This window comes from Nicotiana tabacum, chromosome 6 (assembly GCF_000715075.1).
Source record: "Nicotiana tabacum cultivar K326 chromosome 6, ASM71507v2, whole genome shotgun sequence".
NCBI classification, from domain to species: Eukaryota; Viridiplantae; Streptophyta; class Magnoliopsida; order Solanales; family Solanaceae; genus Nicotiana; species Nicotiana tabacum.
The window spans coordinates 175,772,671-175,843,438 of NC_134085.1; the positions used below are offsets into that span (position 1 = coordinate 175,772,671).

General features: G+C 38.8%; 6 protein-coding genes and 1 long non-coding RNA gene across 14 annotated transcripts; 2 read left to right on the top strand and 5 right to left on the bottom strand.

Annotated features, from left to right (window-relative positions):
• Positions 1-15,456: 15,456 nt before the first annotated feature.
• LOC142182202 (uncharacterized) lies at positions 15,457-16,711 on the bottom strand. Its single transcript, XM_075256247.1, has 2 exons — positions 15,660-16,711; positions 15,457-15,562 (listed from the first exon to the last, which is right to left on the bottom strand). The coding sequence occupies exons 1-2, from the start codon at positions 16,709-16,711 to the stop codon at positions 15,457-15,459; spliced, it is 1,158 nt and encodes a 385-aa protein (XP_075112348.1).
• A 76-nt stretch (positions 16,712-16,787) lies between these two features.
• On the top strand, positions 16,788-21,529 carry LOC142182076 (uncharacterized). Its single transcript, XR_012710981.1, has 2 exons — positions 16,788-18,385; positions 21,128-21,529. It is a non-coding gene; the product is annotated as an uncharacterized LOC142182076 (long non-coding RNA).
• Positions 18,596-19,539, bottom strand: LOC107768781 (germin-like protein subfamily T member 2). Its single transcript, XM_016587924.2, has one exon. It carries the CDS (start codon positions 19,486-19,488, stop codon positions 18,808-18,810), a length of 681 nt encoding a protein of 226 aa, XP_016443410.1. The 5' UTR covers positions 19,489-19,539; the 3' UTR covers positions 18,596-18,807.
• A 1,113-nt stretch (positions 21,530-22,642) lies between the features above and the next one.
• Positions 22,643-23,635, bottom strand: LOC107760806 (germin-like protein subfamily T member 2). Its single transcript, XM_016578910.2, has one exon. The coding sequence runs from the start codon at positions 23,512-23,514 to the stop codon at positions 22,834-22,836; it is 681 nt and encodes a 226-aa protein (XP_016434396.1). The 5' UTR covers positions 23,515-23,635; the 3' UTR covers positions 22,643-22,833.
• Positions 23,636-25,680: 2,045 nt separating this feature from the next.
• Positions 25,681-30,269, bottom strand: LOC107760804 (5-formyltetrahydrofolate cyclo-ligase, mitochondrial). Of its 4 annotated transcripts, none has more exons than XM_016578906.2 (7): positions 29,901-30,269; positions 29,664-29,803; positions 29,090-29,249; positions 26,814-26,855; positions 26,641-26,686; positions 26,335-26,405; positions 25,681-26,220 (listed from the first exon to the last, which is right to left on the bottom strand). In XM_016578906.2, exons 1-7 carry the CDS (start codon positions 30,157-30,159, stop codon positions 26,084-26,086), a joined length of 855 nt encoding a protein of 284 aa, XP_016434392.1. In that variant the 5' UTR covers positions 30,160-30,269; the 3' UTR covers positions 25,681-26,083. The 4 variants fall into 4 exon arrangements, with proteins under 4 accessions (XP_016434392.1, XP_016434393.1, XP_016434395.1 ...); XM_016578907.2 differs by having other exon boundaries at positions 29,090-29,240; positions 29,901-30,261; XM_016578909.2 differs by lacking the exon at positions 26,641-26,686 and having other exon boundaries at positions 29,090-29,240; positions 29,901-30,261.
• Positions 30,270-33,091: 2,822 nt separating this feature from the next.
• LOC107760802 (putative myosin-binding protein 5) lies at positions 33,092-37,413 on the top strand. 5 transcript variants are annotated; one of them, XR_012710982.1, is made up of 5 exons: positions 33,092-34,106; positions 34,895-35,743; positions 35,849-36,069; positions 36,400-36,525; positions 37,218-37,413. XR_012710982.1 is itself a non-coding variant. In XM_075255995.1 (4 exons), exons 1-3 carry the CDS (start codon positions 33,371-33,373, stop codon positions 36,052-36,054), a joined length of 1,791 nt encoding a protein of 596 aa, XP_075112096.1. In that variant the 5' UTR covers positions 33,092-33,370; the 3' UTR covers positions 36,055-36,069; positions 37,218-37,413. The 5 variants fall into 5 exon arrangements, 1 of the variants encoding a protein (XP_075112096.1); XR_012710983.1 differs by having other exon boundaries at positions 36,400-36,516; XR_012710984.1 differs by having other exon boundaries at positions 33,107-34,106; positions 34,898-35,743.
• Positions 37,414-37,874: 461 nt separating this feature from the next.
• On the bottom strand, positions 37,875-43,949 carry LOC107760803 (polynucleotide 5'-hydroxyl-kinase NOL9). Its single transcript, XM_016578905.2, has 9 exons — positions 43,676-43,949; positions 42,691-42,788; positions 42,559-42,592; positions 41,413-41,579; positions 41,109-41,292; positions 40,624-40,804; positions 40,293-40,392; positions 39,558-39,685; positions 37,875-38,196 (listed from the first exon to the last, which is right to left on the bottom strand). Exons 1-9 carry the CDS (start codon positions 43,861-43,863, stop codon positions 38,143-38,145), a joined length of 1,134 nt encoding a protein of 377 aa, XP_016434391.2. The 5' UTR covers positions 43,864-43,949; the 3' UTR covers positions 37,875-38,142.
• Between the last annotated feature and the right edge of the window lie 26,819 nt (positions 43,950-70,768).

The window sequence follows — 70,768 nt, forward strand, 5'->3', positions numbered from 1 at the left end:
CCGGATGATGTAACATCAATGCCAGAGTAGCCAAAGCATCATCGACCTCATTATGAATCCTCAGAATATGTCTGAACTTTATTGCTTGAAACTGTTGACAAAGATCATGCAAATATTGCCGATAGGGTATGAGTTTTAAATCCCGTGTTTCCCATTCTCCCTGAATCTGGTGTACCAGAAGGTCCAAGTCACCCAAGACCAAAACTTCTTGGACACCCATATCCACAACCATCCTCAAACCCAAAATGCATGCCTCATATTCCGCCATGTTGTTAGTACAGTAGAACCAAAGCTGAGCCGTAACAGGGTAATGATGCCCTGTTTCAGAGACAAGTACCGCTCCTATTCCAACGCCTTTCATGTTAGTAGCCCCATCAAATAAAAGTTTCCATCCTGGCTTTTCAACCTGTTCCAACTCATCAATGTGCATTACTTCTTCATCAGGTAAGTAAGTCTTCAAAGGTTCGTATTCTTCATCCACATAATTCTCAGCCAAATGGTTGGCCAATGCTTGTGCTTTCATCGCAATCCGAGTCACGTAGACAATGTCAAATTCTGTGAGCAAGATCTGCCACTTTGCGAGCCTTCCCGTGGGCATAGGCTTCTGGAAGATATACTTCAACGAATCCAAACGAGAGATGAGGTAAGTAGTATAAGTTGACAAATAGTGTTTCAACTTCTGGGCTACCCAAGTTAGGGCGCAACACGTCCTCTTAAGATGAGTGTACTTAACCTCGTTAGATGTGAATTTCTTACTGAGATAATATATGGCCTGCTCCTTCCTGCCGGTGATGTCGTGCTGTCCCAACACACATTCAAATGAATTGTCCAAGACTGTCAAATACAGAATCAAAGGTCTCCCTGGTTCTGGCGGGACCAACACAGGTGGGTTTGACAAATACCCCTTTATCTTATCAAATGCTTCCTGACATTCATCTGTCCATTTGACCGCAATGTCTTTCTTTAATAGTTTGAAAATAGGCTCACAAGTTGTCGTGAGCTGAGCAACAAACCGGCTGATGTAGTTCAATCTCCCCAACAGACTCATCACCTCAGTCTTGTTCTTTGGAGGTGGCAACTCCTGGATAGTTTTGATCTTTGACGGGTCTAATTCAATACCTCGACGGCTGACTATGAATCCCAACAACTTTCCATATGGAACACTGAACGTGCATTTTGCAGGATTAAGCTTCAGATTGTACCTGCGAAGCCTTTGAAAGAGCTTTCTCAGGTCTCTAACATGGTCAGACTGCTTTCTAGACTTTACAATCACATCATCCACATAAACCTTGATCTCCCTGTGTATCATGTCATGGACTATGGTCGTCATTGCCCTCATGTAGGTTGCCCCCGCATTTTCCAAACCAAATGGCATGACCTGATAACAGTACGTTCCCCAGGGCGTGATGAATGCCGTCTTTTCTACGTCTTCTTCATCCATTAAGATCTGGTGGTAGCCCGCATAACAATCCACAAAAGAATCAATCTCATGTTTGGCATAATTATCGATCAATATATGGATGTTCGGCAGTGGGAAAGTTATCCTTAGGACTCGCCTTGTTGAGGTCTCGATAATCAACACACACCCCGGTTTTGCCATCCTTCTTCAACACAGGCACTACATTGGCTAACTAAGTGGGATACCGAGTGACCCGAATGACCTTGGCCTCAAACTATTTGGTGACCTCTTTCTTAATTTTCACACTCATATCAGTTTTAAATTTCCTCAGCTTCTGCTTGACAGGGGGGGGAATGCCGGATCAGTGGGCACTTTGTGAACCACCAAGCCAGTGCTTAGACCTGGCATGTCATCATAGGACCATGGAAAAACATCTTTACACTCGAACAATATTTTAATTATCTCCTCTCTGAGTTGTGGTTCAAGATGGACACTTATTTTAGTTTCCCGGACATTATCTTGGTCCCCTAAATTGATTGATTCTGTATCACTCAGGTTAGGCTTGGGTTTTTCTTCAAAATGGCTTAATTCTTTACTAATCTCTTCAAAGGCTTCATCCTCGTCATATTCCGATTCAACATCACATTCTATTTCTTGAATTACTATTTCAGAATTAGATTGGCTTTTAAGACTGGGCCGGAGATTCCGCATGCATGTCATATCATTGAAGCCAGCATAAAAAGAACTGTACAAGGAAAAAAAAAGAAAACAAAAATAAAACTATCAGGAAGAGGGGAAAAGAGAAATTGCATTTCATTGAGATTAAAGATAACGAGGTTTATACATCCAAACGCACGGAACATAGAATCTGAATTACAACCCTGGAATAATCCAGATAAATTGAAAGAAAATCAAAGCAAACTACCAAAACTCCCTCCTGGTGGGGAGAGGAGTAGCTTCCCAATTGTTAATCTTTGCACTAGGCCCAACAAATTGCACATCCGCCTTGCTAGAACCCTCTCCAGCTTCCAACACGCTCACATCAGCGAATATCCTCTCGAACCTTTCCATCAAATCTCCATCCACATCAACCACCGAACTGGGTACCGTCGTCACTGGGCGCTTTCTAGTACCAGGCCTGACAAACGATCGGGAAAGACGCGGGACTGGCTTTAGAAGGGCCCATGCTTTCTGTTTCATTTTTCTAGCTCTTCTCACGTCTGCGACTGTGGGCTTGAACCCCAGACCAAATGTATCCAAGTTTTTAGGAAGAGAAACCGGCTGTACGATACCTTGCAGAGATGAACCCAAGTCCTTCCCCGGCACAAAACCATTTTTCAACATTTCAACGGCTACCATGACTGATGCAGCAGCTACCCTTGGAGTCGGCACGCACTTCCCTTCAGGAATTTTCTCTACCGATACCGCGTCAAAAACCTGATAAACCCACGGCCCCTTGTCGTCTTCAATCTCTATGAACGGAACAATGACATCATTGGGAACACACAAATTATCTTTTCCATGCACACCAATTTCCTGTCTATCCCATTCAAACTTAACCATTTGATGCAGAGTAGACGGGACCGCTTTGGCAGCATGCATCCAGGGTCGTTCTAACAGCAGATTGTAAGAAATAGCCACATCGAGCACCTGGAATTCCATAGTAAATTCAATTGGCCCTATTGTAAGCTCGAGCACTATGTCCCCGACTGAATTTTTCCCTCCACCGTCGAATCCTCGAACGCAGATAATGTTCTTGTGAATTCTTTCATCATCCACCTTCAACTTGTTCAGAGTGGAAAGAGGGCAAATATTTGCACTGGAACCATTGTCAACCAGTACCCGAGTAACCACAGAATCTTCACATTTCACCATCAGATAGAGGGCTCTATTGTGCTCGATACCCTCCATGGGCAACTCATCATCAGAAAAAGTGACTCGGTTTACCTTAAATATCTTGTTAGCTATCTTTTCCAAGTGGTTTACTGAGATTTTGTCAGGAACGTGGGTCTCATTCAAGATCTTCATCAAAGCCCGACGGTGCTCGTCTGAATGGATCAATAATGATAAGAGCGAGATCTGAGCCGATGTCTTCCTTAACTGCTCCACAATGGAATAGTCCTGTATTTTCATCTTTCTCAGAAATTCTTCCGCTTCTTCCTCGGTCACAACTTTCTTCACCAACACTAGGTTATCTTTTGAGGTCTTAGATTTTCTCAACTCTTCGGGGGCAAAGCATCTCCCTAATCGAGTCAGACCATGGGTCTCACACACTTTTTCTTTAACCTCTTTTCCCTTGTAAGTCACTATCACTCGTTCATAATTCCATGGAACTGCCTTGCTGTTGACTATCGGTAATTGAGTTACCGGTTTGATAATGACAGGATCTGTGTGGGCGCCCTTCACAATTACTACAGGCTTGTTCGTCACTCCTGGCACAACCACTTTTGCTATTTCATGTTTTCCTGCAACGTCACTTGAGGACCCCTTCTTGACCTCCACAGATAGTTCATTATTTGCCCCATTCAACTTGATCACAGACTTCTCATTTGTTGACTTTTCAAACGGATTGGCTTTACTAGCCCGAATCATCATGACGGTTTGCGAAGGCTTCTTAGGCTCCCCTCCCTTATGCACTATCTCAATTATATTAGTTTCATAATGGGCCGACAACGGGTTCTGGTTGATGTTGGGTGCCTCCGAGGTTTGGACCTCAATACGATTAGTATCAATGAGCTCTTGAATATCTGTTTTCAATTTCTAGTATTTCTCTGTGTCATGACCCGGGGTCCCTGAACAATACTCACAACTCACCGAGCGGTCAAGATTTCTAGGAGGGGGATTTGGCAGTTTATCCTCGATTGGATTCAACATACCCAACTGTCTCAATTTGTGGAATAGGCTAGCATATGATTCTCCTAGAGGAGTGAAGGTCTTCTGTTTCTACAACCTCTTATTCTTAAAGGCTTGATTTGGCCGAAAACCTGTTCCAAGGGGATTTTTGTAGGCTCTTGGGGGTGGATGGGCATTTTGTGGAGCTAAGTATGGACTTTTTGGAGCCGGCGCATGCCATTGTGCGTGAGTGGGAGGTTGGGTATAGGTTTGTGCGTGATGGACAAAAAAATGGGGATCTGGCGGTGGGTAGTAGTGTTGTGGTGGGCTATATGGAGTGTGGGGGTAAGTTTGGTTAGGGTCGAGGTGGGTTGTAGTAATGTGGAAGGTTCCTGGACCCGACCCAAGCTCCCGACTCAATTGTCGCAATGTCCTCTTTCTTCTTCTTCCTGAGTACACCTCCAGTACCATTTTGAATGGCCTGGGTGGTCACTTTGATTGCTGAATAACTCATGATTTTGTTGGACTTGAGTCCCTCCTCAGCCATGCCTCCCATTTTTACAACTTCATTAAAGGACTTGCCCACTACTGACACCAAGTGACCAAAATAAGTGGGTTCCAAGGCCTGCAAGAAATAATCAACCATCTCACTTTCTTTCATCGGAGGGTCAACCCTTGCTGCTTTCTCTCTCCACCGGAATCCATATTCCCTGAAACTCTCACCGGGCTTCTTCTCAATCTTTGTTAATGACAGTCGGTCTGGGATAATTTCGAGATTGTACTGAAAATGGCAGGCAAAGTCTTAGGCCAAATCGTCCCATGTGTACCACCTGCTGTGATCTTGTCTGGTATACCATTCTAATGCCTATCCACTCAAACTTTGGCTGAAATATGCCATCAAAAATTCATCTCTTCCGCCTGCTCCTCTCATCTTGCTACAAAATCCTCTTAAGTGTGCTACTGGGTCACCATGCCCGTCATACAGATCAAACTTGGGCATTTTAACCCTACCGGTAACTGAACATCTGGGAACAAACATAAATCTTTATAGGCCACACTTACTTGACCTCCCAACCCCCTCATATCTCTGAACGATTGTTCTAAGCTTTTGACCTTTCTGATTATCTCTTCGTGTTCGGGATTTTGGGTAGCTTCTCGGTTTCTGCCGGGAGATCAAGATGAGGGGTGTAATATGGTTCTGGAACTTTGAAGGTGGGTTCAGGGGGACAATACTGGTTGTCGTGAGTTTGGAACAGAGGTTCACTGGAAGATCGGTGTAATGTAGCATGTGGAGGTGCCACAAAACAGGTGTGATTGTCGGGGGAGGGTATGGGACTTGTTTGGGTGGTGGAGCTTGAGAAGTATGGGAAGTGGCGCCATAGCATTGTTGGTAGAGGGGAAAGGCTGGAGATGAGTTCACAGTGGAAGGCTCCTGAGGCTGGGCCGATGGTGGGATATAGGCAGGGTTGGCGGGATAAACCGGTGGTGGATGACCCTTGGCCCAGGCTTGGTACATTTCAGCCATCTGTTGCTTTAACTTATACATCTCTTCCTTCATTGCATTAACATCCAGTTCTTCCACCTCTTTTGACGGGTCAACAATACTTGTCTCCGGTTCTTGGTTGGCCATATTCAGCCTATATTTTGATCGGGTATTGTATGAGTGAGTTGTCCAGAATGCCAATCAACTAACCACCTGCCTGGACTCAATACATTAACAACAACCTTGTTAGTGGTTAGGGCTTTAACAAATTAGTAACCGCACATTTGGGGAATGAATGCACCTAAGTAGTTAACCGTTTCTATTATGCATTTGATCGGCTGCTTGCGTCATCCCGGCTTTTCCATTTGCAACTTCTTTCTTCTCTTTTTCCATTCTGGCCTTTTCTTTTGTTTTTATCCTCTCATTTCTCTCTTGTTTTGCCATTGCTTCTTTCTCTTATTTTCTCTCTTTTCTTTTCTTCTTCTTTTTTCTTCATTTTTTCTCTCTTGTTTTCCTCTTTTTTTTCTTCTTCTTTCCTTTTTCTCTTTTGGTTATGGTTGAATCCTATAGAGATTGCCTACGTATCATGACCCCGCATGAATCAGACCGAGCGTAGTTCTGGGAGATAAGTACGAAAGTAGATAATAAAACAATTTTTGGGATTTTCAATTTCATAAAAAGCAAACGCTTTGATTACAAAGACTCAACACTAACAGACTCCAAGAGAAACTAACAGACGCTGATGAAAAGATGAAATACAGACTTCAAAAATAAACTATCATATTCCAACGGAAGAAAATGCAGACTCGACAACGAAGGACATACTACAGCAGAAAGAAAATACAGACTCAACACAACTGACAGACTCCAACGAAAAAGGACATACATACTCAAATGAAAAATTATGAATACATCAATGATCCTGGTGCCCGCGAGACATCATTCGGTCTCGCCGCGGGCCTATATGCAAGATCCCTTTGAAGTTGGTCCAAGTAACTCATTATCTGCTTAACGAATGTCATCACTGCTGCGAAGAAGGTAGTGCGAGTCATATCCTCACAGACTTAGCACTTCATAACAATGTAATCGGCGATGTTTCTAATTCTCTCTCTTATGACACCTTTTTCTTGTAACAAACGACCGATCTGCTGGGCCCTGGCTTCCAAAGTTTGCTCGGCCACATGATTCTGCTCCTAAAGTTGTTGCCAATCTATTTCTAATTGTGCCAATGCTGTATAACAATGTTCTCTTTCAACCTTGAAGTCTTTAGCCTGTTTGATCATTTTGTTTTCTGTGGCGATGACCCTTTTCTTTAATCCTGCGACCTCATCATCGTACTTTTCTTTCAACTGCTTAACCAGGCGTGCTCATTCATCTGCATTTTTAGCCAACTTTTTCGAGCCTTAGCTAGTTCATTTTCTGCTTTGTTCAAATCAAAACTATAGTCACTCACTTTCTGCCTCAAGTTAGCTATGAGTTTCTCATCTTTGGCACTTCGGGTTGGATTTTCTACCACTATTTCCATTTTCTGAATCTGGGCTCGAAGGGCCTCATTTTCTATGGCTAGCTTTTTCTTTTCTCCTTCGTCCGCCGCGGCTTGCAAGCTATTTTCAAACTGAAGGTCTCTGACTTGTTTCTCCAATTTGCTTATGGTAGCCCTGTACTTGTTTTCTTTGGCCAACCAATCCCATTGCGCCCGTGCTCCGTCGGTGAAATGTTAGACATGGGGTCTCTTTGCGGGCCTTTCAGGCTTATATTGAACGCGAGATCTTTTACCATACCAAGAAATATAACTGGGCTCCACCTCACCTCTGAATAGATCTCGGTATTAGGCCCTAAGAATCTGCACTGATGCCAAATCCGATGCACTCTTTCTTCTGGGAAGGCAGCTTTTGGCTCTAACTCAATGACCTGCTGACTCAAATCTTCATCGTATGGGATGGTCTGGTATCAGCCTAATTGACGCAGGACTCTGTGTGGAGCATAAGGCTGGATACTCCGAAGACCCATCAACAGCAAAGAAATACACCTCGGCTGACATATAGATTACTTCATTGATCGAGAGCCACCCGATCGTCCATTCGATCTTGTTTGCAGTCAAAGATCTCAGATGAACATTCCATGCTTCTGTACCATCCGGGAACTCATAACCCTCTACCCACTTTTCATGTTTTTCGATGCATTTAAGGCCAGTCATACCACAATTCAAGTATCCGGGACGGTGGCAAAGGTGTTCCTCCATCCATAGTTGTAATAACATATTGCACCCTTCAAAGAACTTCCCTCCTTCTCGACAATGGGTCAGTTCTCAGTAAATTTCCGCCAAGATCAACGACACTATAGTCCCATTTGCCTTTTTCATCATAAAGTCGGCTATCCCTACAAGTCCCAGCTCTATGTTCCCGTCTTTTCTAGGGCAAACCAAAATACCCAGGAACGCCGCTATGAAAGCTAATCCTCTCCGAGCTTCCCACTTGTTTTGGTTTCCCGCGTAAGTAAGACCGGCATCTGGCGTTTCAAAGCCACAGGGATTCCCATAACGTCGATACAGAAAGTAAAAGGTACAGAATCCTTTGGCCAAATTTCCGTCTCGGATGTCACGACTGATGCTTAACAAGTCCAAAAATTTATAAGGGGTTACTGTTCTCGGTGCCACCGGGTATTGACTTCTAAGACTCCCTTCGAAACCGGCATAGCCTGCTATCTCTTTCAGTGTAGGAGTTAACCCGAAATCAGCAAAGTGAAATACATTATGCGCTGGGTCCCAGAATGGTATCAAGGCCTCAATCACGTCTTTTCTTGGCTTAGCCTTCAAAAGCCCGATAAGACCACCCAATGCTTTTGTCACAACCTTCCTGCTATCTTCCCCCAAATCATGCCATCACATATGTAGCTCCAAAGGGATCTCTTCACGAACTGAGAAAGGTTCATTTTGAATTGTGCTCATTCTGCACATTTATTAAGGTGATTTTAATTAAAAGGAAAATATGACTCGTTTTGACTCAAAAAATGACCATTTTTTTTCCGAAATTTTCACACAAATATCCGGCTTTGCCAATACGGCCTTTCAGCACTTCGAAAACGAAGATTTTAAGGCTGTGTCGGCTAACCAGCCAAAACCTTTAAAAGTGACTAAAAGTGGTTGTTCTTGCAAAAACAGCCTTCCGACGCCCTTTTAGGGACATTTGGCTATTTCTGACAAGAATGACATCACCCTATTTATTTTCAAATTAAAGTAAAATTTTTGTTCTTTTGTGTTATTTTTGCAAAAAGGAAGTTGGACCCGATGGGGGTTGCCTACGTATCTCACAACCAGTGAGAATCAAACTGGCATAGTTCGGGAATTTTTTTTAAGAAAATAAACCCAACTTCTTTTTCTTTTCCCAAAAACACAAGGATATTTTTTCTATTTTTCTTTAAAATCCACAAAATTCCCCTCTTTTTTTTCAAAATTCTGGCAGAGTTTGAGTATATTTTAGGGACATTGGTTTTCACCACAGGTAATTACCTCACACTGCTATTTTCTTTTCCAAATTCTCTCCTTTTATTCAAAAGCCGGTCAGTATGCAAATCTGAAGCAAATAAATGCACAAGTAGCAAGTAAGATGCATCAGGATGGTCTTTTTATTTCGGGTGCACCTGTCCTAGACAGACCCAACCCCTGTGTTGAGTCTCCAAAGTCAAAATGCACATGATGCAAACAAACGTTCCTACTAGGGATCCGGCATGAGGTATTGTTATACTAGGTTTAAAAACCTGGGTTTATTTGTTTTAGACCTGGCTTACCCGAGCGGACAGCTCGAGCCGAGGGGGGCAACGTACCGGGAATACAGAAGCTTCACCGGCTTTATAACTTGTCCGAACCTCGTTATAAATTTGGAATATGACTCTAACAGAAAAGAAGTCACACGAAGTGCACACTTCTTCATGATTTAGAAAACTTAGAGAGAAGAGGGATTTCGCAACAGTTTATATACAGTTCACGGAATATCAAAGCAGTAAAAGCAATCAATTAACATATTAGGCCCAAAATAAAATCAGATAATAGACAAAGCCAACTATAACAATTATTCTAAGCTCGAATTTTTGAACCCTGAACCAGAGATTCTGGGTTCGTTCCCCAGCAGAGTCGTCAGAGCTGTCGCACCTCCTTTTTACCTACACCCCAAAAGGGTGTATAAGGGAGTTTTTCCAACTTAAAGTGACAATCGAAACGGGATTATTTTATTTAAAATCAGAGTCTCCCCTTGGGATAATTTATGGTGTCCCAAGTCACCGGTTCAAATCCCGAATCGAGGAAAAGATTGACTCTGTATTATAGTCCGCGAACCAGAAATCCGAGTAAAGAATTCTGTTAACCCGGAAGAAGGTGTTAGGCATTCCCGAGTTTCGTGGTTCTAGCACAGTCGCTCAACTGTTGTATTCAGCTTAATTGTCAGATTTTTAACGATTATGAACCTATATGCAAATTTTAACTTTTAACCACTTTTATTTAATTTTTAAAGAAGATTGAACGTCGTTTAAAACGTATCTTTGGATCGCGCCACATGAAATGCACCCACAATCCTAAACACATTTTAGTCAACATTTTAAGATTTTGATTTGGGTCATATGAAATGCACACCCGAATTTAGGAAGGTAATGTTATTTAACGACGCGCCTAAAGCAGCTACGCGTTTTGAACTTTGCGAGGGCCATGGAAAATTCGCTAAATGGCACGCCTCGAATTCTAAGGATTAAAATATTAACTAAGCGAGGGCCATAAGTTATACATTTTGGCTAATCGGCGTGCCTCAACCCATTTTTAAAGGGTCTAGTTAGTTAACTAAAGGTCTAAAGTGATTTGAATTCCATCAAACAAGGGTCTTAACCTTTAAGGCTCAACAAAGTGTAACAACGTTTCGCTAATATAAAATCCAATCAACAGCAGGCCCAAATCAACAACAGGCTCAAATCACAAATGAAACAGGGGTCTTGAACATAATTGGTAGCGCATCGAAAGGCACTGGGCCAACGCTAAAGGCCCAGCTGCAGATTTTAACGCCAAATCATACATAAAAACTCAAAATTGTACACATTTTATTGAATACCAATCATAAAACTATGTTTAGCACATGACTGAACTAACATCTTTGCTTCTTTGATTATTTAAACATAAAGCAACTAAAATTATAATTCTGATCTTGTCTGCACCTCGGACCAACGCTTGCCTTGGACTCACAAGACCACATTACAAGGAAAATGAACTTTGGGCCCAAACGAGCCCAAGCCAGATTTCAAGGCCAACTACTGGAGGCTTTAAGACTCGATATCGAGTCTCCTCAGAAGCAGATAACATATGTATAACCTTCCTTCCTAAGAATAAACAGGCCTCAACCTGCAAGGCTTGAAATGTATAGCTAAACTAGAGAAAACTGAGCAGCATGCTCTCAATCCAACAACACTGGCCTCAACAGGCCAAAACAGACCTGAAACATACTTGACATTACTAAAATTTCTTTGCAGTAGTTTTCTACTGCCCATACATAAGATCAGGGACTTTCAAACATTTAAGCTAAGCAAGTGAAAAGGAAATATTTATAAAACACCATAAAAGAATCTACAAAGATAATTACAAGAAACTAAATAACTTATGTGAGCCTAGGAGGAACATGAAGACAAAATATAATAGACTTCGAAGCTGGTAATGTAACAGAGAAGGGCAACAATCAGTTTCTTCGACTCGAATTACATGATTCCAACACAAATAGCCATAACAAGCTTCATTTCCATTCAAGGTTTGAAGGAAATACCTAGAAATAAGATAGAAACCAAAATAGTGAAGAATCAGTAGCTAGCAGCGAGCAACACAGCACAGATTTGAGCAACTATAAGTAAAACCCAAGTTCAACACAAGTTGACACACAACAAACCCCAAGACCCAACCTTGAACTAGTTCCAAACCCAAATCAATTCACACTCTACCTCAAATGAACTAAAAATGCTTCAAAACTTTGAAAACCTTCAGAAAACCCAAACAAAAGATCAATGGAACAGTGAAAACTTCAAACAAACTAAACCCCAAAGCTTTTCCAGCACAAGATCAAACCATTTACGCTTAAAAGTCTTCAGAAATTGTTCTGAAATCTAAGAACGACTTAAGATTTAGGGCTGAATTCCAATGGAATAGTATTTTCTTATAAATTTTAGTCGTCTGGTGTATTTCTGATTTTTCAGCTCTCAAAAATCTGACTTGAGCTCTAAGTAACAATGCCTTTATAGGCAAGCTACTAGGGCAGCCTCAAAGAGTTCAAAATTGTACTTAAAACCTTCTGAAATTTTCATTTTAACTTAGAAATCCCTAGTGTAAACCTCAGAATTTCAAAATAGCCCCCACCCCAGCTTCTAGGAAGCTTCCTTTTCAGTTACTCAAGATTCCCTTCCCCAATTTCCTAAATTACCCTTTTTATCTACTGTTATTTACCCTCCCGACCAAATACGGGTCAAGTTGACCCTGGGTTGAGTTAATCCAAAACCCAATCCAATCCAACGAGCCTGAAACCTAAAGGTACAAACCCTAGGCCCAAATCAAAACCAGATTATCTAAGGTGAAAAAGAACAGAAGCAATTCGAACAATTTCCAAACCCGCATGATGAACTAAATTTAACAAATCAGAACTAATCTAATTAACAGATTAATTGTACTGATTAAAGAAGAAGGTTTTCTTAAAACTAACATGCATCACAAAACAGAATGGGCTGGAGTTCAGAAGAAGAGACTGAAGTAGAAGAAGAAAAACAAACGGAGTAAAACTGGAGAAGAAATAACAAAAGAAAATGAAATACCTAAACGTGCCTCGGACCGTGAAAGGTGGTGATGGATCTTTGAACCTTCAGATTCTTGGCTCAATCTGAGACTAACCATGTGTTTTTATCCAAAACACACGGATACCATCAGAATGAACCTAAAACTTTGAGGAAACCCCGAATTGGAAAATTTGGACTTTTTAGGGTCAAGCTCTGATTCAAGATTCAAGAAGCTCGGGCAACATTCGAGGGGAATCGACCCGGGATTTGGGAAGAGGGGGCCAGGGTGGTTCTGTGGTGTGATTTTGGGGCCGATTGGACGAGTTAGGGTTTTGGTTGTCCTCTTCGATTCAAGATTCGAAGAATTCCAGTAGGATTCGAGGAGGGATTTGGAGATTTGGGAAGAGGAGAAGGAGGGGAGTCTATGGCGTTAATTTGGGGTCGATTGGAGTACCGCCGCCGGCGGAGACGATTTCCGACAAGCGGTTCCGGCGGAGGTGATAAGGGTCTGGTGAAGGAGATGAGAGGGGGTAGGGGCTGTTTGGACACTTATATATCAATATGAGGTTAGTTCTGGACCGTCAGATCAACTAACCGGTCCAGAACTAACCTCGACGGTCGAGATCAAAGGATAACAAAACGACGTCGTTTCCAATGATATCAATGGCATGACATCACCCTTTGTGTTATACACTCTTCCTTACCAAGCATATATAAAACAAGGACAAGCAAGGCAGGAAGCATAAATGATATCAAGGAGAGTGTATTAACGGATATTCCAAACAATTCCCAATCACAACTTTCCAAGTCAACAATGATTCAACAAACCTCAAGAACCATATTATTCCAATACTTCCACAAATCTCATAAATGATCCACAACACAAGTATAGAGTCTAGCATCCCAAGAATATCATTTATAGAAATGTAGTAATGATTTCACATATAGATGGTCGGATTAGACACATTAATGTATTCTTATAATTTTCATCAAGTTTGATCAAGTTATGACAAACTAGATCTTGATATCTAACACTTAATATTATGTTCTTAATATCTAAGAGTCAAGTAAGGCATTTAACAGAATGTCACAAAACTCTAAAAACACAAATATAACATAATCAACCCATCCGAGCATGATTAACCCTGGCACATACATATACACTCGTCAACTCATATATGTATTACCCCCTTATGTGGCAAACAATGGCAAATAGGAGGAAAAATTCCCTCAACAAAGCTAGGCAAAACACTTAACTCAATTCGACCAATCCAACACTCAATTTAGTCTTTTCTTCAACAAATTCGCCTCCGCTCAACTCAATCTAGCCAATGACGACTTGAATACACCACACAGTGCAAGAGAAAACAATTCCAATTAAAAAAACTATGATTTTCATTCAATTTTTAAAAAGTCAACAAAAGTCAAACTCTGGGCCCGCTTGGTCAAAACCCGGGTCCAAGGGTAGGTCTTGACTACCCATAACCTCAGGAGTCCAAATATGTATTTTATTTTCAAATCCTAGTCTTATTCGACTCTTAAATCTCAATTTTTCATTTTTCAAAACTTTGACAAAATCCCCAAATTTTTCCATGGATTTCCCATGAATTTGATGTTAAATCTTGTAAAATCATGAAATATAGATGGAAATTGGTTAAAGATACTTACCCAATGATTTGGTATAAAAGTCCCCTCTCACAATCGCCTCACCTCGAAGCTAGGGTTCAAAAATGAAGCAAAAGCTCGGAATTCTCAGCACTTAACAGGCTGCAGATGTCGCATTTACAATAGGGGGTTCGCAAATGCGGGAAAACTATCGCAATTGCGAACATGACAGATTCCTGCTGAGGTCGCATTTGCGACAAAGTCTTTGCAAATGCAGTAGAGTCCTTCGCAAATGTGAACTCTACCCAGCATCTCAGACCTCGCAAATGCGATGGCTGCTTCGCAATTGCGGCTGTCACATTTGCAACCAATACATCGCAAATGCGATGATACCAGTACTAGCTATCAAAACTATGAAAAATCATTCCGAAACCAATTCGAAAGTCATTCGAGCCCTCAGGGCTCCAAACCAAATACACACACAAGTCTAAAAACACAACACAAACTCGCTCGCGCATTCAAATCATCAAAATAACTTCTAAAACCACGAATCGGACGCCAAAACGTATGAAAATCAAACTTAAACTTCAAGAACTTCTAGAATCACAACCAAGCACCCGAACCCTATCAAATCAACTCTGAATGGCGCCAAACTTTGCAGAAAAGTTCCATATGAAAAGACGAACCTACTCGAAGCTTCAAATCACACATGGCAACCTCGAAACGATGAATCACACCTCAAGCTGAAATCAATGAACTTTGAAAATTCAACTTCCACAACCGATGCCAAAACCTATCAAATCACCTCCGAATGACCTCAAAATTCACACACGAGTCGCATTTGACATTACAGACCTATCCCAACTTCCGGAATCGAAATCCGATCTCGATATTAAAAAGTCCACTCCAGTCAAACTTCCTAAAAATCCAACTTTCGCCATTTCGAGCCAAACTCAGCTACGGACCTCCAAATCACAATCCGGACGCGATCCTAGGTCGAAAATCATCCAAAGAAGCTAACGGAACTGACGAAACTCCATTCCGAGGTCAAATGCTAAAAAGTCAAACTTGGTCAACTCTTCCAACTTAGAACTTAAATTCTGAAGTTCATTCTTCCACATTGCTTCCGGATAACTTGAAAACTAATACCGATGATTTATGCAAGTCATAATACATCATTCGAAGATACTCGAGCCCTCAAAACACCGAGCAAAGTGCAGATACTCGAAACGACCAGTAGGGTCGTTACACAATTGCATTGACAGCAACCTTCAGCCTACTACAGAGTAATTTGGAAATACATTTGTACAGGACATTGCAGCAAGCAATGGGTCTGTACTGGCTGGCACTTTCAGTAACCTTTACCTTTGGGATCAATACAATATTGGCAGTGTTGATTTGCCTTAACAGACTTCCATTGTTGAGGAATGTCAATACTGCCTCTGTGATGTCCTTCCCTACAATGTCCCATGCTGATTTGAAAAGCCACTTACATAGCCATCTGGCCCCGGGCTCTTATTGCTATCAATTTTAAACATATCTTGCTTCACTTACCTTTTAGAGTAAGGCTTAATTAGATTAATTTGTTGTTCCATTGATAAAGGCTGTCCATTGTTGAGAATGCTAGTGAAAGCTTTCAATCTATCAGACTGCTTCTTTCCTAGTAAATCAGTGTAATAATCCATAAATATATTAGCAATAGCTTCTTGTTCAGTCTGCCAGTTTCCATATTGATCCTTCATCTGAGTGATTGCCTGCTGCAGTTTTCTATGTTTTATAACTGAGAAAAAGTACTTAGTGTTGTCATCTCCAAGATTTATCCAAGTAGCTTTACTCTTTTGTTGCAGGAACATCTCTGCTAAGGATGAAGATTTCTTGAACTTTTGGAATTTAATCTTCTCATCCTTCTGGAATTGTGCATTTAAAGGATCAAGTTGCAATAGTGTCTGAGCTTGCATCAGTGATACTTTATCTTCTTCTGCTTCCGTCACTATGTTACTGAAATGTTGCTTATTCAACTCTTTCAACTTCCCTTTTAGCTGTTTTAATTTCTGCACTACTTGATACATTTTGCAACCATCAATTTGTGCATCCCATACTTCCCTAACCTTAGCAAGAAATAAAGTGTATTGTGCCCAAACATTGCTATAATAGAAAGCTGTCCTTCTTCTAAAGTTACTCTCATTCAACATCACTTTAGCTGGGCAATGATCACTGATGCCTTCAGGTAGGAAGGTTGCTCTACATGCATGCATAGTATTTAGCCAGACTTCATTAATAAACATCCAATCTATTTTAGAGAAAATTCTATGATCATCACTTCTATCATTCCAAGTGTACTTTTGTCCTTGTTGAGGAAGCTCAATTAGACCACATGTATCCACACAATTATGAAAATCCACAACTTCTGTCGAAGTTACTGGATCCCCACCACCACCACCACCACCAATTCTATCTTCAACATTCAACACATAATTGAAATCTCCTGAGATTAACCAAGGTTGCTGACATGTTGAGCTTTGTTGCTCTATTTCCTCCCATAACTCCTTCCTCTCCTCTCTAGTATTATGTGCATACACTACTGATAACATAAACCTCAATTGCATAGGAATGTATGTTACCTCTCATGTAACTACTTGAGTTGTGCTCATTTTAAGCTGAATATTATAGTAGTCTGGCCTCCAACTTATTCAGATTCTGTCATTGTAACGGTCTCCCAAGTTGTTTATGTTATTCGGTCCCCTGAACATACTACTAGCTATTTTCTCGAACTTGTTACTTTTTATTTTTGTCTCCAACAATCCTACTAGATTAACTTTTTCAACATTGGGACTTGACCTCCCTTTGCTTATTTGGGACATTAAGCCCCTAACATTCCAGCAGAGCATATTAATCATTCCCTGATTGAGGAATGGGTTGGCCTCCCACATTATCTCCAACATTAGCTGTAACACTACAATCTAGTTTAGTCCTGTGGAGAACCTGAAAGGTATTGCTACTTGTCACCTGTTGTGTCTGCTTGTTCTGGATCCTTTGTGCATGCCCTCTTGATGGTATTATCCATACAGAGTTTGCTTGTTCTTGTATTTTTTCTTTCAGGGGAAGTTCCTTTTGTCCTTCACCTATTTTTTAAATCTGCTGCTTCTCCTTTGGATCTTCAGAGAGTGGTTTATCAGTCCCCATTCCTTCTGGCGCTGCCTTTTCTTTTTGCTCATCTGTTTTTGGCCCCTTCTTTTTTCTAAATTCTGCTTCTGAGTGACCATATTTGTTACAGAATTTACATAATGTTGGCTTCCAGTCATAGATCACCTTTTGTTCTACTAGTGATCCTTTTTAATTTCTAAACAGAATACAGTTTGTAATACTGTATCCATTCCCACCTCTACCAGTAACCAGCAAAATTGAGCCATATCTTCTTCTCTGTATTTTGGTCTACCATCAATGACTTTCCAATTAGACTACCTATCATACTTAAGTCTTTTGGACTCCAATACTTAAAATCTAGTCCAGGCAACTTTATTCAAATCGGCAATGTATAATTCTTCGTAAATTCCATGTTTGGGCACCAAGCTTTGACAATGAATGACTTAGTGTCAAAGTGATAGATTCCTCCCTGAATTGCTTCATTTTTCTCCAATTCTGTATCAAACCTCACTAGTACAATCCCATTTTTTTAGCATTGAAATTTTATTTATCCCATGTTTAGCCCAGATCCTCTGTATATATCCATTGAGTACTGGAAATGGAGGATGAGCTCCCAACACATAGCATACCACGACATTCTTCCAATATTCAATTTCAGATGCAATGTCTTCTAACTCAATATCTACAATTGACGACTCACCTTGCACTTTAGGAGCTACATACTCACGTTTGAAATCAGCATTTGATAATTTTGAGATATCAAAATTCTCCCAAATCAAGCTCTGTTTGGTTGGTTGCTCGAGTTCCTCCTCCAACTGATCAACCCAGACTTATTCCAGCTACTCGAGGGACTTTGCTGCTTATTTCCTGACTGTACTATCTCACTCCATTGTTGAATTGCTTTCAATTTGCCTGCCTTCTCTGATTCTCCTACCGGAATTACTGTTGCATTGCTTTCCTGTTCACCTAGGGTTTCTATCAATTGGCTGCTTTGAACTCGTTGTCCTCGATTTTGATTGGACTTAGCTGTTGTTTTCTTCGCCATTAGAGCCTTCTGAGATGGAACACGCGCCCTCTTCCCCATGGCTAGCGCACATTACTTAAAGTGCACCGAGAGAAAAACGAGCCATCGTCAGGTCTCTACTTCCTACTGTTTTGCTTTTTTTTTTTCTCTTTATAATGCATATTTTGTTATTGCTATAGCTAAACTGAAGCAAACTAGTAGTACTAAATTGTATGAGAAATGATAGCGAACAACACACTGTAAACGTCAATGATATGGTGAAAAATATCATAACCCTTATTTGTATGAGTAACTGCAAAGAACAGAATCATTGGACAGCTCATATGTACACGTCCATAGGAAATTAATAACAATTCTTGTTGCTCTTCTGCATTATTGATGATTACACAATACATACCTGGAGATCTATGAGCCAGATGAAAGGTTGGACAAAATACACAGCTAACACTTGAGAGCAAAGGTTTATATTTTACGCTTTTCTTTTCCATTCTGTTATTCAGCTGTTATAGCTTTTACTGCTGAGACAATGGAGTTTTAAGCACCAAACTTGCCCTTGATGCCATCAATGACACTTGCTTCAACTTGGAAGGTCTTAGTCAACACATCATCGGGAATGGGTGGCGTCGAAGCAAATAGTGTAGTTGGAAGGACGATTGCGCCTGGCAAATGACTGTTAAAAGCTGTGAAGGTCAATGCCTTCCCCTTACCAACATTCATTTGAAAATGCACTAGTCCTCGGGGTACCACAAACATCTGCCCTGCAGTCAAAACTTTGGAATAGAACTTGTTGTCCGTTGTCACGAACGCAACAAAGAGTTTCCCCTTGATGACAACCCCGGACTCAGTTGCACGAGGGTGGATATGGGGTGAACTCAACCCTCCCGGGGCATAGTCAACTCGATTCATTGAGAGACCTAGCGTGTTCAAGCCTGGGAAAGAATGAACACTTCCTGGGGTCACGCTGTATCCAAATACATTGTCTGTGTTTCCTTCTTTGCCTAGACCATCAAAGAAGAAGTCATCCGAAGTAACTTCGGAAGCAGGTTTGCAAGGAAAGCCGTTAAGAGATGTTGATGTGCTGTTCAGAATTCCAACACAGAAATCCTGCAGTGGATCAGGATCAGCTGAATGAGAAGGAAAAGGTAAGACTACCAGAATTATCAACAAGAATGTCACACGAGTAAGAAACTCCGACTGAGACTTCATGGTAGCCATTGGATAGTGTTGTAGACTGAAAATTGATTCAAAGAATAGTGTGGCACTGTACTAATAATAGCACAGGAATTCAAGGCCTATTTATTAGTGAAGCCAGCCTTGGTCATCTCTAGCAAGAAAGCAACCTGTTAACATCAAATCATATATACATAAAGAAAGGAAATTTAGTTGAGGTTAGTTGGCACTTTGACAACAGATGAATGCAACGTTTCAACTTCTGTAGGGAGATGAAATAGTCAGTCGAATAGCTACTAAGTTTAACTTGGGGATTACGACCTCTGTGAATTATTGTATCATTTGTCAAAGCAATGAATCGTTCAACTCCTTTTTAATCAGGTGGTTCATCCTAGCCCTTCCCATGGTATAACAAGCCAATGAGTTGAATCAGTCCTAAATTCATAAACTAGGGCAGTCCGGTGCACTAAGCTCCCGCTATGCGAGAGTGCGGGGAAGGGCCTGACCACAAGGGTCTACTAAAGTTGATAAACCATGATTTGAACTAAATGCAATGCTCATATGCAGCCACACTTGTTTATCTTTTTAAATTGTCAGGATATATAGAGCCAAGAGCTTCTGGAAGCTGCGCCGACTTTAGAACAACAGAGAAGCTCTAATATCTTTCAACTGGAATACTAGACTATTGCTAGGAAAAATGATCTAATTGGAGGAAAATTGAGTAGGTAAACCTACCCATGCACATTATTTTTGTGAAATTGGCATATGACATAATCAACAAAAATTCAAATACTGGAAAAAGTCGTTTATTTGCCTGACATTGAGATCCTGAGAAAGAATTCAATCTATTGCTGGGTGCTTTCTTGCACGCGTTATTTTTTTTTTCTTATAGTTTTCGGGGTGGGGCAGGTTTGGTCTGGAAGTTTACCATTGTACAATTCTTTTGTTACCCAATCCCATCTTCATAGTGATGATGTTTAAGGGGACGTTTTGAAAGTGAAGTTTAAGCTTTTCGCAGCATTGCTAAATCTGCACTTTACCATGTGAAATTAAATGACATGACCTTTGGACAGATGTAGACCTTTTCTGATAAGCTTCCATGCTTTTGTTATCTGGTGCCACAATAAAGTCTGTGACGTACTTGCTACCTATGTTGCTCGGACTCTCCGGAAATGTTGCTGGGTGCGTGTCGGATCCTCCAAAAATAGTGTATTTTTGGAGGATCCGACACGGGTGCGGCATCATTTTGGAGAGTCCGCGCAACATAACTTGCTACTTCTTTTGCCCCACTTTCCAACTTTTACTTTTCCAGTCCTTTGTTCTCTCAATGTATTGTTTTCTTGTATGACTTGACCTTGTTGGTCCTTTAGAAATGTGTGGATATAGACTACACGATTTTGTTTCTCTACCACAATCTGCGGTGCTCGTGTGAGCTTATGCTCACCTTCTTGAGCTACATACCAAGCCGAGTTCTCTTTGCCAACTGAACTGCTATTACTGTTTTCATTCATGCATCACAGCTAGACACTAATGATCTTTTTCAGTAGAGTCAGCCCCTAAAATATTCATATTCATTGCAACACAATCTAGTGCTTGATTCTTTTCATGTTTCTATACGAATAATTTTTTGTGGAAAGCTTCTCATCACTTTCTTGATTTCTGGGGCCCTCTACTTCTCTTGCAGCTTGCACCGTCAGCATTTGATGCCACTGGAATGATTTTTGGCGCACAAGCACCGAGAGAATATGCTCAAGGAGCACAATCCGAGTGGCTCCATATGCAGGTTGGTAGCAGCTTTGACAGAGGAACATGACAGATGCCGTAATGAATTTGAATATAGGTTATTCAGGAATACTAGTCTTCCACTTCATCATGATGTTTGTGAGGGAACCTTGGCATTGGATCCTACAACTGTCCAGCAACTGTTCCACTATAGAAGAAGCATTCTTAAGTTTGTAATCGTAATCACCCTCATTTCCAGTAGAATTGTCTGTTTTATCTTGTATGATCAAGGTCGTCTAACTCAGTGTACTTGTACTATGTTGTATTGGTATAAGAAATAGACTACGCAGACTTTCTTCCTGTACTAGGCACAGATGCCTTCCCATTCCGAACGCTCTGAACATGCACAATCTCTCAGAATATATTCTTGCTCAAAGAACATATAACAAAATATATAAGACAGCCAAATATGAAGGATAGGGGAAGAACTTATGAAAAATGGCCTGAAATTGGGTATTTCTATTTCCACATTAGTCTGGAAGCTACTGGTTATTTGTAAAGATTGCGCAATAAAACTCATAAGGAAAAGCAGAGGTTTGGCAGGCAGCAGAATAGGATGCTTCTGTTGTTCGAGAGTTTCGTTTTTAGCTGTGGGCCTGGAGTAGCCAAACTACCTAGTTAGAGACCTAAAACTCGGTGGGTTTATGCTTCACTAGGAAGCATAAACCTAAGTCTATTCTGAAGATTCCGATAATGTTTTTGTTTGAAGCATAAACCTAGTTATTTGGGGAATGAAGGTCCCCACTGCATAGCTTATTACATCGCCAGTAGCATTTAGCTGATCGAGCGATGCAACTCAACACATATCCACATCATGGCGCGACCACTGGATAGCGTGGTTGGCTATATCTTAAATAACAATACTAATAACAAACCCAGTGCAATCCCACAAAGCGGGGTCTGAAGAGGGTAATGTGTACGCTTACCTTGTGAAGGTAAACGTGGTAGGCTATATCTGTGTTGCAATAATGTAGTCTTCGCAACATAGGCTCAAAATCACTCAATTGCATAGTTGCTTCTAAATCTTCCCTCGGATTTGTGACAGTAAAGATATAAATAGATAGAGTAGCAGAGCCAGAGCTCGGTAGTCAATACATGAACATGTACCTCTGCTGGTTCTTTTGAATTTCCCTAAGAAGAGATGATTTTTTTCGTTTAGTTTCTTAAATCTTAATTAACAAGAACAGAATCTCAGCTGGCCTCCACCTTTTGGAGGTTTCATTAGCTTCAATGCATATTTTGTTATTGCTATAGATAAACTGAAACCAAAACTTGCAAACTAGTACTAAATTGTATGAGAAGTGATAGCGAACAACACACTGTAAACGTCAATGATATAGTGAAAAATAGCATAACTCTTATTTGTATGAGTAACTGCAAAGAAATCATTTGAGTACCCATATCTACACGTCCTACGGAGAAGTAAAAATTCTTGTTGCTTTCTGCATTATTGATGATTACACATTACATACATGGAGATCTATGAGCCAGATGAAAGGTTGGACAAATACACAGCTAACACTTGAGAGCAAAAGTTTATATTTTACGCTTTTCCTTCCCATTCTGTTATTCAGCTGTTATAGCTATTACTTCTGAGACAATGGAGTTTTAAGCACCAAATTTGGCCTTGATTCCATCAATGACACTTGCTTCAACTTGGAAGGTCTTAGTCAACACATCATTAGGAATGGGAGGTGTCGAAGCAAATAGTGTAGTTGGAAGGACGACTACGCCTGGCAAATGACTGTTAAAAGCTGTGAAGGTCAATGCCTTCCCCTTACCAACATTCATTTGAAAATGCACTAGTCCTCGGGGTACCACAAACATCTGCCCTGCAGTCAAAACTTTGGAATAGAACTTGTTATCCGTTGTCACGAACCCAACAAAGAGTTTCCCCTTGATGACAACCCCGGACTCAGTTGCACGAGGGTGTGAATGGGGTGGATTTATCCCTCCCGGGGCATAGTCAACTCGATTCATTGAGAGACCTAGCGTGTTCAACCCCGGGAAAGCAAGAACATTTCCTGGTGTCACACTGAATCCAAATACATTGTCTGTGTCTCCCTCTTTGCTTAGACCATCAAAGAAGAAGTCATCCGAAGTAACTTCGGAAGCAGGTTTGCAAGGAAAGCCGTTAAGAGATGTTGATGTGCTGTTCAGAATTCCAACACAGAAATCCTGCAATGGATCAGGATCAGCTGAGTGAGAAGGAAACGGTAAGACTACCAGAATTATCAACAAGAATGTCACACCAATAGAAAACCCCGACTGAGAGTTCAGGGCAGCCATTGTTTAGTGTTGTAGAAGGAAACTTGATTCAAAGAATAGTGTGGCATTGTACTAATGGACAGGAGTTTAAGGGCTATTTATGCCTTGATGTTATCTCATCTGCAAGAAGGCAACCTGTTAAAATAAAATCATATCATATCATATCATATATACATAAAAGAAAGGAAATTTAGTTGAGGTTAGTTGGAACTTTGACAACAGATGAATGCAACGTTTTAACTTCTGTAGGGAGATGAAATAGTCAATGGAATAGCTAGTAAGTTAAACTTGGGAATTACGACCTCTGTGAATTATTGTATGATTTGTCAAAGCAATGAATCGTTCAACTCCTTTCTAATCAGGTGGTTCATCCTAGCCCGTCCTATGGTATAACATAAGAAGCCAAATAAGTTGAAACAGTCCTGAATTCATAAACTATTAAGTTTTTAAATCATGATTTGAACTAAATGCCATGCTCAGAGGTTCTGGATGCTGTGCTACATTACAACAACAGAAAAGCTCTAATATATATTTTGGATCAGTTTCTAACTACCAAATCAAAGGGAAAGCCTGAATTTAGATTTAAGTGTTCCAATACTTGTAACTAGTGGTGGCAAATGAATTATCCATCCATATTATCCACTAAAAAATAGATTGGATAATGAACTTTTTATATATTGGTCAAAATATGGATAAGATCTATATTATCCACTTAAAAAATGGATAACCAATGAGTTTAACTTTTACATTTGCAAAGACTCAACTTATGAGTTCATTAAGTTGGGAGACTAGGAATTCTCCTAAAAGTGATCATATTCAAGAAGCCATGGATAATATGGATATCCATATTATCTGCCGATTAACCCATTTTCTATCCGTATTAAATATGGATCGGGTCGGATATTTTGTCCATTTATACATTATCCATTTTTTACCTGTCCATATCCGACCTGACCCCCCAGTTTGCCACCCCTCTTTTAACCTTTTAACGAATTAATGAATCAAAGTATTGAAGATAATGAAGAGAAGTTTTATTGTGTGCCTCACACAACTGACATTAGTTGTGTGAGACTCTTTTTTGTCTCACAAATTTGTGGACCCCAATCTTATACTTCTGGGTCCATAAAAATCTGGGTCCACGAAACTGTGAGACAAAAAAGATATTTCATACAACTAGTGTAAGTTGTATGAGACACAAAATAAAATTTTTCAAAAATAATGCAGGTCAAAATCCTTATAAGAAAAAGAAATAACGCCCACAACTGGAGTAGTATTCATGAAGAATTTTGTTTTTTTATCTTTCAACTGGAATACTAGACAATTACTAGGAAAAATGATCAAATTGGAGGAAAACTGAGTAGGTAAACCTACCCATGCCCAATATTTTTGTTAATTGGCATATGACATAATCAACTAAAATTCAAATACTGGAAAAAGTCGTTTATTTGCCTGACATTGAGATCCTGAGGAAGAATTCAATCAAATGCTTCTCTTTTTCACCTGATCCTATATTCCTAATAAATTTTATTGGGAAGATGACGTCCAAGTTTGTTGGAATATGACTTTTCGATAACGTAATTAGAACACCGCATGCTGCATGTAATCTAATCTATTTAATTTCTTTGACTATACCACGATGATAATGAAATTTGAAGAGTGACAAATTATTGTATGTAAAATAACTGCTATGTTTGGCAAGATAAACTTAAAAACAATAGTATGTGGTAGATAGTAACAGGAGATTAACTAATACACAGTAGCAATATTATGTGGATTTAGTCAAAATGTTTTGGTTGCTCGTATTCAAATATAAGGACTTATAAACGATAGTACTACGTTCTGTTTTGATCTATATAAAAGTAAAAATCCAACTGTAAGTACATCGCATTCAGGTCATTTGAGGGCCTTAGGTTGTATAACGATAACAATATTAACACAAGCCTCGTTTCCTTGGTATTGCATAATATTGAGTATGATCTGAATGAGATTGTCAACCACGCCCCACTATCAATAGGTGGGTTGGGCAATGACCCATCTATTGACACAACCCATTTTGATCCATCCAAATTCAGCCCAAACCGTCCATATGCCACCCCTACATGTCTCTAATATGACATGTATTCATATGTTATCCCATTTGGAGAACTCTGATACAGGGTTGTACCACTTGCTGCCTACCCTGAGAGATAGGGGATAATGGTCATTCATATATGTTACCACAAATAAATGGTTCAAATCAATTTATACACATGGGCTACCAAACCTACAACAACAGATCATTTCATAATAATAACCTCTTCCTCCAGATGCCATTTCTCAAGAAAATAGAACAAGCTATTATCCTTGCCCATGACCGCAGTAGTATTATATGCTTGGATCAGAATTCACTAATTGAAAACAGCCTCTCTGCCTGTATCGGGTAGGGGTAAGGCTGCGTACACACTACCCTCCCCAGACCCCACGTATGGGATTAAACTGGGTTTGTTGTTGTTGGATCAGAATTCAGTAAGGTGTGATTCCTTCCCCACCTCTTTGATGATGCTGTGACTGGGGACTCTCCTGAGGCTTTCGTGTTTAAAAGAGCATCTTTTCAATGGTGTATCTCCAGCGCAGCTGGACTAATAGGAATCACACCGGAAGGTGATACAAGTGCATCCACAAGAATATCATTTGGAGTTAGTGGTATAGTACCCTCATCCACTATCTGCACTGAGTAACAAAGTGCAACTGCAATCCAAAGTGAAAAAGTCGCTATAGAAAAGGAAAATTCGTTTACTGTGAACAAAGAAGATATGGCGAAATGGTACGTAATCCTGGAAAGAAGCAGACACAGAGACATACTTTTGAGAGGTTGCTTCCAATTCCGCTCCATTGCAAGCTCTTGATATCTTGACAAAAAGGTGTCGTAGTAACTATTTGTGTCAAACCATGAAAAACAAAGGATTATCAACAAGAGGACAAAAATGTAAAAGTGCAATCAAGAATGAACAGGTAAAACCATGTGACTACTCTTCTTATTTTGTTTTTCCTTTTTTCTTTAACAGGTCCCCCTTCTGCTTCCTTTCTTGTACGCTTTCTCTATTTATATTAACCAAAGCTGTTACTTCTGCAGAAGGGGAACTACAGAGACAAAGGGACAAATCCTACCCTCCACCGCGGCCCAACCGTCTTCCAGCTTTATCAAATGCAAGTCCTTCATAGGAGAGAGAGAGAGAGAGAGAGTAAATATATTATTACCAAAACCAATGTATTTACCAATGATTTCAAGCTTTGAATCATTTAGAGTTTCACAAGTTAATGACAAACATTAACGCACTTACCAGGTAAAAGAAACAAATCAACAGGCTCATTTGCGAACAATACTGCAACAACAAAAAATCTTTCAATTACTACCATTAAGTCCACAATGCTTTTCCAATTCTCACCCTCGAAAGAGAACTGGACAGAACTAAATGTGTGTACCAACAAACATGTCCAAATATGAGCTATACATCAATCATAAGCGAGAAAATGTATTCATAACTTGGTTACTATCTTGATGAAGTAGGTCTCAAAGACCAGCACCTTTTTTTTTTCTTTTTTCCTCCTTGTTGGATAAGTGGAAAAATTGACACTTCTTTCAACAACAATAGTACAATAAGAGAACACACCAGGAAAAGGTATCAATTTCAGAGACGCCAAAAGTTCAGCTGTACAAATGAACCTAAAGATATAACGCTCTTTCATCTTGTACTAATGAACCTAAAAATCTGCTATGCTCTTTCCATTTGTATCAGGTATATTATAATCTTCGGAAAAGGGTAAAAAATATCCCTCTACTATCGAATATTGTTTAAATTTATCCTCCATTGTACTAATCGATCAAAAATGCCCCTACCGTCTTACTATTAAACAAATATGTCCCCAAGCTAACAGAGAGGCCACATGGCGGCCATTTAAGCCATTTGGTATATTCGGATTTATTTTTATACTGACCCGACCCACTACCCGATACCCTCATACCAAAATCTGAACCCTAACTTTTTTGGTCCTTACTTCATCTCCTTTGTTGGAGCCTATTATCTGCAAATCTACTTGGAAAACTCAAGAAATGAAGGTCAATCTCTATCTGCACATCCACATTGGTAAATCCAAGAAAAGAAGGTTAAATCTCCATGAGAGTAAAAGAAATAATCTGTTTATATTTCTTATTATTCAGACCCACAAAGCTATAATATACAATGTCAAATCCAGAATTCTTCAATTTATTGCCATTCTATCAAGCTCAAAAGATAACTCTTTTTTTCTTCTTTTTCCCCTCTAATTCCTTTCATGAGGGATGAAATTAAACCTTCAATTTATATGCTCTTACAGGCATAGATCAACGCTGAGAATTAAACTTTATCTTGATCTTTCTGCAGCAATGAGAGTTCAGTATTTGTTATGTCCGCCTCATAGCTCTTTGTCACTTTGTGTAATTGTCGAGACAAGGTAAATGAATAGGAGAATAAGATCTAAATGTGCTTTGCAACTTTTTAGAGTGGTATGGGTGAAGGTGGGTTTCTTTCTCACTGGTGGTGGCTATGGAGATGAGCCGAAGAGGTGAGGGAGGTGATGGTGGAGAAGAGGGTGTCGGCAGCAAGCTTTGCCTGCAACATAACAGGAAAAACTTCATAGGGATGTTGAATAAGGGTTTAATTTTTAGGGTCAGGTACCGGGTATTAGGCCAGGTCAGTCTAAAAAATAAATCCGGAAGGACCAAATGGCCGCCACGTAGCCCCTCCATTAACTTGGGGGCATATTTGTTCAATAGTAAGACGGTAGGGGCATTTTTTATCGATTAGTATCACGCGGAGGGTAAATTTAAACAATATTCAATAGTAGAGGGATATTTTTGACCCTTTTCCGTATAATCTTTGACGGTTCATCAATCAAAACGAACAAATTTTTTTACCGCTTTCTCCTTTTACATCCTGTTCATGTGTTGCCTGTTTTAGACACGTATCTACTCACACCCGAAGTGTATGTCTAGATTATTACTTTGAATATGATTTCCTATAAAAAAATTGCCTGATAACCATGAATTTTTTTGTAGAGGGGAAAAGTGTGTTGACAGAGCATATCCCATTAGTTCTACAAACTAACTAGTTTGGCTGGGATTTATACTTAAAAGGAAGGGGCATACTTTTTCTGAGGGAGCTTCTAGCAACTAATATGTAGTTGTAACAACAAAAATGAGAACAAGCAAAAAAGTTCCACTTTTAACATGAACAAGACAACTAAGGTAACATGAGGCTTCCTATGCACCAAATAATTTATTCAATATGGGCACTTTAGGAAAGTTAGTAAAACATAAAGCAAGGATTACCCTAACATAGTAACACCCATAATAGAGTTTTCTGAAATGATACAAACTTCCACACTTAAAGACAAGTTCGAGACATAGAGTGAAATTACTCATCAAAATTTTATGAATTACTAGAGGTTTTAACTCATTGAAATGTAACATGAAACAAGTTGATTATGTGCATTTTACCTATTGTTGCTGCAGTAAAAAAAGTTACAGCAGTGTGAAGAAAAAGACTATTCAGTATTTGCAAAGGAAAAGTAAATGTACCATCTTCACGTTCATTTCCATCAGCATCGACTGGAGCTGGTTCCAGAATGTCCATTGAATTTGCAATCAAATCGTTAGTGCTTGAGATGTGAAGCATTCGCATGTTTCTGTTCCTATCCTCCACTCTTGGAACAAAAAGCTTCTTTTGCATCTGCAAATCCTGATCTTATTTGATAATGGGAAAGGAGAACGAGAATTAAGGTCTATAACTAATAAAACACTTAAAAATGAAGAGAGCAACACCAAGAAATTGTAACAATGGTGCCACCTGGTGCTTAATACATTAGTGGAGGAGTACTTATGTTATCCAATATATAGCACAGCCCATTTATCAATTAATCAATCAACCACGACTCAATCCCAAACCAGTTCGTGTAACATAGAAATTCCAGAGGTTCAATTGAATTCCATTCGTTGCAAAATTATACTGTGTAAATCGGGCAAAAACCTTTTTTTGGTTATACATAAACTGTTGAATCCCCTTTACATACGAGAATTTTAGTGTAGCGGCAAAGGGGCTTAAAATTTTTTGAATGAAACATTTGGCTAAGCATTTTGATGCGTAGAAACACACCTCTGAATGGCTTCCGAGAATATGAGATAGTATTCGGGTTGTATCTACTTCTCGCAAAGCACTACAGCTTATGTAAGCACACAATCTCTTGCAAGCCTTAAACCATGGAGCCTCCATTACAATCCTTTGTATTGCTTCATCTAACCACTCGCATACAAATGAAAATTATCAATATACCTTCAAATGGAAGAGAAATAATAAAATTCTACAACACGTACGTGTATTGAAAAAAGTTACCTTCTTGGGATCTAAGGGTGGGATCCATGGACTTGAGATCTCTTTTCACAACAGAACGGAGGGCCTTTTTCTGCTTGAAAATTGTTTCCAAATGGGCAGCGTCCGAACTGAAGTTTTGTTCTCCGGTGGCGCTCATGGTGGCCACGCCGTAACACGGTGAGGGTTGACGGCGGAGGATGGCGGAGCGGGTGAAAAAGAAGCGGGTGCTGGATAGTCCCACCGCAGTAGCTGACGTGGCTACTGTCCAAGGATTGGTCATTTAATCGCCTGGTCGTGCGTGCACACATATGATTTATGTGTGCTCCTCACGTTTCCAAATGCCCGCAGGTTTCTATACAGCACTTGGGATTAGGGAATTACCACACTATTCCTTGCTTCCTCCAGTCCAAAATAAATAATTTTTTTGATTGCTTTTATACGGATTAAGAAATTTATCTTTTAATATTAAATAAATAAAATTAATCATATTAACTTTTATTATCTCTTCACATAAAATTTCTAACACGTATTCCAAAGGCAATGTAAGAAAAAAATAATTAATTCATTCTTAAAATCTAGAAAAATCTCTTATTTTGGACCACAAAAAAAAGGCCAAAAAATCACTTATTTTGGATTGGAGGAAGTACTCTCCAAATATTAGTCACTTTTAATAAAATAAATTTATTTCAAAATATTTAATTTTAAAATAACGAGAAATTACTAATTTGTTTTTTTCAAAGTTACTTAGTATATTTTTCAATTAGTACTCTTATAATTATGATTCAAGCTATTAAATATATTACTTAAGGGTTATGCTTGTGCAAAAAACATGTAACACAGTAACATGGATGAGAGGAGTATGCCTATCTCAGGGATAAGATCTCATGAGACAGATTAATTATATGGATCGCGAAAGATAATACTTAGGATTGATAGGTCACATGTCAGTCGCACAATTGACGATAATACCGAATAACATAATTTAGTATAGTTAAGTGGTAAATTGAGATAATTATTGTATATATTAATTACTACCTCCGTCCATTTTTGCTTGTCCAGTATTCTAAAAATAAATTTTTTACTTTTGCTTGTCACTTTTAACATATCAAGATAAGACAAATTCTTTTTTCATGTTATATCCAAAGTATTAATTACTCATTTCAAATTATTTTCTCAAATCTATTAAAAATATGCATCAATTAATATGGTTATGATAGTAAATTATACACTTCATTTATTATTTTTTAAAGGATGCGCGATGTTCACAAAGGACAAGTAAAAGTAAGCGGAGAAGTAATCATAAGGAATTTTTACCTTCCTATGCCACATAGGAAACCTTATTACCCTCAATGTTTAAGGTTTGATTTAATTACACTTAGTATACCAAATTACCAATCTTATACCATACTTAATTAAGGGTCTAATTAATGGGCAGTTTTTACTCCTTAATTAAAGGTGTTCATATATCTCACGTTTCTCTATCCCCCTAATTCCTAAGACCTACGCAGTTTTTCCCCTCCCCTTTCTTCCTCTTCTCCATTCCTTCTTCCTCTTCTCCATTCCTTCTTCTTCTCAAAAAATACAGAGATGGAAATTGCAATTTTGTTACGTACGAAATAATAGGGCCCACGCTTTCTTATTTCTTTTCGGATTCAAAATCATATTCTTATGGTTTTACGACATAGAGCTACTGCCTTCACCAAATATTGAAGATAAATCTTCAAAGTTCATACACACATTTACCTTCAGCTTCAAATTTTCTCAATGAAGAAGAACAAACTTTCAAAGAGATAAAAGAGCAACAATTCCACCATTGACAGCCATTAAAAAGCTTTGAATTCAAATTTGGGTTTTCAAAAATCATTATTTATTTTGATTGGGTGTTGTTGTAAATAATTGGGAATATGTTTTGGAGTTTATATCTCAATTTTGAGGGGTTTTGGTGAAGATTTAGACTTGGTTTTGGCTGAATTATAGATTGAAACTCAAAGAAGAAGAAGAAGAAGAAGACATATTGCAGAAATTGTAGATAAATTGTAGTTACAGTTGGATTGATCAGAATTTGAACTAAATACATCTTCGCACATGTTGATTACAAAATTTTTCTCTTCATCTACAAAAATTCTACAAATATACTACAAATCAATTTTAAGTATGTATAAAGCAGTATTATTTGTAAGGGTATCTACATAATTACTACATTTATACTACAATTAAACTACAATCTATGTTGAAAATCTACAAAATATCTACAAACTAGGTACATTGAATTTTACTATCCCAATTCCCATTCAATTGTAGCATAATTGGGATTTTTGACATAATTGCGTTTTTTCCAGAAGATTTGTAGAAGTTTTAGTCGTTTTTGATGTGTGAAAACAGAAAACAAAGCACCTACAATTAGAATACAAATAATCTACAATTTATCTACAAAATATCTATAAACTGGGTACATTAAATTTTTATATCCCAATTCTCATCCAATTGTAGCATAATTGTGTTTTTTGACATAATTGCGCTTTTTCAGAAGATTTGTAGGAGTTTTAGCAATTTTTTATTTATGAAAACAGAAAATAAAGCATTTACAATCAGAATACAAATAATCTACAATTTAACTACAATTTATCTACAATTTCTGCAATATGTCTTCTTCTTCTTCTCCTTCGAGTTTCAATCTGAAATTCAGTCAAAACCAAGTCTAATCTTCACCAAAACCCCTCAAAATTGAGATATAAACTCCAAACCATATTCCCGATTATTTTCAACAACACTCAATCCAAACAAATAATGATTTTTGAAAACTCAAATTTGAATTCAAAGCTTTCAAGCTTTTTTAATGGTTATCAATGGTGGAAAATATATGGAAGAACAGATGAAGAACAGAAATCTCCTTTCCGTTCAAAACTTGAATTTAATGTAGACTCAATCAATCGCAAGATTTTTTCCTGATTTTTAGCGCGTTAATTATGGAAGATTTTGCCCAATTAATCGTGTATTTAACAAATGGTACAGAAATTGTAGGAAAACTGTGGACTGGGCGGGTAATTTACATAGTATACACATATTTGGTAATAAGGTTTCATATATGGTATAGTTACGAAAAAATTCCTAATCATAATTATTGCTTATTGAGCACGATTGACGACCGTTAATTCAGTTAATTGATCCGCCAAGCACTTTCCTATTAATTAGTTGAACAAGAAAGAGTGGCCATTTGGTACATAACATATAGCTGAAATCCACAGCACCATCCAATTTTTGGAAACATTTGCATTAGGGAAACACTCTTCCTTTCTTCCTTCTTCACATCTACTAGAGAGAAATTAAGAGGAAGGTCATGATCTGGGGTTTACTCTACCTACCAAGATCATGATCTATCTCATTTCATCCCTTGCATTTTGATCCCTCATTTCTTCATCTCTTCTGATCAACATTCATTGTCTTGAATTTTGTTGGGTTGTTTTTATTAGACAAAAGTTGAGGTAAAAAGAATGGCTTCGCGATCTTTCAAGCGTTTGGTTGAACAGAAGGTGGGAAGAGTTGGGGTTTTCTTCATATACGCTATTCTTGAATGGGCGATGATCATTATTCTTTTCATTGATGGTTTTCTTGCATTTTTCACCAATGAATTCGCCAAGTTCTTTGAATTGAAAGTTCCCTGCCTGCTATGCACGAGGATCGATCATATTTTCATTAAAAGGAACTCTAGTTTTTATTATAATGATTCCATTTGTGAAGTTCACAAAAAGGACATCTCTTCCCTTGCGTATTGTCATGTCCACAAGAAGCTTTCTGATATTAGGAACATGTGTGAAGGCTGCCTTCTCTCGTTTGCAACAGAGAAGGATTCTGATTGTGATAGGTATAAGTCATTAGTTGGGATTTTGCATAAAGACATTGATTGCTTTATGGATGGAGATGATCAGAGAGTTTCCATAAAATCAGTGAAGAATGAAGATGAAGTCATCAAAACTGGAACTGTTGTTGTCCTGAGGTGTTCTTGTTGTGGGGAGCCTCTGAAACTGAGGTCTAAATATACGCGGGACTTGTCTATAAATGAAAATATTTATTCACAAGCTCCTGCCCCGTCTCCTCGATCTCCCTTGACAACATGGAGAAATGAGGAATCGCGCAATCTAGAATTGCCTCATGTTCGGTACACAGAGCTGAAGTTTACCTCAGATAATGACTCCGACCTTCCAGATGATGAGGGTCACCAAAATGCAGGTACCTATTTATCTTGAGTATTTCTTTTGCTTCATGTTTTCTTCATTATCAGTGTTGTGGTGAAAAGAAAAAAAGAACAATGAAAGAAAGAGAAGAGCTCTTTCATCTTAACTTGTGCAAGCACTTTTGTTTTCAACCACCAGATGGTAAAGGAAGGCGCCATCCCTCCTTTCTCTCGCAATCACAATAGCCGTAAAGTCGAATAGTTGAGTTAGACAGGGGTTTTACAATTAGAGTTTAAGTTCTACCCATTGCCAGTGTGTATAACTTAAATCCTTACATTATCATGACAACTCATAACCAGAGGCGGAGCTGGGATTCTAATTCTTTAAGTTATTGAGTTCTAAATTAATAATTTGTATATATTCCATGAATTTCACAAGACAAATACAGGGTCGGGACAAAAGCTACTAAGTTTGGTCAAACCCGTAAGCAAAGAGCTAGCTCCGCCCCTGCTCATAACCTCATTCTCTCGTAGCACATACGAGACTGTCATTGTTGAAGGGGATAGTAATAATATTTTGGTTTTGCTTTGGGGGGTGGGGGTAGTTACAATTTTTCCCTTTATCTGTCTTTGATGCTAAGAGTTAGTATGTTGTTAATTTCATGGTATGTTAGTGCTTGGTGCTCGCTTTAAGAAAGAAAGAATAATGTAAGCAGAAGAAATGGTGGAATTGCAGTTACAGAAAGCTTCTCTGAATCAAGAAGGATTATAGCATCCATCAGCGCATAGTTCACATCTCTTGCATAATCTTTTCTACTTTAACTCTCTTTTTTCCAATGTGTAGCAGGTAGAGATGATATTAATGCAGCTACAGATCCTGAGGACATACATGATGAATCTTGCAAAACCCCAAATTCTGCAAGAAACAAAATCTTTGGGATCCCATTGTCAGACTCAGCTCAAGCCAGTCCTAAGTGGCCTTATAGGCCCAAAAAATTGGGTGGTGATAAGAGTGAATTCATTTCAGATGCTAATGACACGAGTGCAGCGAATGAGGCAGATGATGATATCTTGCATCGCTTGAAGAGGCAGGTTCGTCTGGACCGAAAGTCTCTCATGGAACTGTACATGGAATTGGATGAAGAAAGAAGTGCCTCTGCTGTTGCAGCAAACAATGCCATGGCCATGATCACGCGCTTGCAAGCAGAGAAGGCAGCTGTCCAAATGGAAGCTTTGCAATATCAGAGAATGATGGAAGAGCAGGCTGAATATGACCAAGAGGCCTTACAAGTCATGAAAGATCTTGTTTTAAAGAGGGAGGAGGAGATAAAGGTATTGGAAGCTGAACTTGAGACCTACAGGGAGAAATATGGACATGTCAAGAGAGTAGGTAGTGAGGTCTGTGAAGTCGATGCGGATGATGATTATCAAGAGTTGAAATCTCATTCTGTATCATCCTTCGGTGAAAGATCAGAATGTGGCAGTCCTCGTGATATGGATCAGGATGGAGTAAACGAGTTCCATATTGAACGTCCTGGGAAATATGGAGAGGGAACTGTTGATGAATCAAACCTTGATTTTGAGAATGAGAGATCTTATCTACAGGATTTGTTGACAAACCTTGAAAAGAAGATTAAAATACCTCCGGATGTTGAATCTCATGTGTTAGAATCAAATGTGATTCAAGACAGAGGTACATATGATCAGTCTTTGCTTCCTTATTTATCAGCCTTGCTTTTTCTTCTCATTCTTGTTGAAAGTCAGACAACAGATACTAAAACTTCTACAATGTTATTAGGGAATGAGAATAAGGTTACCCTTACAAGAGAAGTGTCTCTAATCAGAGAGAGATTGAGAGCTGTCGAAGCAGAAAGTGGCTTCTTAAAACACGCAGCCAGGACATTACAGAGGGGTGGAGAAGGAACCAAACTCTTGACTGAGATAGCTCAACATCTGCGGGAGCTTAGATACCCTGATACAGCAACAGGGAATGCAGATGCATGACTTTTGTCCAAAAAGGTGATTTCTCTTCTTCTTAGTTGTTTATCTTTATTCTTGCTCCCAGAGGTACTAGAATTTCTTTAAAAGGCGAGAATGAGAAAAAAATAGAAAGCTACATTAGTTGTGAATGATGTAAATTTTCTACAGATGAGTCTTCGAGAATCACAGAATCATTCATGCTACTTTTAGCTAAAAATTAAACTCCAATTATAAATTTATTGGTCGTGTTAACAGAGATCAATTTTTTGCTTTGCACGTCTCATGTCAATTGTCAGTTCCCTCATCACTTGAAGCTTAACGCTCCTAGTAATCTGCTGGAGTCAGTTATGTAACAAGTGTTTTTTGCAGTTCTTCTCCTTTTCCTCTCTTCTTCTTCCACATTAGGATGTACAGTCTTGGAAGGAGCCTGAAGTTCCCAGCTTTGGCATTTCTCGGAGCTTTACTTCTCAATACCTAGAGCTTGAGGTTCGTCTGGTAATATTCTATTTGATGCTTGTATATTCACTGACTCCATCGTGAATTTTTAACTCAAAATATTGTATTAGTTGCACCCAAAGTAGCACTAGAAATTATTCTGGAGAAGTTATTAGTCGCACCAAAATAGCACAATCCGACTAGCCTTGATATATCATCGGCTTGTCTGATTAAAAGAAGGGAAGAGCTTCTCCAGTGTTTGGGTTGTTTGGTGTTGAGATGACTCTGCATACTGGGGGTGTAATCCCATCTTTTTCAGGAATTTGGAAGAAAAAATCAATTTTAAGTGAGGACATATTGGAATGTGTTAATATCATTCTGCAGTGGACCAAATAGAGGATCAAAAGAACTTGATTGCTTTAAACTTCGACTTTCCTGATGAGGATTAAGTGCTAAGTTTGAAGTATTTTTAAATTTAAGTGCTGACTTTGAAGTAGCTTTACAGGATAATCGCCAGGGAAACACGTAGGTTAACTTAGGTTGGATTCTTATTGACGTATGATCATATTTTAAAGGCCCCAATGATGTCCACTATAGACTATACATCTTCAACAAGGGCTTCAAATTGATCAGGATTACGATTTTCCAATAGGAAAAAAGAAAAATATAATATCTGACCAGTTGTTGAAAGGTATATGGCTCAATATGCGAACATTTGATCTCAAGGCACTGATTAATACTGCTTTTTGCAGGTGAAGTTGGCTTGGAACCAGACAAGTTTGAAATAATCCAGCAAAAGGCAGAATGGACGCACGGGAGGACTCCAATTTGAAACGAAGAAATAGTTTTGTTAAATGTAAATGCATATAGATGGTTATATATTTGTATAATATCCACCTCTCTTGACCTCTTGAAATCTATTTGAAACGAGTTGTTCATCAGATGCTACGACAGGGATTTCATTGACAGCAGATGTACACAGCTGCTTGTTTGGCAGATAATATAACTTAAACAGTAACTAAACGAGCAGAGTGGAAGGTGTGAGCGAGCATTAAATGGATCCTAATCTTCTAATGCGTTACTTCTCTTTCTTTTTCACTCATAGACACCTTCATTTGGTTCCTAAAGCCTCAGTTTACTAGAATCTTCATTTTCGTTTCCTCTCTTTTATACGAAGGGATGACAATTTCCTCCCAAAATGCTTTGATAAGAGCTGCTATTGCGATTGTTCCAATCTTGGTTTCTGAGCCAAACTCAGTCTTTAGACAAGCTTCCCTTATTCCCCAAAGCTTTCATCAGAGTATGCCACAGCAGACAAGGATACAAGTCATCAAGTGATTGTGCGCCAACACATCATAAATGGTAGAGCAACCAATGTTAGGATGACCAGAAATTCCAAAAGAACAAGATGACTCCAACAGATTATATTGTACTTAAACAGAGGAAAGTTTGTTGTCCAACAAAGATACAAAAGTCACCCTATACTTAATAACCTTCTATAAAGCAAGTAGCAAACTATAAGGCCGACAGTTCTTAAGTTTCTTAAATCTACCTTTCAAATAAGGTGATTGTCGAAGAAGTAGATATAACTTAGCATAACCAACCTTCACGAGTCACTTCTACTAAGCTGTACAAGATTGAGTGAAGTTATCCAGATACGTGAGCCCTAGTTATTGCCTAAGCTGAAGGCAACACATCAGCAGACATGTAAGGTGAGATGCAGCCTTGTACCTGAGGAGAACCAACTCACATTAAGACAAAGTATTCAGAAAATTTATCAGACGATCGTAATACCCATTCTTTCTCTAGTGTTATGCACAAGCTGAAAGAGTTACAGTTGAAATGCAAATCAACAACAATTTGAAAAGAAAAAATGAAAACAAATTATTTGCAGTAACACAGTCTCCCTGAAGTTGTCCTCTTCATTTTGAAATGCTTTCTTTGACATCATTAGCCCCAAGCGAAAAGAACAGATCATGCATGTGTACAGGTTCATCAGCAGATGTACTTATCATGCAAACTGTACACAACCATTCTAGTTTCCTGAAAACGAAGTTTCTTTCTTTTTCCTTTTTTTTTTTTTTTTTTTGTTTTTGATAAGTTCCTGCAATAAAGTTTCAAACTAGGCGATTATAGGTATTTGAGGGTAACTCACATGGTGTGACCCCCTCATCCTTCTCCCTATGGTGAAGGATCGAATCCCATGATGTAATTCCCCCTAAACCTTGCCCCTCCCCCTCCCCCTAATAGTAATAAAATTTTAGAAGAAAAAAGCTAGGCCATGATCGTCATTTCTTAATTGGAAAAGGATAAGGATAACATCATACCAAAAAAACACTAGCTTCTTGTGCGATTGTATATAAACAAGCCATCTTTCAACCTTTTAAATACAGAGGCTACTTATAGTTTACCACAGTCCATAGATAAAAGGATGCAGGATGTGAAACTTCATAATTTTCCAGTAAATCATGCCAGATAAGAAAACAGCATGCAGTGTCACAGGTCTAAATTATCTATTATTTCATAAATACCTTTTGATTCAAAATTTGTCCTTTACACCATATATTTTCTTCTGTTATAATTCTTCACATACAACATAAGCCATAAAAATAAACAAAAGGCATACTATAGAAGATGTTGATATGTTTGTGGAAAGTTGATAAGGCCATCAAGAAAATCTGGTTGATTCCTGCAGCTATTTTTTGGTGTTTATGGACAGAGAGAAATAGAAGATGTTTTGATGGCATCTCAACTCCAAATCACTCTCTCAAGGCAAAATGCCTACTTGAACTTTTTTGCTGGACAAAATTGTCCCCTGTAATTAGTGCTGGTCATTTTTTGGACTTTGTTAGTACTCTTGTCCTAGATTGACACTTTGTATAGGGCCTAGCTTCTCCTTTTTGTTTTTGCCTTTGTAACTAGGCCTCCTGTAACTATGTAACTATGCATCTTCTTGAAGCTTTTTTAATGGAACAACTTACTTCATCAAAAAAAATAAAAAAATAAACAAGTACTATAGCCAAAGCAAAGAAAAAGAGTAAAACAAGGAACAGCAGGGATTAGATTGACTAAGCAAAGGGAGGCATAATTACCTGCAACAAACAAGTCGGTATTTGGATAAAGCCCTGTAATAGAAGATCCACCTTCTGTAGACTGCATTTTGGAACAGGGGTAATTACATAGAGTACATGCTTCAGAGTGTCAATGGCACGCACTATTCCTGAATCATTTTGAAGCAGGGAAAGAAAGAAAACAATGAGCGGGAAGTGACATCCAATAGCAACATCAAATTTAAGCTTATTAGGAACAGAAAACACTGCCATTAACACTAAACAAACATGTCTAGATCTAGTTCTATGGTTGGGCATAGTGTGATTCCTCTAGCTAATACAAAGGCAGCCGAGTCGCAGTTAAGAAATAATGTTTGATGCGGACAATCAGTAATAATAGCACAAACTTCTGCATCATCAAATACAAGTGACCATTAGTGTTGTGGAAATGGATCCAACAAGCAAGATCACTGCTAAATGATGCAATAGCATACAGTACATTTTACTAAGAGTATTCATTGTAAAACTAGATCATTTGCATCATGTTCATGCTTCTCGCTCTCATGGTTCTTCAACTACCCTATCTGTGGCTAAACACTTAAAATTCCACATAAATAAACACTGTGACCTGCAAAAAATACTGAAGTCCTCCTAGACAAAGAAAACAAGTAATTGTCCACTGAAAAGAAGGAAAACTGGTAATGTTTTTTAGAGATGTAAATAAAACTGACAATATTACAAAATTTTAAGTGTGGGAATTTAGTTGCAACAACTTACCCAAGCCCATGCAGTCAGGAAATTTTTCAGAATATTCAGAATCAACTGCCAAACCAACAATAGTTGCATTCAAGCTGTAGAAAACCTCACTCTTCGGAACCTGGCATACGGATATAGAGCTAATCAGAATATGACAGAAATATCTAAATATATTTGTATAAGACTGGAATAATAGTAAACTATTTGAATAAATAAGAAAAGGAGGAAGCAAGAATGTAGAAAATGCCCCAGGCAAGAAGATCCAACAGATATGGACGGCAATGCTCTTGGTCAACACCAAAGTTACAAAGCATTGCATGTAGAACATGTCATTCAGCATGGCATAACCTACCTCACAATGAAGGTGTTTAATTTTGATACTTGATACAGGAATCTCGTATGGAGGGTGGGCAGCTAATGCTCGAGAGAGTTCCTTGATTGTTGTGATTTGCATATCACTTTGGAAGCATTGTCTGAAATAGGCCATAACACGTAGATCACGCAGAAGACGTGCATCTTTCTGTACAAGAACCCTGGGAAAACATATCAGAGGACTAAGAAACAAGGGGGATATAAATTGTTTAAGGAGCAGAGACAACCCAACCAGTTACAAATAAATTCTGGATCTTGCTTAAGGCATATGAAGTGACATGTGGTATGTATAGTGTCCCCCCCCCTTTCCACCCTCCCTCCCTTAACATATTTTAAGGGCTAAGGTAAAGAGATGTTAATGTACTAGGAAAAGCATCTTTGTCAAGAGAATTATTTCCAACTCAAATGGAATATAACTTCACTCATCTGATGTAAAAACTAAAGAGAGAAAAGATAAACACATACGATCTGTTAAAAGAGTCCTGACGAGCAGAGTTGATCTCAATTAGAGTTGAAACAGCAGCATCACCATCCTCAACCCAAAATGCACCAGCTGGAAGATTCTTGCTCTCAGCTGATATGCAAATCTTTACAACATGGGTAGGAGAGATGTATTTTAGAATATCCACAAGAATGTCATAGCCAATACCTGTAAGATGAGAAAACCAGAATCAGACTTGATCATGAAAATTGCATCCAAATCGATGATAAAACGAACCACACTAGCCTAAATTCAGGCAAAAGCAAGTAAATAAATACAGAAGCTTGCCTTTCACCCAGCCCGTTGTGTTAATGACAAGGGGAACCCCAGCATTTCCAGGACTTTTGCCATTGCTCAACAGGTATGTTCTCCGGTAGTGATCATACAAGGCAAATATATAAGCCAAGTATGTTTTGGGATCCCTTTTTGAGGATATGTCACCAAAAAAGAAGCATCTGAAAGAAAAAATTTGGAGTCAAAATCAATATCAAGCAAATTTTGGACTTGCTACCAAAAGAAGATGAAATTTCTTTCATTCAACTCATATATTCAGCAACTACGAACTTATGCACAACTTAGCTTACAGAACTCCCAAAGACAAAAGAAAGCAGCTTTTCCACTTTCATGTGACAAACTAAAAAGGCATCTCTCTCTTCCAGCAAGATCTAGACAAAATCTTCAATGTGCTTGAGGACACTCTTAATTTCGCAAATGCCAATGCTCTCTGCTACAAAGGAAATCTACTACCAGATTTAAGCTGCAAACACCAGCTTAAAACGACGTTAAACCTCTGGCACATGATTCAAATGCAAAGCATGTTTGCTATTAGAGTCCCGGCGGCCATTCTCCATTTATTATTATTTCTTTTTTAACAGACGTAGTTTCCGGGCCAGCTTGCATGCACATCGACTAATTCCACGGGATACAAGCTAACTCCCACTAGCAACAGGTATTAGGCAACTTTATCCACCAAGGTAACTCTATCTAGCAAGGTTTGGATAAATGGAAAGAAATCACCTACTATTTTTGTCTCCGTTGGGATTTGACCTGAGACCTCAGGTTCTCAATCCACTTCATTGACCACTAGGCCACACCCTTGGGTGCGCCTTCTCCATTTACCACTAGGCCACACTCTTGGGTGTGCCACTCTCCATTTATTTGCCCTCTTTACATAAGAAAAAAACACTAAATATCATATTGAACATGGTTAAAAAAATAGACTAGATATCATATCACTTGTCCTATTTTTTGCTGCTGCAAGACAAAGATGGTGGGAATGGAAAGGGGAAGAAGGGTTCTAAACTCTTCCAACAACAGAGACCGAAAAGAGTATACAAATTTAAGTATGTCTTTTTCTAGTTAAACAAGTAACAACAGAAGTGAATTAATGGCACAAAGTTATGTTTTCCCAAGGTATGGATTCAACAACTATACCTCTCAGGAGTCTTTAGGCACGGAATTGACAGATCTGATGCAGAAAGACAAGAAAAGAGAGGAATGTGAATAAAAGCATCATGCGAACAGCTCAAACACAAACATGTAACAGTTGAGGAATAATAGGTGCACCTGAAGTTATTTTGTCAATTGTAGTAAGGGATAACAAACCAGGCGGAGTAAACTCTGTCTGCCCAACATCTGTATCCAAATAAGCCACTTTCTTGTATCTGAAACCCAAAGACAATTTATGATCAAATATGTACTTCTGTAGTCAAAGAAATTTTGGGATCAACAGGCTATAATTACCTAATTCAGACAAAAAGGACGCATAGCCTCTCACAAACAGCCAACAATAATAACAGAAAATGTGATCATCCACAAGTATATGCAGAGGTAGAGTGGTTGTTCATAATTGTTTGATTCAGACAATAATCACACAGAGCCACTCAAGGACAGCCAGCAGTAATAACAAAACAATGTGATCATCAAAAATATCAATATGCAGAGGAAAAGTGATCGGGGCATAAGGCTTTCCAATCATCAACAGGACTGTATAGTACCCAGTGTATTACTGTACTCTGAAAACACTAAACTGGAATATATTTTGGTTCTTAGGTGGCGATGTTTCTGGTTTTGGACCGTTTGAATGTGGGAATTTGGTTTTTTGGGAAAACACGGTTTAAATCGAATTTGGTTTCGGAAATCAATTGTACCAAAACCCAAAAAAAATTAAAATGAATACTAACAGGATAAGATTGACTAAGTATATTTATATTTGATAGTAAATATTCTAACTATTCAACAAAAAGATAATAGCTTTACAAGGAGAAAGCTAAAGCTGTCCTCTGTTTTAGAAATGGTTTGAGCTTGCTTTTAAACCATAGGCAACCTTAAGGTACCATGAAATAAGAAAGCAGAACATTAGGACATCGTTTAAAAGAACTGAACAAATCAAACAAGTACATTCTCAAATTCAAAACATGCAACAATGTCACATATGCAATGTATAATACATAGCACGAGTCCATTAATTCAATTCAATACAAGTATGCAACCACTTCTCGTACTCCAAGACGAAATTTACAAAGTAAAAATAAAAGGTCGATTGCTCAACCTCTGCAGAAGAACGTTGAGGAGGAGGCGAGAGAAAGTGGTCTTGCCGCTATTTTTGGGACCGCAGACAAAGGTAACCGGCGGCGGCGGAGTTGTAGAATCATAAGCTATGGTGTCGGCGGCGTCAGACCACTCCTCCGGTATGAATATGTTAGCCGATTGGAGGTCGTCGTGACCCAAGGACGCCATTTTTCCTCACTCTCTCTGTATCTTCTGTCTCCGCACTTGTAGCAGCAAAGTGTATCCTGTTAGTAGAGGCGTGTCTATGATGTTCTCAAGTAAACTGGAACACAAAGGCACGTTCTTCTTGTGATGTAGCGGGTCGGGTTAGGGCCCGAAAGTAAATTATCGTATTCCTTTTTCTAATATTTTTTTCCTTTTTTACTTTTGTAAAACTCTTTAAATAACTTGTTACCAATTCTCTTCAAAAAACAAAACAAAGAATTGTTAGCAATTCTCTCAAGTCTCAAGATCGAGTCTTACTTTCTTGTACTACTAATATCCAAGTATTAAAAGCATAGAATTATTAGTAATCAGTACTCACTAGCATGAGTAGAATTTGCACAATCGAGTTCGATTGAAAATCGTGTTATTTTTTATTTTTGTTTTAATATAAACTTTAATTACATGATTAGATTAGCAAAAATTCTCTTTAATCTGTTCAACAAAAAGTTCTATTTAAATCTTGGAAAACATTTAAAACACAATAAAAATAAAAGGTCAACAATTTAAAATTCGACTATGTCTTACATTCTACTATGTTTTACGTTTATGATTAGCAAATAAAAATTCAACAATTTCAAATACAATATGCAAAGCATATATGGATATATATATTTTACTTAAACAAAACGATTAATGTAATACAACTTAGGCAAAATGCATAATCCCCGCTGACCTATACACGGATTTCCAACTACATATTCTACCTTTGCGGGGTTTTTATTACCTCTCCTAAACTATTTTAAAGTAGAATTATTTGCACCCTTAAAGCTGACGTGGCAAAGTATGTGTATTTGAAGAGAAAAAAAAGATTCTCATATTTTTCTTTTTGTTTTTTTACCATTTTTTCTTACTTTTTTGCCCTTTCCCTTTCCCTTTTCCTTTTCCTTTTTCTTTGTCTTTTTCTTTTACTTCTTTTTTCGTTTCTTCTCTAATTCTGACGGATATTCATTCACCGACGACTTTATCTTACCGTCTTTCTTCCATTTATTCTATTTTTATTTTTCCTCTTTTTATCCTTTTCACACACAAATAAAACTCTTAAAAAGATCTATTCATAAGCAAAGCAAAATATACTCAGATCGGGATAAAATTCTGTCGCCGAAAAAAATGGTGTTCTTAAAATTCCGACGACCACTATTTTATGTCGCCGGTGACCAAAACAAAAAGAAAGAGAATGAAATAACCAAAAAAATAAGAATAATAAGAAAAAAGGATAAGAAAAAGAAGAAAGAATAAAAAAATACTAAAAATACATGTGGCAGCGTGTGTACTTCACCACTTGCCAAGAGTTTGGTTGTCTAGTTTTAGGGTGGTATTTATTCCATTTAAAAATAGTTTAGAGGGGTAATATGATTCCCACAAAGATAAAGTGTATAGTTGAGAATCCGGATATAGGTCTGGGGGTACTTATACATTTTCCCTACAACTTATAGTGAACTTATAACTAGTCAATGATCATTATAGCATAAATTAAATTTTTAAGTAATAACTATTCACTTAGTATTATGGAACAAAATAAAGAAAACAGATTGGGAAGCTATAAGCCTATAACCTCAAATTGGCAACACCAAATTTTGAAGATGCGTCCATTTTATGAAGTGAATTTGCTTGACCAGTAATGCCATTGTTTGATGGCAACTTATATGAATTGATATATTTTTGTCCTTCGCCAATAGTTAGACTAAGAGCCTGTTTGGCGGAGCTACCAAAATCTGTTTATTTTAAAAAGTATTTTTTTTAGAAGTACTTTTTCCGTAAAATAGTTTGTGTTTGGCCAATTCATTTAAGAAGTACTTTTTACAACATTTAATAAACAAATTGTATTTGGATAATTTTTCTAAAGAGTGCTTTTGAGTATCAAATTACCAAAAAGGATAGTACCAAGGTCTTATAATTATTTTAAAGAGAAAAATGAACTTAAATATTTATTGTAAGAGATTTTTATTATTTTTTATTTTATTTAATTAAAATATAAATATAAAGTAAACAAACATAATAAAGATTTAACTCAATTTTACATATATAGTTATACCAAAGTATACAATATTATCTAGTATAATTACTTATTGTTACACAATAATTTGAATAATCAAAATACATCATTTCTCATGGAATAGAAATCTATTCCACAAATTACTATATACTGATAATCTACCATGAAATAATAAGTAAAGTCACTCACACATGATAATATTTTTCAACAATTTCATCTCTGCTTCTCTGCTTCTATCACACAACGTCTCCATGTTAGTAGAAGATTTGTCTTGCATTTCTAAAGGAATATCAGAAAACCCATCTCCTTCCTCAATCTTTGCAGTAATGTCTTCATTAGCATAATAGTTGAATTCCTTATCGGTAGAAGAATATCGTCGGATGAAATTATGGATAGCCATGGTAGTTGTAACTAGATGATTCTGAGTGACAAACTTGAAATATGGCATTGAGCGTTAAATAAAAATAATTTAAAAGAGTAACTAATTATTAGCAACACATAATGTATAATTTAATTTTTTTTAATTTAAATTATAAACTAATTATTACGTAAACTAACTAACTTTATCGTAAATTGCCTAGCGGCCTATTGTGAGACTGCCACTTGGCTTAATGTGGATATTTTTTTATTCATCTTTTAATAATATACAAATAGATTATGCGATGAAATTATAAATTTATTACCTATTTGTAGGTAATTTTCATAAATTAGATTTGATAACTGTTTTAAAGATTCGAGAACTAATAACTTATAACAGAAGAAATTATATATGATTATTTGTAGGAAGAGAATTGATAATCCAAAGAAGGAGGTAGATACTTTGCTTTAGTGTGAAGAAAGAAGAAGATAATTTGAAAAGTTAAAAGACATTACACCAAAAAAAACAAGAAAAGTCAATAAAAATTTTGAAAAGTTACGATATGATTCTTGTATATGATATCTTTAAATTTAAGAGAATGATAAAAATCAGAAACAAATATGAAGAAAAAAAAAGCTTAAATTAGTAAGGGATAATTTGAAAAGTATAAATTTTAAGGTGAGGATAGTTTTGTCTTGAATAAATTAATTTTTGCTTCTGCTTCTTGGAAGAACTAGAATTTTCTGCTTCTTCCCAAAAGCAGAAAAGTCTGTTGCTGGCCAAAAGTACTTTTTTATCTTGGCCAAACAGTTTAAATTTTTTAAAAAGTACTTTTTGGGGGGAAAAAGTACTTTTGTCCTCCCAGAAGCTTGGCCAAACAGGCTCTAAATTGGCCCTTTCATTTGCAAAGAACTCACCTATCATTAAAAGAATCTTTTAATACTTCTGTTTACCCTTAAAATCGGATAACAATTAAACTTATAAGTGATTTTAAGGATACGTAATTTCACCTAGTACCAGTTGATAAATATGATGATTAATAATAGAAATTAACATCAAAGTAAAGCAAACCAGTATTGAAATGCAATTCATCCCTCGAGTTAGGTCGCCCTCAAACCGACTGAGAATAGAGTTATGGAATATGAAATAAACCGATGAACAAGAGAGTATAAGAGAAAAAGAGCGGTGTATTGCTTTGATATGCGAGAATAAGATTGTTACAAATGATTAGAATCCCCCTTTATATTGTAGAGGAATTCCACTTATTGTACAATTCTAATTGCAGAACGAAATCCCATGATTAGCTAAACAATTGTTCTTGACTTGATCCGTTCCGAGATTTCTGCAGTGATACTCGACCAGCCATGGATATCTCGCATTTCCTTTATTATGCTATCTTCGGTCTTGCTCGATGTCTATCCCATTTGGTCTCGATCTCGACAGGTACTTTGAATCCTGAACTCAGTATCTTATCCTTATGTCTCGGTCTGATATACTACGGGCCGATCCTCGATCCATCCCCTGGTGTCGGTTAATCAGTAAAATCTGGTAGGCACGATTTTAATTGTATACAGATAGTCCCCTCATTTCTTGGAGTGCAATGACAAGACACGAATTGAGTCTTCGAATTTTCCCTCGATTTTTCATGACGTAAGTGACGAGCCCGACCGTGACGTCAGCAACTGATGGGCACCGAAACATCCCGTCGGTTCAGATGTTGAGGAATTTAATGTCTGTCAGTTGTTGTCGGCCACTATCGATTCTGAACCGTCGTCTCCAACCTATAAATATATCTTCCTTCTTTTGCCCAAACTTTACTTTCAATCTTCATATTCCTTTTCTTTCTACAAAATCTAAAGCCTTTCTTTGTTTGTTTTACCCAAAATACCAAATCTCCCAATCTCTATTCTTCCTTGTTCACAAAAACAAAATGGCCAAAACATCTAAAATCGTTCCGCAGAAAGAGAAAGCTTTCTCGTCTTAGCCGGCCGGCAAGCAACCAGCGGCGGAGCCCCGCCCTGAAGGATTCTTTCCTCCGTCATGTGTTCTTGATTCTGACTTCAAGGTTGAAAAAACCCCCTCGGTTCCGGGCCGATCCGAGCCAATGTCGAGGTACATATGTACAATCATTGGTGACCTCCTAGACCAAGTTAAAAAGGATTGCAACAGGGTAAACAAGCACGTGGTGGTGCCCTCGCCTGAGGAGTCAATCATTATGTATGAGGAGGGGTGTCTAAGTGTTTACATCTACCCTTTCACATTGGGCCCCTTGGACCCGGTTATTATAGACTTCTACAAGAAGTTTGAAGTGACCCTCGGCCAAATTCACCTCTCCTTCTAGAGGATAGTGATATTGCTCCGCTTCTTTGTGAGCTAAGTCAATGGGCTTCCCTTTACCCTCGATCACCTTATACGCTTATATAGCCCTGGACTTTATCGAGAGGGGACTAATAAAGCTTCAACATCGAGCCTTTAAGGCAGCTTTCTCGAGCATAGATGAGGACAAGGACCGGGGTTGGATGGGCCGAGTTGTCCGAGTAAAGACCTCGGACCTGATCCCGGTCGAAAGCATGCCATTTCCGGAGAAATGGAATATGAGATGTAAGTATAACTCCATCTTTTAACTTTTGCTTATTATCTTCACTTTTTCATTCTCTATTACCGGTGTTTTATTTGGTGCAGTTGTTGCCTGAATGCCGGGTGCGATCCCCCATATCGAGAACTGGGTCAGGAGCCTAGTGTCAAAGTCGACACACACTGACCACGCATGGCGTGAGTTGGCAAAGGGTCAATGGGAGGCACAAAACCACAGTAAGTTTTCACATGTCTCGACAATTTTGATCATTTTTCAAATTTTTCCTCGACCTTACTTGTCTTTCTTTTGCAGGTCTCGGGAAAGATGTGCCGATGAGGCCCCTAACCGGCGATGAAGGAAACCTTCCCCAAAGAGGGAGAAGAAGAAAAAAGAAAGGGGCTTCGATCTTCATGAAGTTGGATGAACAAAATCCCAAGAAGAGGCGAATCCGCAAGGGAAATATTATCCCTCTAACAATGGACTCAGCCCTCAGGCTACGAGATAAGCCCAAAGAGGGAGAAGAAGAAGAAAATGAAGATGATTCCGAGCTAGTATCTCATGCATGAACTAGCACCGGGGCGCGAAAAGCTTCGGAGCTGATGGCAGTCGATACTGCTCAACCTAGGCTTGATGAGGTTGAGGAGGAGACGTCGGCCCAAGTCCCCGAGCCTAAAGGAACCGAAGATGTTTTACTTCAGGGCAAAGAAGCCGTTGAAGAGGCAACAGACGCCGGCAGTGAAACCGAACTCAAGACTCCCCAAGACGGAGGTAGTGCCTCTAAGGACCCATTTGGGGCAATAGAAATCGCAGATTCCTCCTTGTTTCCTTCAGTCTACGATTCGATGATACGCGATGCTCAGGACACAGAGGCTTGTCATGGGGAAGGAGCCTACAAAGAGGGAGATCTTTTCTATGGTTTATTTGTTAGGGTAGAAAATGTCACCAGTCTGAGTGACTTGGAGGTTCCGAAAAAGAGCTCGGGTGAGGCTTCCTCGAGTTTTAAATTGACTAGCCAATTTTCGGCCCCAAGTGTAGATCCTAGGTGCAAGCGGACAATCGTGATTACGGTCCTAGAGGAGGCTCGGGTTCTTGTTGCCCCTATAGGGGTGGCCAGATACCTCCAGTGTTTGGTCACAAAGGAAGATCGATCCTAGATGGATGAGGTGGGAGTGCCTTGTCTTTTCAACGAAGCCCAACAGGCTTTAAACCGGGTAATCCCTTATTCTTCTATCCATTTTTGTACTTAGGTTTTTCTCCCTTAGTATAATCTTTCCCTTCTATGTTTGCAGGCTTCGATGCTTCATCACGAAGCTTTCCTCCAATTTCGAGGGTAACTGAGCCGTTATGAGGCTGAAATCGGGGGGCTGACTGAGGAAAAAGATGCCTTCAAACTTCTCAGTGAGCAGAAAGAAGAAGAAATCAAGGGCCTCTGAGCTGAGTTGGCCGCGGCTCAGAAAGAATAGAGCAACCCGACCGAGTAGGTAATAAAAATCTTAGAAGCTCATGGCATCGGTTCGGGAGCGATGGCTAATAATTTGATCTCACAGGTCTAGCAGAAACTCGAGATAATCGAGTAGCTTCATGGAGAGGTAGATGCAGTGAAGGCGGAAACCACAGCGTGGAAGCAAAACATGGACCATCTTGCCTCAGAGAAGGAGGATGCTCGAGCTCAATTATCCTTGGATGAAAGCCAACTCCAAGGCATAAAAGAGAAGAACTTGGCACAAGCCAAGAAAATTGAGGATCTCCAAGCTCATATGGTCACTGAACTTATAGCGGCCAAGTCTAAGGTTGAGACGGCCAAGGCCGATTCTAAGGCAATCGTGGCCGTCTACCAGTACGACGCCGAAGACGCTCAAGCTCGAGCAAAGAAAGTTGTCGATACTGCTCAGGTTCGAGCATATTAGGTTGCCGAGCATGCCAAGTGCCAGTCTTGAAGGGAGACTCTCGAGGAAATCCATGCTCGTGGCTTCGATCTTATTGTCGAGATCAAAAATGCAATAGAGCTTGAAGCCGAAGCTGAAGCATTGGTCTCTTCTGATGATGATGATTCCAGGAGCATGAGTGGATCCGAGAGCGGAGAAGATCTCGAGGGTGAAGAAATTTCTCCTGGAGAAGGTTAAGTACTTAGGATCTTTTTTGGATTTTTTTTATTGGAATTCCAATCAGGCCATGTTGCCCTTGTAAATAACTTTTGACATATATGATGATCTTCCTCTTTCTGTCTTGTCTTGTGAAATTTCATTTCACTTCTACCTTATGAAATTTATGTTTTATTTATGCCTTATGAAATTATTATTCATAGGTTCGAGGTTTAGGCAATTTGACCGAAACCGAACTAACATAGTTCGAGTGAGTATTTGCTCGGACTCGAAATAAGGTAACCCTTAGGTTTTATTCGAACAAGGACGATCTTTCAAACTCGAAGCAAAAGATATCCCTTAGTCTTTTGTATTAGGCCGACATGGCCTTTGTATAATGTTTATGTCTTTTTCCCCTTTTTCGGCTTGAAAGTTTTTATCATTTGCATTTGTAAAATCTGTAATGCCTTGGTATGAAATAAGGGATTGTTCGAGAGTTCGAACTATTTTGTACTCATTAGAGTTTTTAAGGCTTGATATTATCGAATCCCTTTATAATTTTGTCGAGGGTAGCCCCTTTAACCGGTTTATGAAAATATGGAAGGCCTGTTTTATTATGGAATTCGGACATCTCCGAACCGTGTTAATTTGGTCGTAGCCTTTTTATTTGGGACTTGCCTATTAGGATTATTTTCCCGTTTCACTTCGAGCTTGTCCGAATTATTAGTCCCTGAGTGGGGTTATCGTGGCCTATAAAAATTGAGGGTTTCCTTTAAGGTCTTATGATCTCGAAGTTTTAATAATTCAATCTCATTTGTTTTTCAAACGGCAGTCCCCGAGCATGGGGTTAGTTGTTTGAACTTCTATTATGATTGGCCCTTAAGCCTGTTTACACAATAGATCAAGAGTATGAAATTGTAAAGTAGAAAATTTTTCTAAGGCATGAGATATCGGCAAGGAAAAATACTTCTTTCAATAGATGATTATACATGCGTACATGTTTGACGTTAGGGATCGAGTAACCTATATGGGAACGATTCATTTGACCGTTTGGACCTTACAAAATTTGCCTATCGAGACCCCGCTGTTACAAAGTAATTTCCTTGCAACAAAGTTGACATTCAAGGGTAATTCCCCTAGTATTCGAGGTTGATTGTAAAGAAGCCTTGGATACTGTTGAATTTTTCTTAGTTAGCACGATCAATGGTTGCCTCGTTAAAAATCTCGCCGAAGAAACCCATTTGGGACAAAAACCGGTCTAAGGGAAAAAGAGTGCAACGTGTGCTTTCAGATCTAAAGACTTTATATTGAAGAATCTATCACCGTCCTTGATCCAACACCTGCAATTAGTTAGTTTAAAATATAAATGAAAATGGAGAAGGTCGTACCTTAGTAGTAGTATCGCTTTAGGAGTGATACATTCTAATTGTTTGGTAATTGCTCGTCGTTCATCGTGCCGAGCTTGTAGGATCCCTTTCCAGTGATGTCGAGGACCTGATATGGTCCCTCCCAATTTGGACCCAGTTTTCCTTCATTCTAGTTTCGAGTGTTGAGGGTGACTTTCCTTAGCACCAAGTCCCCGATTTTAAAATGTCGAAGATTGGATCTTCGATTGTAATACCTTTCGATTCGCTATTTTTGTGCGTCCAATCAAACGAGGGCGGCTTCGCGTCTTTCGTCCAATAATTCTAGGCTTTTATTCATGGCCTCGTGATTCAATTCTTCTGTTGCATATCGTAACCTAAGGCTAGGTTCCCCGACCTCGACTAGAATAAGAGCTCTGTCACCATAAACTAAAGAGAACGATGTTGCCCCCGTACTCGACTTTGATGTTGTCCGGTACGCCCAAAGAACCTCCGGCAGTACCTCTCTCCATTTTCCTTTGGCGTCGGTCAGTCTCTTCTTAAGATTTTGGATAATGGTTTTGTTAGTCGATTCGGCTTATCCCTTCCTATTGGGATGATAAGGTGTCGATAAAATTCTTTTGATCCTATGATCCTCGAGAAATTTAGTCACTTTGGTGCCGATGAATTGCTTTCCATTATCACACACAATCTCGGTAGGCATCTCGAATCGACATATAATGTGGTCCCAAATGAAGTCTATGACTTACTTTTCTCTGACCTTCTCGAAAGCCTGTGCTTCAACCCACTTAGAAAAATAGTCAGTTATAAATAAAATAAACTGAGTTTTACCTGGGACAGAGGGGAGAGGTCCAACAATGTCCATTCCCCATTTCATGAACGACCATGGGGATAAGACCGAGTGGAGCTGTTCCCGGGGCTGGTGAATCATTGGCGCATGCCTTTGACATTTGTCGCACTTTCGAACGAACTCTTTTGTATCCTTTTCCATATCAACCCAGTAGTATCCTGCTTTGATAATTTTGTGAACTAACGATTCGGCACCGGAATGGTTTCCACAAGTGCCTTCGTGAATCTCCTGTAGGACGTAATTGGTATCTCCCAGTCCCATATATATTGCTAACGGTCCATCGAACATCTTCCTAAACAACGTTCCATCCCCGGACAAAGTTAACCGTGCTGCCTTTGTGTGTAAATCTTTCGACTCCTTTGGATATGATGGGAGCTTCCCGTTCTTTAGGTGTTCTATGTACTTGTTTCTCCAATCACAGGTCAGACTTGTAGAATTTATTTCAGCGTGGCCTTCTTCGATCACTAATCTTGAGAGTTGTACGACAGTCCCCAAGTTAAGTTCGTCATTTTCGACCGATGACCCCAAGTTTGCAAGGGCGTCAGCCTCGCTATTCTGTTCTCGAGGTACATGTTGTAAGGTCCACTCTTTATACCGATGTAAAGTTACCTGTAGCTTATCCAAATATCTCTGCATTCACTCTTCTCGGACTTCGAAAGTCCTATTGACTTGGTTTACCACGATGAGGGAATCATATTTGGCTTCAATGATTTCTGCTCCCAAACTTTTAGCCAATTCGATACTGCAATCATGGCCTCATACTCGGCCTCATTGTTAGTTAATTTCGGAGTCTTGAAAGATTATCTGATTATGTTACATGTTGGTGTTTTTAGAATTATACCCAGCCTAGACCCCTTCACGTTCGAAGCACTATCTGTGAAGAGGGTCCACACCCCCGATGATGTACCCGATTTTAATAACAGTTTCTTTTTGACCTCAGGTACGAGAGCTGGCGTGAAGTCAGCCACGAAGTCTGCCAAGATTTGAGACTTGATGGTTGTTCGGGGTTGATACTCAATATCGTACTCGCTGACTTCTATGGCCCATTTCGCCAATCGCCCCGAAAGTTCGGGTTTATGCAAAATATTTCGAAGGGGATAGGTAGTTACAACACATATTGGGTGACATTGGAAATACGGTTTTAATTTTCTAAAGGCGCTTATTAAAGCAAGCGCTAATTTTTCTAAGTAAGGATACCTAATTTTGGCCTCACCTCAGTCCGACTAACATAGTAAACAGGGAATTGTGTACCTTGTTCTTCTCGGACTAGGACTCCACTTACCGCTATCTCTGAGACTACTAAGTACAAGTAAACTTTCTCGTCCATTTTTGGGGTGTGAAGCAGTGTCGGGCTTGATAAGTACCGCTTTAGTTCCTCCAAGGCCTGTTGGCATTTGGGGTCCATGCAAAATTCTGCTTCTTCCTAAGTAGTGAGAAAAATCGGTGACTCCTGTCTGAGGACCTCGAAATAAATTGCCCCCAGGGTGGCTATGCGCCCGGTTAGCTTCTGCATGGCCTTTACATTATCTATGACTTTGATATCCTCTATAGCCTTGATTTTATCGGGGTTGATTTCTATCCCCCGATTGGACACCATGAAGCCGAGAAACTTGCCTGAGCCAACCCCGTATGCACACTTTTCTGGGTTGAATTTCATATTGTACGTCCTTAGTATATCGAAAGTCTCCTGCAAATGTTTCAAATAGTCCTCTTCTCGCATGGACTTAACTAGCATGGCATCAATATAAACTTCCATAGATTTCCCTATTTTTTGTTCGAACATTCGATTTACTAGGCGTTGATAGGTTGCACCTGCATTTTTTGGTCTGAATGACATTACATTATAATAGTATGTGCCATATAGTGATAAATGATGTCTTTTCTTGGTCCTCCGAGTTCATCTATATTTGGTTGTACCCGGAGTAGGCATCGAGAAAGCTGAGAATCTCGTAGCCAGCCGTAGCATCGATCATACGATCAATATTAGGCAAAGGAAAAGAATCCTTGGGGCATGCTTTATTCAAATCTTTATAATCTACACACATCTTAAGTTTGTTTCCCTTTTTAGGGACTACTACTACATTTGCTAACCATTCAGGATACTTTACTTCTTAAATGGATCCTATTTTGAGAAGTTTGGTTACCTCATCTTTGATGAAAACATGTTTTACCTCGGACTGAGGCCTCCTTTTTTATTTCACCGAGCGGAACTTTGAGTCCAAGCTTAGTTTATGAGTAGTGATCTATGGTGGATCCCTGTCATATCGAGATGGGACCAGGCAAAACAATCCATATTAGCTTTAAGAAATTGAATAAGTTTTTTCTTGAGCTCGGGAGTTAACCCCGTGCCCAGGTATACCTTTCGATCGAGCAGATACTCGATCAATATGATTTGTTCTAGTTCTTCGACCGTTGACTTCGTGGAGTCAGAATCATCGGGGATTATGAAGGTTCGAGGTATCATACACTCATCATCCTCGTAAGTTCCATGCTCTTCCAATTGGGTCAAGGCTGGTAACTATGTTTGTTATTTTGCTTCCTGCTGTCCCTTTGAATCCGATCGCTTTGTTGATGAAAGTGTCGATACCGGTATCACTTCATCGATTGCAAACATCTCTTTGGCGGCAGGTTGTTCCCCGTGCACTGTTTTAATTCCCTCTGAAGTTGGAAACTTCAGAACTTGGTGAAGGTTCGAGGGTACTGCCCTCATGTTATGGATCCAAGGCCTTCCGAGTAGTGCATTGTACCTCATGTCACCCTCGATCACATAGAACTTTGTTTCTTGGATGGTCCCTTCCACATTTACTGGTAAAATAATTTCACCTTTAGTGGTTTTGCTTTCCATGTTAAAGTCGTTAAGTACTCGGTTTACATGCATAATTTGATCTCGAAGGCCCAGCTGTTCTACGACCCTTGCTCGAATAATGTTGGCCGAGCTTCCTAGATCAATCAACACATGTTTAACTTGAATTTATTTATAAAGATAGATATTACCAATGTGTCGTTGTGAGGTTGTTCGAGCCCTTCTACATCCTCGTCATTAAAAGACAAGGTTTCTTCTGGTCCCGAGTTCGCTTTTCCCTTGTGATTGTCACCATGGTGCATTTAAATATCGGTCCCTAAGGAACATCGACTCCTCCAACGATCATGTGGATCACATGTTGTGGCTCTTCCTGCTCGTTCTGTCTATTCGAATCTCTGTTTTTAAAGTGGTTCTTGGCCCGATCACTTAAGAATTCTCGAAGGTGCCCCTAGTGGAACAATCGGGCTACTTCCTCCCTTAGTTGTCTACAGTCTTCTGTTTTATAGCCATTGGTGCCATGATACTTGCATACTTGGTTTGGGTTTCTCTGGGCCAAATTGGTCTGTAGAGGTCGAGGCCACCAGGTATCTTTGATACGCCCAATGGCTGATACTATGGCGGAAGCATCTATGTTGAAGCTATATTCTGACAATCGAGGTGCTTCATTGGACCCGACATCCCTAATGAAACCACTCCTTGCTCATGAGCCCTCAGGAGCTCTATCCCCGATCATTCCTTTTATCATTCTAAACGGGGTTGCGTCCAGGCCCGTTATTTCTCCGAACTTCATTGTATGGCTGATATCAGTCTCTGTTCGATTGTGGTTCCCGATCGACGTCCCTTTTAACTTTGTCCACAGGCCTGTTGGGATAAATAGAACCAATTGGAGCCCCTAGTTGATCGTCTTCGACCCTAATCTTCGGTTGATATCGATTATGTACATCGGTCTAAGTGACGGCTGGATATTCGATCAAATTCTGCTTTAGTTGTAATGAAGCTATAAAACTCCGTTCATTGAGACCTTGAGTGAAGGCTTGAACATCCCAATCATCGGTAACCGGTGGCAAATCCATCCCTTCCATTTGGAATCGAGATACGAATTTTCTGAGCATCTCGTTGTCTTTTTGCCTTACCTTGAATAGGTCTGACTTTCTTGTTACAAGCTTAATGGCTCCTGCGTGAGCCTTTAAAAAGGAATATGCAAGCATAGCAAATGAATCAATAGAATTAGGTGGTAAATTATGGTACCATATCATGGCACCTTTTGATAGAGTCTTCCCGAATTTCTTTAGTAATACGGATTCAATTTCGTCATCTTCCAAGTCATTTCCTTTGATGGCGCATGTATACGAGGTGACGTGTTCATTCGGATCGGTTGTCCCGTTATACTTCGGAATCTCGGGCATACGGAACTTCTTGGGGATTGGCTTCGTAGGCGCACTTGGTGGGGGAACGGGGGGTTGTACAAACTTTTTAGAATCTAGCCCTTTCAATAGCGGGGGTGCTCTCGAGATTTGGTCGACCTTGGAATTATAGGTTTCCACTTTCTTATCATCTTCCTCGATATTCTTTTCCCTAGTCTTGACTCGCTTTGTCAGTTCCACGAGCATTTTTACGATAACATGATTAGTTTCCGATTCTCCTCCATTCGATCTCTTTTTGGTATCGATTCAGCTCTATGAACAACTTCTTGTGATGGCTCGAGCTCGATATTACTCGGTGCATGATTCTGATTTTGGAGTTGTGCTATTGCACTTTGTTGAGTCTACAACATTTCGAATATCATTCGAAGGCTAATCCCGCCTTCTCCACCTCTTTGTGCATTCTAATCGGTTGTTCGAGCATCTATGCGGACTCTATTTTCAGGTTCGACGCCTAAATTTTCATTATTGGCGATATGGGAGCTGACGTCGATTGGGTCCATGGCCGGAGCTCCATCGGGGTTGACTAGAGTTACTCCATTTCCTGGGACGGTTCCATTGTTTGTGTGTGTAGGCGCTACTTGAGAGTTTGACATGTTGATCCTGAAATCAAATATACTTCAAATAACAAGCATAAATAGTGTGTGTTACGAAAATTGTACTAGGCAATCACTATTATCCTTAGCCCCATGGTGGGCGCCAATCTGTTTACCCTTAAAATCGAATAACAATTAAACTTATAAGTGGTTTTAAGGATACGTAATTTCACCTAGTATCAGTTGATAAATATGATGATTAATAATAGAAATTAACAGCAAAGTAAAGCAAACCAGTATTGAAATATAATTCAACCCTCGAGCTAGGTCGCTCTTGAACCAACTGAGAATAAAGTTATGGAATATGAAATAAACTGATGAACAAGAGAGTATAAAAGAAAAAGAGTGTTGTATTGCTTTGATATCCGAGAATAAGATAGTTACAAATGATTATAACCCCCTTTATATAGTAGAGAAATTCCACTTATGGTACAATTCTAATTACAGAAGGAAATCTCATGATTAGCTAAACAATCGTTCCTGATTTGATCCGTTCCGATATTTCTGCCATGATCCTCGACTAGTCACGGATATCTCGTCTTTCCGCTATTATGCTATCTACGGTCTTGCTCGATGTCTATCCTGTTTGGTCTCGATCTCGACAGGTACTTCGAATCCCGAATTCAGTACCTTATCCTCATGTCTCGGTCTGATATACTACGAGGCCGATCCTCGATCCATCCCCTGGTTTCGGTTAATCAGTAAAATCGGTGGGCCCAATTTTAACCGTATACAACTTCCTACATTTTTTTGTTTCCTCAAATATTCTTGTTATAGCATCCATGACAAATTAAAAAATGAACACACAATTCAGTTCACAAAGTAATATTAAATAGTTGGGACAATGCATAAGTACCCCCTGACCTATACTCGGATTCCCAACTAGACACTTTATCTTTGCGAGAATCCTATTACCTCCTAAACTATTTTCAAAAGGAATAAATAACACCCTAAAACTAGACAACCAAACCTTTGGCAAGTGGTGAAGTACACGCACTGCCACATGTATTTTTAGTATTTTTTTATTCTTTCTTCTTTTTCTTATCCTTTTTTTCTTATTTCTTATTATTCTCATTTTTTGCTTATTTCATTCTCTTTCTTTTTATTTTGGTCACCGGCGGCATAAAATGGTAGTCGTCGGAATTTCATGAACACTATTTTTTCCGGCGAATTTTTTTTTTCCGACGATAGATTTTTATCCCGATCTGAGTATATTTTGCTTTGCTTATGAATAGATCTTTTTGAGAGTTTAATTTGTGTGTGAAAAGGATAGAAAGTGGAAAAATTAAAACAGAATAGATTGAAGAAAAATGGTAAGATAAAGTCACCGGTGAATGAATATCCGCCGGAATTAGAGAAGAAACGAAAAAACAAGTAAAAGAAAAAGACAAAGAAAAAGGAAAAGGAAAAAGAAAAGGAAAAGGAAAAGGAAAAGGAAAAAAAGTAAGAAAAAATAGTAAAAAAGCAAAAAGAAAAATCTGAAAATTGTTTTTTTCTTGCTTCTCACTCTCCCGAAGGAGGATGAAATAGGTACTCTGTCATGTCAGCTTTAAAGGTGCAAATAATTTTACTTTAAAATAGTTTAGGGGGGTAATAAAAACCCCGCAAAGATAAAGTGTGTAGTTGAGAATCCTGGTATAGGTCAGGAGATACTTATGCATTTTCCCTTAAATAGTATATCAAAGATTGAATTATACAAGGAACAAAAGCAATCCTTCTTAATATAACGAAACCTCTTTCAACTAGCATATTTTTTTAGTTTTCTATGGAGTAAATTTTAGGAAGGAATTACAAGACCCGAAAATGTGTCAGCCTGTTGGTGAGAGTTGTAACTAATGTCTAAATTCATTGCGGACATTTCCTCTCCTTAATTATATTCATATAGAAATAGAAAGAAAAACCGCAACAATGATAAATGGAAATAGCAATTTAAATTTTTGGTGAGATGGTAATATACTGTCAGTTTTGATCCCCATTTTCCACTCTCGAATTAGGTTGCTCTTCTCTCTGTTACTGTAGTTCCTCGGTGTGTGTAGTGTAACATCTCTTCTCTAATGGACATATTCAATAGTTTAGTTAATTAGGATGTATGAACAATCAGTGAATGAGAAGTTAAAGCACATTTAGTAACAGATATTCTTACTTAAATTTGAAATTAGAATTTAAAAACTACCCTAAAGAAGAAGAAAAGTCACGGTGTACAAAGCCAATTGTAAAAGAGTGGCATAATATACATTCACAAAGAAGCAAGAATCCTTTGTTTGATCTCCTTGAAGTTATATACCACTAATATTTTGTGGATAAAACACATATTAGATATGTCGGGTGGCTTTTCTATTAGTATAATGGAGAAGATTAATTATAGTCGCGTTACGCGTTCGATGGTGGAAGAACGATTTATAATCACAATTTTAATTTATAATCGCGATTTTATATTCATGATTTAATGTTCATCCTATATACAAGTATAAATTGGCACGAAGATTTGACAAAACAATTATGTTAGTAAAATTACATGAAACAAGCAAAAATTAAAGAATTTTACATCACTGAGAATGTTATTAATAGAATTGTAATTAGAGTGAATGTCTATCTTGTAGAGAGTTTTACTTTGTGGCTAAGTCATTTTTCCCCTAAAAATAGAGGGGTCTTACCCCCATTGTAAATGATTCCAAAATTCAATAAGAATTTCCTCTCTCTCTCTCTCTCTCTTTCTCTGCAATATTGTTCTTCTTCTTTTATTGTTTTATTACACGTTATCAGCACGAGACTCTACCGTCTCAAGAAGCTCTTTGAGAAGATTAAAGTATAACTTTTCTTCTCTTTTAATTATGACTGATATTATGAAAAGAAAGTGTGTTGCCCTTGAAATTTAAGGCAAGAACTATATGACATGGGTGTTGGATGCTCAAATCCATTTAGATGCAATGGGTCTTGGAGACGCCATTAAAGACAAAAATAAAGCATCCAGCCAAGACTGTGCTAAGACCTTGATTTTCTTGCGCCGTCACCTAAATGAAGGGTTGAAAATAGAATATCTCACAGTCAAAGATCCACTTATTTTGTGGAATGGCTTAAAGGAAAGATATGACAACTTAAAGTTGGTTACTCTTCCACAAGCACGATATGATTGAGCTCATCTGAGGTTCCAAGACTTTAAGTCTGTTTTTGAATATAATTCTGCAATGTTTAGAATTACTTCTAAATTGAAACTCTGTGAAAATACTATCACTAACTATGATATGCTTGAAAAAATGTATACAACGTTTCATGCCTCTAATATGGTCCTGCAATAGCAGTACAGAGAGAAAGGTTTCAAGAAGTACTTTAAGTTGATTTCTCTTCTCCTTGTGGCTGAACGAAACAATGACTTGCTCACGAGAAATCACGAAAATCGATCCACTGGGTCTACACCATTGCCTAAAGTTGATGAGGTGTATTCCCATTATGCTAAGCTTGGAAAAGGCTGTGGCCCTATTCGTGGTCGTGGTCGTGACCGTGGTTGTAGACAAGGAAGAAATTCTCCTAGTGTTAATCATCCCCCAAAGAAAAATAACCACCAAAAGTGGAAAGGGAAAGATGAGAAGCCAAAGGCAAATGGTTCAGAAACGGAATGTTATCGTTGCGGTGGAAAAGGGCACTGAGCGAATATTTGTCGTGTGCCAAGACATTTGGTTGAGCTTTATCAAACATTGTCACACCTCCTTTTTCCGCACCCGCGAGGGTACAAGGGAGTTTTTCCAATTAAAGGATAATCGAAACGGGATTTGTTAATTTATTTCAGAGTCGCCACTTGGGAGATTTAGGGTGTCCCAAGTCACCAATTTTAATCCCGAATCGAGGAAAAGAATGACTCCATATTACAGTCTGCGCACCAGAAATCCGGATAAGAAATTCTGTTAACCCGGGAGAAGGTGTTAGGCATTCCCGAGTTCCGTGGTTCTAGCACGGTCGCTCAACTATTATATTCGGCTTGATTATCTGATTTTATACAAATATGAACTTATGTGCAAAATTTTATCTTTTTATCGCTTTCTTACTTATTGTTATTATTTTACGAGAATTGCAATGTCGTGGAAACATATGTCTAACCACGTTACATCAATGCACCCGTAGTTGTTTGGCATATCTCGACTCGGTTGAGATTTGGATTTGGGTCACATAAATGTGCACCCGAGTTAAGGAAAATAAATTATTAAAGGCGCGCCTAAAGCAACTAGCGTCTTGTTATTTTGGGGAAAACCGTAAAATTCGCTAAACGGCCTGTCCTCGAATTCTAAGTATTTTAATATATACATTTAGAGGGCCCCGCAGCTTGTGCATTTTTTGTTTGTCGAGGCTCGTCTCATTCATTATTAAAAAAGAATTTGCAACTTCATGGAAATGCATTTCAGACCACGTTACAATCAATGTACCCGTGATTAGAGACACATTTCGATTTCGTTGAGATTTGGATTTGGGTCACATAAATGTGCACCCGAGTTTAAGGAGATAACATTATTAATTACACGCCTAAAGCGACTAGCGTATTATTATTTTGGGTAGGGCCGTGAAATTTGCTAAACGACCCTTCCCGACTAAAAAAAAAATTCTTAAACCTTTACTGAGGGTCCTGCAAATTTTTTATTATTATTTTTTATTTGACGAAGCTCGTCTCACTTATTTATTTATTTATTTTTAAAAGGAAAGTAACTACATTTCTATTTTTATTTGTCTCTAAATAAAGAAAAATCCTAGTTAATTACATGCTAAAAAAAACCGTAACTTATTTAATTAATAGATTACAACAGATGCTAACGAAAATTATACTTGAACTTGTAAAAATAAAAAATTGTTTCGCGCCTTATTCCATAAGCTAATATTACTAAAAATGGAATTATGTATATAAAAAACGTACAAGATTGACTAACGTTACTACAATTAGCCATTTTTAACTGTGGTGAGGTTAACTAAATGATCAAAGCTATAGACTAATTCATTAACCCTAATGGATTCACAATTTAACTATACTTTATTGAAACTACTCTACATTAGTGTAAGTATACTTAATTATTAATACATAAAATTATCGACTACGACCTTTATTTATTTATTTATTTATTTATTTATTTATTTACTTTTATTATTATTATTGGAGCTATAATGTTGACACTACCCAACCACCTTATTTTTACATTTTTATCAAGTCCACAATCTATCTATGCGAGATTATTTGTAACATGAATTAATGTCAATACTGATGAGAGTATAATCACTTAAGAGGACTAATGGAAATTAGTTTTAACCATCTAAACGAAATACTAATTGGGTTCTGACTAAATACTCTATCTCATTTATGGACTACTTGAATATATGCATGGAAACAAACAACTAACTAGAGATATGCTACTTATCATGATTTACCCCATTAATCTAATAAAATTGAAAGGTTCATGTTATATCAGCGCATGACCATTTATACGATTTCTTCTCTTTTCAATCCAATTATACAAAAAAATAAAAAAAAAATAAAAAAAATAAAACAGTTCATAAAAAAACTAAATAGACCAGATTGTCTACTATCTGCTTTATTGAAGCGGTTCGATTTTATTGCTGCATTTCAACTTCAAAGCTTTATCACTACAAAATTCGAATGTGTACCTGGAATTCGAACTACAAATAGAGAAAAGAGGTCAGGAGCAACAATGTACAGCAGTAGCACAGCAACAGAATCCCACAGCAAATAACAGCAACAAAACAGCAATAACCAATGTAACAATGGTCAGAACCAAACTGAAAACCCCAGAAAGCTTGACTGAAAATCAGTAGTACTAAACGCAATCCAACAGATGGCAGTAACAAAGTTCTGATTTCAGCAGTAAAGAAAAGAACCTAGCTTTCAGTTTTTATCTCTCAAAGACTGATTTTTAGTTCTGAAAAATTAGTCTATCTCTCACTTTTAAGTTCTGAAAATTTTTGTTCTCTCAACTTCCAGTCTCAATCCTTTTTTTTCCAGTCCCCTTCTCTATATCAACTCCCCTTATTTATACGCTAGAACTAAACATTATTTATTCAAAGCTTTTCACTTTCAGCCTGTATATTCCCTCTCATGTGCATCTATACACTTTTATCATTAATCTTATGCTTATTTTCTGATTTTCCACCCTTAAAGATACCAGACAGGGTGTATTCTGCACTACTATTCCCTTTTCATTAAATAATTCATTAATTATACTCTGAATATTAACTGGCAGGCTACTAACACTAATCATTTTAAATCTTTTAACACCCAAAAATACCCCTGAAAAATTCCCTATTATTATTGCCTTGCCCCCACTCTTAGCAATATGTATTTAAACCTCTCTGATTTACAGCCACACCAAATCACTACACAGCTACAACCAATCCTTAAGTCAAATTCACACAAAAGATTCAAGCATCAAAACAGACCAACAAAGTGATTCATGCTGCATTCGTCCAAACAAAGCAGTCACAAACTAACTATTCGACGAAGTTGTTCAAATCGAATGTAGCTTATAACTCAAACAAACAGAAGAAAAACCTTGACCAAATAAAAAGGTCTTGAAGAAGAAGGAGAATTAATGAACAAAACAAGATTTACAAAAACAAACACTTTAAACAAAGATTCAATAATCCGAAAAAAATAGAACGAACAAAACAAGATTACGAACAACACTTAAAACCAAAAACCCTAATGGAAAATAAATCAAAAGAACTAAATAATCTTGAAAGAAAATCCTAAAACTTGAACGAACCCAAGTCGAGCTCGGAGTTGAACTATTGGAGGTTGAACGAACTGTTTTGTGGACGTAGAAAAAGGACGAAGCAGCATTTGGACGTTTGGACTATGGCGGATTAGCATGGAGGGACGAGGGTGTCGAGGCGTCGAGGAGTAGCATCGATAGCTGCTGCTTGACGGTGGTTGCTGGGCGATGTAGCAGCAATGGCTGCTGCTTGACGGGTGGTTGTTTGGTGGTGGGGGAGTAGGGTCGGGGGACAGTGACGACGCAGAAGCAACAGCTGCTGCTCGACGAGGCTCCGGTGGTCGTTTGGCTTGAGGAAGTAGCAGTTATGGAGGGTGCTAGTGGCGGGCTGTTTGGACAGAAAAGATGGAGCAGTGGTTGTGGGTCGTCGATGCTGCAGTGGGTTGGTTTGGGTGGAGCTGGAGCTCGTAGCGGGCAGCAATGGTGGTTTCAAGGAGGGAGCTGGTGGCGGGCTTTGTTGATGGTGGTCGTGAGACGGAGAGGGAGCCGGACGCAGGTGGTCGGCGATGGTTATGGCGTCGGGGGGGGGGGAGTGCGACTGGTTTGGGGTAGGGTTTTGCTAGGGTTCCGATGGTCATTTGGCTTGAGGAAGGAGCAGCTATGGAGGTCCAGAGTAGGGGAAGTTCGGAGTGGTGACGACGGGGAAGCTGGTCGGAGGTGGGTCACGATGGGAAGGTGACGGGCTGGAGCTGGAGCTCCGACGAGGGGGTTGCGGACGGTAGCTTTTGGACAGTAGGGTTTTGTTCGGTTTTTTTTTCTATCTTCTTCAAAGAATGAAGAAGATGAACAGTTCCTCCCTTTCAAAATTTTCAAAGTCCCTTTTTAAAATCCCCCCCTTTTCCAAAAGTAGTCCGTGTATTTTGTATAGGTGCAAAGGAAAATGGACCCCCATGCGTGGTGGGGTTCAAGACTTGTGTCCCCCACGCGTGGTGGGGTTTCCCGTGTGTCGGGTTCCGTCCGTGTTCCCCACGTGTGGTGGACTCGGATTATTATGGGCTAGGCCCGAAAATTAGGCCTAAAAACGGGTAGTTTGAACCCGAATATTTTTCTTTTGCCTGGACCCGAGAAATAAGAACACAACGTTGCTCAACTAATTATGTAAGCAAAATAACTACCAAAAGACTAATATTTAAGACAAAACTATATCTTTTTAAATATTTTTTCAAGATTAAAATAGCTACAAAATATTAATAAAAACTATTTTTGTAATTTTCGTTTTTATATAAAGATAAAATATGAAGTACTATATTTTTTTTTATTATTTTGTATTTTTCAAAATTAAAAGGACTACAAAACATTAATAGAACTATATATATATATATATATATATATAAAATTAAAAGGACTACAAAACATTAATAGAACTATATATTTATTTTATTTTGATAAAACTAAAATTTTAAATTGAGCTACAAACTAAATTGACTCCAAAAATACTAATTAAACTCCTAACAAAAATTATCATACACAATTAAACACCAATAAAAATAAAATTGCTTAATTTGACATTAAATGCTAACAATGCAAAATATTCCTATTTTTGTGACTTTCATTTTTTGTAAAACAAACTTAATTAAATACTAAATGAAAATGTGATATATTTTATATTTTTATTAATTAAAACAAATAAACATGCACTCATAAAAATACAAATAATTATACAAAAATACCACACAAAAATAACAAAAATTGCACACAAAGGAAAATTGTTTTTTTTTGATTTTTTTTTTTGGGAGTAATTCTTTCATAGGGCAAAAATCACGTGCTTACAGCTTCCCCTCTTTGCCAGAAAACACGAAGGGTTTTCGTGCAAAGATAAAGTGAGCGATTTTTGCCCATCCGAGTACTCCACGTGAAGCATTTTTGAAAGATTTGACCGAACCTTTGCTCCAGAGGTTTCCTACATATCCTGGGCTAAACAGGAATCAGGTCAATGTAGTTCGGGAAGTTTTGGTAGCTGGGACTACCGTGGGACTGCAATGTTACTTGTTGTTGCATGCTATTACCACTGCTTACCGATCTCCTTGTTACATCGTGCTTAAAAGAAAACAAGAAACTAGGCTAGACTGCAATTTGTTCTTGTTGCCTTGCTTTCTTGTCGGCTTGTGTTTCCTCCGGTGCTTTTCTTCCGTGAATTTGGGGATGACACTGGCCCTTTGCTTTTCTGAATACCAGTTTTCATCATTTTGTTCGGTCCGCTGGGGACATGGCTTCCTTCATTAAGCTTTTTGGCGGTTCCTCTGGGGATACGGCTCTCTTCATCAGATCTTGTTATGCTGGGCATAATTTAATGTTCACAGGCCGCTTCTTTCAAGACGCGTCTTTTCTTCCTTTTGACTCATGCGCTTGAACTTGTGCTGGGACCTCTTGTTGCAACCTTCTGCTTTCCGGTGCTGGGGATTTTTATTGTTTCCTGCTGGGGATTCCTGTTGTAACCTTCTACCTTCCGGTGGGTTACTGATTTCAAGATCTGCAGTATAAGACTCAAAAGTATTCCTCTCGTTATACAGGTGGGTGCCTGAATGCAAAAATATGAAATGTATGCCCGCATTCTACTGGTGGGCGACCTAGAACAAAAATATATTCCCGCATTATACTGGTGGGCGACCTAGAACATGAATGTATTCCCGCATTATACTGGTGGGCGACCTAGAACAGAAATGTATTCCCGCATTATACTGGTGGGCGACCTAGAACATGAATGTATTCCCGCATTATACTGGTGGGCGACCTAGAACAAAAATGTAATCTCGCATTATACTAGTGGGTGACCTAGAATAGAAATGAAAAGACAGAAATATATTCCCGCATTATACTGGTGGGCGACCTAGAACAGAAATGTATTCCCGCATTATACTGGTGGGCGACCTAGAACAGAAAATGTATTCCCGCATTATACTGGTGGGCGACCTAGAACAGAAATGTATTCCCGCATTATACTGGTGGGCGACCTAGAATAGAAATGTATTCCCGCATTATAATGGTGGGTGACCTAGAACAGAAATGAAAAGACAGAAATGTATTCCCGCATTATACTGGTGGGCGACCTAGAACAGAAATGTATTCCCACATTATACTGGTGGGCGACCTAGAACAGAAATGTATTTGTTTCCTCGTTCCTCCGAGAAGTTTTTTTGACAACGACTGAAAATTTTCTGCCCCGGTTTTGGTGACCTTTCTGGCATCGCGTCCTTCTGCCATCATCAACCTTTATTTTCCTGCAGCAGACAAAAGGACTTTGTTAGTTCTAATCCTAGTGTTAATTTTCCGGTTTTCTTTTCTTGCTATGTGCCCCCACCACTGGTTGGGGGACAAAGTTGCTTGCTGGGGGTGACCTGTCTAATGGGGATGGTTTTCCCCCTTTTTTGCTTTTCTCTTTAAAGAATCAAACTGTGGGAGTCCGCTTCCTTCCCGAAACCACTCCTTTAGGAGTTTTATTTCCTCCTGGAATGGCAAGGCATAGAATTGCATTGCCTGGGAATATCTTGCACCGGATTGATTTCCCTTTCTTGTGGCGTCTGACCACTTCGTATTTGGGTCCGGGATTTATCAACATTCTGCTGGGAAACCTTCTCGGAACTTGGTCCACAAGTCCTTCACCCGTCATTTTCCGCTCTCTTTACGTCACCCTTCTTTCTATACAATTCGTCCTTTGGTTTTGCAGCCGATGCCTTTTGTCTTATTGCCTCGGCTCTTGGCCTATCCTTTCGTATTTTGCTTTTGTACCCTTCGGCCTCTGATAGTAAACTTTGAAAAATATTTTTCAAAACGAATTCTTAGCAAGAAAAATGAAAAAGATAGAAAAGGAGGAAAATCTCTCTGAACCAATACTTGGTGGAAAAAAGGAAAAGAGAAGAACTTATCTGGAAGACATGACTGGTCCTTGTGATCATGACATGCACCGTAGATTCCTGACCCAGTCTATTTGTATCAATCAACTTGCCTGATGACCTTACTTGCCGGGGATAAATGGGTGTCCATTTCTTTGCGAACGCGGACCCTTTTGTTGATCTGTCTTGTCGCCTCATAGTGCCCTTCGAGGGGTTTTCACTAATGAGACTCTCTCTTTTCTCTCAGCTCCCGGCGCCTTATGGTGCCTGTGAAGGTTTTCACCGATAAGACTCTCTCGTTTTATATCTCTCATCTTTCGTCGCCTTGTGGTGCCTGCGAAGGTTTTCACCGCCAAGACTCTCTCATTTTATTTCTTCAACGGAGAATTGGAGTGCTGTCGATATGACCCTCTCTTTTGGAGATTCCTTTGGACTATCAATTCATTTCCAGTTTTATGATCCTCTTCTTCGCCGGGGATCAGTGTATTATTCTCGGCTTTATTTGCCTGACTTGGCACCTCTTGGATATTGATCGGGAGGTCTTTTGGACGTCGATGTTGGTTTTGGTGTGGGGCTAAAAGAAAGGCTATCAAAAAATGAAATAACTTTGATGGGTGATCCGCTACAACTTTTGGAATCAAACCTTTGTTGGAACTTTAAAACATAACCTCTGCCCCAGTTTTCTTGCTTGGGGGATTTTATTTCTTACACTATGTTGAGCTACGTGCGTTACGCACACTGTGCCTATTATGCACACTATGTACACTATGCACACTATGACCGAGCCGTGAGGCGCCTACGTATCCTCTTTGAGGAATCAGGTCAAACGTAGTTCCCACGGTTTTGTTTTTCTTGTGATTTTATCTTCTTCTTTTTCATTTCCTTTTACAATTTTCTTTTTTCTTCTCTTTTTTTTTTCTTTTTATATTTATTATTATTTTTTTCATTAGTGATTCCAAAGAGGGATATGAAAGAATAACTTAAGGCTCAAAAGGGGGAAACAAGGGTAAAAAGTGTTTGGATAGAAGAAAGAATTGCCTCCGTCATTTCATTATCCAATAAGTACCAAGTAGAAACAAACGAACCAATAATTGCCATAATCAAAGAAATTACGCATAATATCTCTTGACTGCATCCGAATTGATAGCCATGTCAACACATCTTCCCTCGATATCCGTCAAACACAAAGCACCGTTGGACAATACTCTGGTCACGATATAAGGCCCTTGCCAATTTGGGGCGAACTTGCCTTTTGCCTCGACCTGATGTGGGAGGATCTTCTTCAATACCTGCTGCCCTATTTCAAACTTCATGGGGCTTACCTTCTTATTGTATGCCCTTGCCATTCTCTTCTAATATAGCTGACCATGGCACACTGCTGCCAATCTTTTCTCGTCTATCAAGCTCAATTGTTCTAGTCGAGCTTTGACCCATTCATCATCATCAATTTCGGCTTCAGCGACAATCCGGAGGGACGAAATTTTGACCTCCGCTGGTATTACGGCCTCAGTTCCGTACACCAACAAATAAGGAGTTGCACCTATGGAAGTCCGGACGGTAGTGCGATAACCCAACAAAGCAAAGGGTAATCTCTCGTGCCATTGTCTGGACCCTTCCACCATCTTCCGCAGTATCTTCTTGATGTTCTTATTGGCTGCTTCGACCGCTCCATTCGCCTTGGGACGATATGGGGTGGAATTGCGGTGTGTAATCTTGAATTGTTGGCATACCTCTCTCATCAGGCTGCTGTTAAGATTTGCACCGTTATCCGTGATGATTACTTTTGGGATCCCAAATCTGCAGATGATATGGGAGTGCACAAAATCCACCACTGCCTTTTTAGTTACCGACTTGAAGGTTTTAGCCTCAACCCATTTGGTGAAGTAGTCAATGGTTACTAGAATGAACCTATGACCGTTGGATGCTGCCGGCTCGATAGGTCCAATGACATCCATGCCCCATGCCACAAACGGCCAGGGTGCTGACATCGTATGTAACTCTGTTGGCGGAGAATGAATCAGATCTCCATGTATCTGACACTGATGGCATTTTCTCACGAAAGAGATACAGTCATGCTCCATGGTAAGCCAATAATACCCTGCTCGAAGGATCTTCCTTGCCAATACATATCCGCTCATATGCGGCCCGCAAACTCCAGCATGTACCTCTGCCATGACCGTCGTGGCTTGACCGGCGTCTATATATCTTAACAATCCCAAATCCGGGGTTCTTTT

Excerpts from the sequence above, each read along its gene's own strand:
- LOC107760802 (XM_075255995.1), top strand. The coding sequence starts at position 33,371 with ATGGCTTCGCGATCTTTCAAGCGTTTGGTTGAACAGAAGGTGGGAAGA. Across the intron at positions 34,107-34,894 it reads TGAGGGTCACCAAAATGCAG|CAGGTAGAGATGATATTAAT; the intron begins GTACCTATTTAT and ends TCCAATGTGTAG. Across the intron at positions 35,744-35,848 it reads AAATGTGATTCAAGACAGAG|GGAATGAGAATAAGGTTACC; the intron begins GTACATATGATC and ends CAATGTTATTAG.
- LOC107760806 (XM_016578910.2), bottom strand. The coding sequence starts at position 23,514 with ATGGCTGCCCTGAACTCTCAGTCGGGGTTTTCTATTGGTGTGACATTC.
- LOC142182202 (XM_075256247.1), bottom strand. The coding sequence starts at position 16,711 with ATGCAATTGAGGTTTATGTTATCAGTAGTGTATGCACATAATACTAGA. Across the intron at positions 15,563-15,659 it reads ATTAAGCCTTACTCTAAAAG|GGAAGGACATCACAGAGGCA; the intron begins GTAAGTGAAGCA and ends GGGACATTGTAG.
- LOC107760804 (XM_016578906.2), bottom strand. The coding sequence starts at position 30,159 with ATGACCAATCCTTGGACAGTAGCCACGTCAGCTACTGCGGTGGGACTA. Across the intron at positions 29,804-29,900 it reads CACCCTTAGATCCCAAGAAG|ATGAAGCAATACAAAGGATT; the intron begins GTAACTTTTTTC and ends GCGAGTGGTTAG. Across the intron at positions 26,406-26,640 it reads CGGTTGGGCCGCGGTGGAGG|TTACTACGACACCTTTTTGT; the intron begins GTAGGATTTGTC and ends TGACACAAATAG.
- LOC107760803 (XM_016578905.2), bottom strand. The coding sequence starts at position 43,863 with ATGGCGTCCTTGGGTCACGACGACCTCCAATCGGCTAACATATTCATA. Across the intron at positions 40,805-41,108 it reads CAGGACTCTTTTAACAGATC|GGTTCTTGTACAGAAAGATG; the intron begins GTATGTGTTTAT and ends ATGTTTTCCCAG. Across the intron at positions 38,197-39,557 it reads TACCGACTTGTTTGTTGCAG|GTACAAGGCTGCATCTCACC; the intron begins GTAATTATGCCT and ends GGTTCTCCTCAG.
- LOC107768781 (XM_016587924.2), bottom strand. The coding sequence starts at position 19,488 with ATGGCTACCATGAAGTCTCAGTCGGAGTTTCTTACTCGTGTGACATTC.